This window comes from Rattus norvegicus, chromosome 20, assembly GCF_036323735.1.
Source record: "Rattus norvegicus strain BN/NHsdMcwi chromosome 20, GRCr8, whole genome shotgun sequence".
NCBI lineage: Eukaryota > Metazoa > Chordata > Mammalia > Rodentia > Muridae > Rattus > Rattus norvegicus.
The window spans coordinates 13,904,978-13,977,066 of NC_086038.1; the positions used below are offsets into that span (position 1 = coordinate 13,904,978).

The following is a 72,089-nucleotide window of genomic DNA, read 5'->3' on the forward strand; positions in this document are numbered from 1 at the left end:
TTTCATTTAGATTGCTTTCGTAAATGTATATATTTTAAGTTTGAACACTACCCCTCAAATGACTCTTAATTTTATCTGTCTCTCCCTGCATCAGTTAGTCCCCTGTTCTTTTCCTCTCCCAACTTGATCCTCCCATTCTACTCCCCCCAATCCATTTGTACCTATTTTATTTCTCTTTCCCAGGGAGATCCATTCCTCCTACCTGGTCCCTTACTCTTTCTACCTAACCTTTGTGGTTCTATGGATTATAGATTGCACATCAATGACCTAACAGCTAATATATGTATAAATGATCACACACCACATTTGATCTAGAGGTTGTCACACTCAAAAGGATGTTTTTTTCTAAGTCACCTGCAAATGTCATGATTAATTGTATAAATGTATCGCGTTTTCTTTTTTCATTTATTTGTGGAGGGACAGCAAGGTTATTTTCAATTTCTGGCTATTTTGAATACAGTATGAATATACAATACAGATCTGCCTTTATTTGTTAATTGATCTCTCCCACCCTCTTGCAGCTTTTAATATTCTTTCTTTGTTTTGTGTGCTGAGTGTTCTGACTAAAATATGCTGAGGGGAAGGTCTTTTCTGGTTCAGCTATTTGGTGTTCTGTATGTGTCTTGTACTTTCTTTTGTTTAGGGACATTTTTTCTATGATTTAAAAAAATATTTATTTAATGTAAATGAGTACACTATAGCTGTCTTCAGACACACCAGAAGAGGGCATCAGATCCCATTACAGATGGTTGTGAGCCACCATGTGGTTGCTGGGAATTGAACTCAGGACCTCTGGAAGAACAGTCAGTGCTCTTAACCACTGAGCCATCTCTCCAGCCATTTTCTATGATTTTGTTGGAAATATTTCTGTGTCTCTGATTTGGGTTTCTTCTCCTTCCCTTTCCCCTTCCTCCTCTTTCTCCCCCTCCTCTTTCTCCTCCTCCTCTTCTTTTTCTTTTTCTTCTAGATTTGGACTTTTCTTAGTATCTCATATTTCCTGGATGATTTGTGCCAGGGTTTGTTTGTTTGTTTGTTTGTTTATTTATATCCATTCCTTCTATCGTGTCTTCAATGTCTGGGATTCTCTCTTCCATCTCTTTCTTGTATTCTCGTAGTGCGGCTTTCCTGTGAGGTTCATGTTTGAGGTCCTACATTTTATATTTCCAGATTTCCCTCAGTTTGAGTTGTCTTTATGGATTATATTCCCATGTTCAGGTTTTGAACTGTTATTTATTTCCTTCCACTGCTTGTGTTTTCATAGATTTCTCTTAGGGAATCATTTAAGACCATTTTCTTGTGCTTCAGCCATGTTGCAGTTCTCAGGGTCTATTGTGGTAGCAGGGCTCTAGTGGGGACATATTGTTCTGTCTGTTATATTGATTGTGTTTTTGCTCTCTGGTCTGGTTCTGTCTTGGTTCTGGAAAACTGTAATTCTAGGTGCTGATATTTGGTCAGGTCTTTATTGAGTGTGTACTTTGTTTCTTGGTTTTTGTTTTCCTCTCTGGTTCTTAGGAGGGTGTGCTGGCTGTGTGTTACCTGGTAGGGAATTCTTCTGGGATTCTGTTAGGTATGGCCACTCGGGGTTCTGGGTAAAATATGTTTCTAGGTATTGGAAGCTGACACTTAGGGATGGTTGCTGAGGGGTTCACAGGATGGATGAAAACAGGGTGATCCACCAGGGTCTGCTTAGTTTCCTGAGAATGAAGGCAGAGAATAAGGAGAGGCCACAGCTTGTAGTTTGCTTAGAGCTGGAGAGGAGACTGGGAAAATGGATTTGGGGAAGAGGTGATGATTTGCAGTTAGCTTCCCTGATTCCCTGTCCAGAGTGGTCTTCAGGATCCCAGAGAATGTCTGCTGAAGTTGGGGGCGGGGATACAGTGATGAGTTGGGAGAAGTTAGAGGCACAGATCTGTGTCACCCTCTGGAGATAGGGGCAAGAAGGGAGGGGAGACCACAGCAAGTTGTCTTCTGTGGAGCTGGGAATGAGATTGGGGGATTTGATCTGGAGGGCAGGAGGGAGAGGTGAAGATATGCAGTTTAGTCTCAAAGGATTTAGAGTTTAAAGAATTTTATTTTCATAAATAAATTTGTAAGGTAGATTTATTAGGGCTGTTGCTTGGATGTAGGAATCAGAGAGAAGCGATAAAATGTCAAGATTATAGATCTTTTGTTCTTGAACAATCATTTATATCTTATCTTTAACATCTCTGCTTGAGGTATATTTAGGAAATTTTTTTTTCTGTCAAGAATTTTGGCCTTGTTTGTGGAAACTGAAGATCTCAGACTCTGTCCTCAGGATATGCAAGCCAGATCTGGAAGGAAGGGCCTGCTTCCTTTCCTATGTATGGCACCGTAGTCTGAGTCAAGATGTATATACTCCAGTAATCTTTATTTTCTTTCTTCACCCTGGGACAGGTGTAGGTCACGCTGAGTGCCCAGCAGGCCAATTTCAGGTTCTCATAGGTGTTTTATGGATAGATTTTTTTTTGCTTTCAAACTACTGCTGTTGTTTTTATGCTCCAAATATGAGAGGCCTTATCAATCAATCAAACCCTGACACTGGCACCACCAGAGAAAAATTCCAGAAGACAGCACAGGAATCTGCGGGGACGTGTTTCATACCATGTGTTCAGTAACTTTCACTTTTTGTAACTGGTAACCAGGGCGACATGTTGAACTGATGCTGATGAATTCCCTCTCAAACGGTGTGTGTGTGTGTGTGTGTGTGTGTGTGTGTGTGTGTGTGTGTGTGTGTGATCTTTCTGTTATGTTACACACAGGGCAGGTGGTGTTTCTAATCAGTGACGCTCAGTTCATCTGGGCTGTGATCAAAGGCACACGCTGTGACTTATACAGTCATGATGAATAAAGACGGTTGCATGAGTCTTGATCGTAAAAATGCATAATTTGTGATCCTTTGTGGCAAAAGTGTATGCAGTGGTTTGGGCCCAAAGGTCACCATGAAGAAATTCAGCACGATGTAGAGATCCTTTGGGTTGATTCTCACTATCAGCCAGAAATGATGGGTGAAAATGCAGAATTAATTAATTAATGCTGAAACATTATCCCTGGTCTACAGAACACATTGCTACTGTAGCAGTCAGTGAGTGAGCCACCGCCACGGGGGTTCAATGCTCACATCACCTCGTTCACACCATGCTCATTACTCTAAACTTCTGTGCTAATCGTTCTCTTGACTAAGCATTTCCATCACTAGACCACAGGGTTCCTGAGAGCCATGCTACTTCTTGATTCTCCATCACTTTGATAACTTATAATTGATAAGTAGTTGGCAAACGTGGCTCAGAACAAAATATATCTAAATGCGCAAACATTGATGACGTTTTGAGGAAATTTCAAAGCCGTAAGTTCTTAAACCATGATACGCAGTCCTTTTTGGAAATTTTCACACGTGCCTTGTGTTGATCAATCAATAAATTTTAAGTGCTTGGCTAGGCCTATCAATTTACACATGGCACATCCCTAAGGTAGAGCTGGACATCTTTTGTTGGAACAGCTTAAGTGGTAATACTTTTCCCACTCTCTAGAACTGAAATAATAGGCAAATAAAAATTCGTTTCCTCTTTGTTTCTATAAATACTCTACCTCTGGTACTTTCATCTTGAGGCAATATTTACCACTTCAGGAATAAATCTAACATCAAATCTATTAGTGGACCATCAGAGCAATTAAGCATAGAATTCATAGAATTCCCTTGGAGATGCCCCTGACCCCCTCTCCCACAAAAAAACAAGGTTGGTATAACAGTGATTTTCTGAAATAAGGTTAGTGTTCATCATCAAGCTATGCTGGCCGTCAGACAGAGTATAAAGACCTAATGAGACCAAGTTTTATTAATGGCAATGTTTAGTTAGCTTCTTACTGCCCCGATCTTTTCAAACCATGAACTAATGGATAAGCATGAAGTGGAAGTTTCTGGTTTCTTTGGGAAGTCAGTTATGTCAAATGATGTTTTGCTGGGGCACACGGGTAAAAGGATGTTTTGTTGAAGCAGACACATGAAAGAATGTTTTCCTGAAGCAGACACAGATGAAAGAAGGCATGATGGCCAGAAGGAATATAAATATGACCCCACAGACAGTGAGAGCTTGAGCATTGGTTTGCTTTGCTCTACCTTGCTATTCTTCACTAACGACATGCATGTAGTTTGTCTTACTTTGTGAGTTCTGCTTGTGGTGACGCTTACCAAAGAACTTTTCTGGAGGTTCCTGTGGCTTTGTGCTGTTTTTGTGACCTCAGGCTGGTTGATGAGCTTTGTGGTTTCTTCTGGATTGAACTGCCCTGCTGATTTGTGTGTGGTGATTGCCAAGTGGATTGGACCACAGATGCTGGTTCGTGTGTGGTGTCTGTTGAGAGAGGACTGGACTGCAGCTGCTGATTCAGACTTGGTGTTTGCTAGTGGACTAAACTGCTGATATCTTGACAATGAAGATTGGACTGGACTTGCCTCCAAAGAACTATTTCTAAACAGGTCTCCTTCTCCTGTGTCCGAATAACTTTTCTTTCCCATTACTTCTGGTGGGTGGTGGGCTAGGTTGGAGGTTGCATGCTTTTTAAAGTAGGTTGGAAAAAATTTATGTCTACATAGAGGAAAACAAAGAAATATCCATAGAACCTTGAGCTAAGACTCTTGAAGTGAGATCATAGCATGTATAACAAAGGTCTTGTAGCTGAGGATCAGAGATCATTGCAGAAGAGGGGCCAGAAAGATTGTAAGAGCTAGATGGGGAACAGGAAGTTTGCTGCAAGTCCATATTTCCTAGAAATGCCAAGAAAGTCTCACCAACATGGCTGCCTGAATAAGACCAGAACCAACGGACATGCTACAAGGAAGTGGGGAAGCTTGGTGACTTCAACTCTACCCAAAGGAGCAACTGAGGAATTCTGAAAGTGAAGTTCATGGTTTTACTCCAGAGGCGAGCAACCCAATATGTTAGTTAATGCCACAGGGGCCATCCCTGAAATCATGTAGGTATAAATCACATTATATAGACTAAGAAGATTATGTTTATGTATTTAGAAATATATGTGATTTATTAATATATAATACATACAATAATAATTAAAGAAAAAGAAACTGAATTCAAGAGAAAGCAAGGGCTTGGGGTTGGAGGGAATAAAGACAAGAGGGGGAATGATATAATTATATTGCAGTTAAAAAAGCAGTTATAAAAATCAAGAATAAATTTATCCTCTGTGACTTTGACCTTATCTGCAAGACCAACTGTCATAGTTTATAACTGTCATTTTTATTAGCATGAAAAGTGATAGAATTCATTAATAATCTTTGTGTATTGCTTACTTTTGGCTTCCCCTGCCCACCTCTTGCTGGTGCCCCTCCAAAGCCTCTCTTCTGTTTTCCCTATAACTGGTGTTGTTCTCACCCCAATGTACACTGTGTATGGTGTACACTGTGACCACTTCCTCCTCTCTCATGGACCCATTTCTAGGTTCACGAAGGTTTCTTAAAGCTCAACAGTTTGTCTTCATGATCATCTAAGCTATTTGGCACAGAAAGGAAAGTAGTTTGCTTTCTAAAGCAAGTAAACTTAAAGCTTTCATTATCGACCTTACAGAGGTCTGTGTGGTAAGCTATTCCAATCATTTTGAGGATTCTGTAGAAGAGACGTGCTAGGTAATTGATGACATAAATCAATGAAATCTTTTTTCTCAATTATTTGATATTTTATTTAAGATTTATTTTACTTTATTATTTTAAACTATATTAAAGTTTTTTTCTCTTGTTTCTTATTCACTTTACATCTCATTCACTGCCCACCTCCGAGTCATCCCCTCCCACAATTTTTCTCCCTCCCCCATCCCCTTTTCCTCTGAGCAGCTGGGGAGCCCCTCTGGGTATCTCTCCCACCCTGGCACTTCAAGTCTCTGCGAAGCCAGGCACATCCTCTCCCACTGGGGCCAGACAAGTTAGCACAGCTAGAAGAGCATATCCCACACACAGGTAACAGCTTTTGGGATAGCCCTTGTTGTTCAGGATCCTCGTGAAGACCAAACTGCACATCTGTTACCTATGTGCTGGGAGGCCTAGGTATAGCCAACATATGTTCTTTGGTAGGTGGTTCTGACTTTGAGAGCCCCAAGGGTTCAGGTTAGTTGACTCTGTTGGTCTTCCTGTGGAGTTTCTATCCCCTTCAGGGCCCACAATCCTTCCTCCTATTCTTCCATAAGAGTCCCCAAGCTCCATTCACTGTTTGGCTGTGGGTGTTTCTATCTGTCTGAGTCAGCTGCTAGGTAGAGCCCCTCAGAGGACAGCATGCTCCTGTCTGCAAGCAAAACAGAGTATCACCAATAGCATTAGGGATTGGTACCCATTGGGCCAGTTATTGGTTCTCCATTCCCTCAGTCTCTGCTCCATTCCCCATCCCTGCATATCTTTTTTTTTTTTTTTTTGGTTCTTTTTTCCGGAGCTGGGGACCGAACCCAGGGCCTTGCGCTTCCTAGGCAAGCGCTCTACCACTGAGCTAAATCCCCAACCCCCCCCTGCATATCTTATAGACAGGATAAATTTTGGATTTAAAGTTTTGTGGGTGGGTTGTATCTCTATTACTCTACTGGGGTTCCTGTCTGGCTACAGTTTTGTGTTGCATGGGTGTTTTGCCTGTGAATGTCAGTGTATCACATGCATGCAGTGCCTGTGGAGGCCTGAAGAGGGCATCAGAAACCTGGCACTGGAGTTTCAGATGCTTGTAAGCCATTATGTCGGTGCTGGGAATTGAACTTAGGTATAGCAGCCAGTGCTCTTAACTGCTGAGCCATCTCTCTAACCCCCGAAAAATTATATATACACATATATATTATATAATTATGAAATTATATAAATTATATATAATATAATTATGTTTATATATAAATTATATATAATATAATTATATTTATATATAAATTATATATAATATAATTATATATATAATTTTGTTTATATATATAAATTATATATATAATATAATTATATATATATATAATTTATTTTTTATTGAAAATATTCTTTTTTTTTCAAGACAGGGTTTCTTTGTGCAACTGAGGCCTGGCTGTCCTGTACTCACTTCATAGGCCAGGTTGGCCTCAAACTCACAGAGATCCACCTGCCTCTGCCTCCTGAGTGCTAGGATTAAATCTTAAATCATGCACCATATACATATATATCTTACACATAATATATCTGATATATTATATACATTTATAATATATTTGATATCTGATTATATATCTATATAATATATTCTGATTATAATCCTTCCCTAAGTTCTCCCAGATCTTCCTCACTTCCTCACCCACTCAAATTCACACCCTTTTTCCTCTCTCATTCGAATATAAACATGAATCTTAAAAATATAATAATAATAAAGTATGATTAAAAGACAAAAAACAAGAAAAGAACAAAACATACAAATCAAAAGAAGGAAAAAAAGCACAAGAAACACACATAGGCTTAGAGCATACACGCTTATTCTTAAAGACCAGATCAAAGAGGATTGCCATACATACAATTAACTGTTGTTGAAAAGTTATGAGAACTTGAATTAAATAACAGAACTAGATAGAGTAAAAGGATCCTTCTCTTGAGAAATAAACCAATTTAAGGATCTCACCAAGGGCAGGAACTGTCCATTAGGGGAAGAAAAAAGGCTGTAAGACTGAAAGTCCTTAAATGACAAGGACAGCAATGACTGATGACGGTCAGAGAGACTGTGCCTGGAAGGAGCTCAAGGTCCACCAGACCCATGACTGACACGAGAGAAATGAAGCCACTGTTCAACTTCCCAGATTTTGCTTTCACAGCAGAGGAGCCTCAGGTCCCTGCATCCCGGTGCAGATGGAAAAAATGCAAAAGGAAAGTCATTGAGATGCTTAAAAAAAAAAAAGCTAACTGCTGTTAAATATGTACTGACCACAAAATACGCTTTCTGCTTCTCCTGGCACACCCAGGAGGCAGGTGCTAAAGCCACTCTATTATTATCTCCATTTTATAGAAAAATGATGCAGAATCTAGTTTTACAGTTTCTATAAAAGCACAAAGATAAATGCAGCGTCCTGAGAGGATCTACCATATATAGCTTGACTGAACACCCCGTGACAATTAACACGGTACATCGCTGCGCCAAGCAAGTTTTTCTGGAAGTTGGCATAAAGTTGGAAGGACCAGGCCAAATTTCTCTAGAAGGAAGTCAACCTAAAACCTAAGGCAGCCAGTTTTCTGAAGAAATAGCCAACAGAGGAGAAAAAAAAATAACAAAACTTTTTTAAAAAGTATTTTATTTTATGCGTATGAATGCTTGATCTGCGTGTTTGTACGCATATATGATTTCCTGGATCCTGCAAAAGACAGAAAAGATCCCCCAAAATTGGACTTATAGGTGGTCGGCTGGTTGGGTGTGAGCTTCTATGTGAGTGCTGGGAACTGAACAGGGATCCTTTGAAAAAGCAGCCAAGTGCTTTTAAGTCACTCACCCATCTCTCCAGTCCCTGAAAAGGAAAAATTTCTTCACTCTTAGTGTACGACTTCTACTATTAACGAGTTGATGCTTTTGTTATGTTAAAGAATTGTTCATACTAAGATTTATTTTTTAAAAATATGTAATATATATATTTCTTTATTAACTTGAGAATTTCTTATTTACATTTTGATTATTATTCCCCTTCCCAGTTTCCAGGCCAACATCCCCCTAACCCCTCCCCTCTTTCTATATGAGTGTTCCCCTCCCCATCCTTCCCCCATTACCACCCTCCCCCCAACAATCACGTTCACTGGGGGTTCAGTCTTGGCAGGACCAAAGGCTTCCCCTTCTACTGATGCTTTTACTAGGTTGGAGCCCAGGGTCAGTCCATGTATAGTCTTTAGGTAGTGGCTTAGTCCCTGGAAGCTCTGGTTGGTTGGCATTGTTGTTCATATGAGGTCTCGAGCCCCTTCAAGCTTTTCCAGACCTTTCTCTGATTCCTCAATGGGGGTCCCGATCTCAGTTCAGTGGATTGCTGCTGGCATTCGCCTATGTCATACTAAGATTTAAATGAAAGAATAGAAAGCATGGTTCGATTCAACTTTAGGCACCAGTTACGCATCAGGTCTGGTGAAGTGGCCTTAAACAATCAGTCAATCAATCAATCATCAATCAATCATACAAAAAACAAATCCCAGTAATATAATGAAACATTGCAGGGAAGAGTGATCTCTGAGAAGACAGGAATGGGTGAAAAGAAGAGATCAATGAGTACAAATGTTCTTAACAAGTTCTTTGTATCCTTAATTGTAATACAGAGTAACAATTAGCTACTATGTTATCTAGTAGCAATGTCTACTAGACACTTTCTTTAGAGATAGTGAGATTGCATAAGTCTTTTCTCTCCAAGTACAACATTTCCTTCCAAAGTGATGACCATATTATTTCATTTAAGATGTTCAGATATGACCTTTGCTTCTATCTTGTAGGGCAGATAGAAGCTCTCAGCTACTGCTCCAGCGCCGCCATGCCCGCCTTCTTGGTGCTACATTCCTCACCATGATGGCCATGCACCAACCTTCTGAAACTGTAAGCAAGCCCCCAATGAAAGGCTTTCTTTATAGAACAAAAATTGTTCAGATATGAATTCGTCCTAAGGAGTAACTAATAGTAACAAAACTTTAAATATGTTTCCTGTTTTGAAACCTAGACAATGTTCCAGAAAAAGTTAAAATTTTGATTGTCACGTGTTAATTGTTAACGGTTACATTGGTTTTTCTGTCTTTCAAAGCAGAAGGCATAAAACATATGCTGTTCCCTTCCTGTGATGCAATCAGTTGATAAGGTTTTTCTATTTCTTTTCTTCCCTGATATTATTTTAACAGATCACACAGAATTCCAAGTTTATACTTTTTTTTTTATTAGCTTCTCGCATGTTCTCCTTTCTCTCAGTTTTTACGCTTCATCACTGGTCAGCAATTTTTTTTCTATTCTGTATCGTTTCCGCTATGCAGTTAATTATGGACAAGCAATGGCGGACTTCAATTAATGTAGACATATGTGCATTTCACAGTTCACAGGCACCTTGATGGTTGTGTAAGCCCAGCAACTTAAAGAAAAACAAACAATAAAACCTGGCAACATAGAAGATCAGTGAGCTGCATGCTCAGTGGTGTGAACAGTTGCAGCAGATACAGTTGCAAAAGCAGGCGAGCTTGCAACAAAACCATTTCATCTAAAGAATACCTGTAGTTTTAAGTCTCCCAATGGAAGAAAAACAATTAACACACAGAAACTTTGAGATGGGTGGGTGGCCTCATCCCTCAACTGGGGCCATGTCTATCTACTGGAGGTGGTCTCTTCAGGTTATATCTCCTCCCTTGTTGGGTATTTTGGCTAATGTTATCCCTGTTGGGTCCTGGGAGCCTCTCATATCCCTGGCATCTGGGACTTTCTAGTGGTTTTCCTTCTGTTCCCCACTCCACACTGCTGCATATTTCTATTCAGTCTCCTGGACCTCTGGGCTTATCTCCTGTCTTCCCCCCATACCTGATCATTCCCCACCTTTTCTCTCCCCACTCCCCTCTCCCACATTGATCTCTCCCTCCCTCTGTCTCCTGTGATTATTTTGTTCCCTCTTCTAAGTGGGATTGAAGCATCCACACTTGGGCCTTCCTTCTTGTTAAGCTTCACATGGTCTGTAAGTTGTATTCTGAACTTTTTGGTTAATAGCCACTTATCAGTGAGTACATACCGTGTATGTCCTTTTGGATCTGGCTTACCTCACTCAGGATGATATTTTCTAGATTTGCCTGCAAAATTCATTATGTCCTCATTTGTAAGAGCGGAATAGTATTCCACTGTGTAAATGAACCACATTTTCTGTATCCATTTTTCAGTTGAGGGATATCTGGGTTGTTTCCAGCTTCTAAAGGAAGAACAGGGACAAAAAGAATGGAGCAAAGAGTGAAGGAAAGGCCATACAGAGACTGCCCTACCCTGGGATCCATCCCATGTACAGACACCAAACCCTGACACTATTGCTGATGCCAGGATATGTTTGCAGACAGGAGCCTGACATGGCTGGCCTCTGAGAGGCTCTACCAGCAACTGACTGGGACACATGCAGATACTTATAGCCAGTCATTGGACTGAGCCCAAGGACCCCTGTGGAAGAGTTAGGGGAAGGACTGAAGGAGCTGAAGGGGATGACAACATAGGAAGAACAACAGTATCAACTAACTGGACCTGTCAGGGCTCCCAGGGAGTAAGCCAGTCACTAAAGAGCACACATGGCCTGGTCTGTGACCCCCCACTACACCAGAGGTCTGGCTTGCCTGGTCTCAGTGGGAAGGGAGGTGCTTGGTCCTGTGGAGGCTTGATGCCCTAGAGAAGGGGAATGCTAGAAGGGTGAGGTGGGGATGTGTGGCTGAATGGGGGAGTACCCTCTTAGAGGTAAAGTCTCCCCCTGGGTATCTTTCCACCCTGGTGCATCAAGTCTCTGCAGGATTAGGTATACTTTCTCCCACTGAGGTAGGCAAGGCTACATATGTACCAGTCCTTGTCTGCTCTTTGGTTAGTGACTCAGTCTCTAAAAGCTCCCAGGGGTCCAGGTTAGTTGACACTGACAACTTGGCTAAGGTCACCTGCATTGACTTCCAGAAGCCTTCCCCATCCCAGGTCTCAGGGACTGCTGAGAGGTTCTCCCCTCCCCTCCACCCTTCCGGCAGCTGCAGCTTTCCTCTCATTCACCTGGTCCTATGACCCCCTCGCCTGTCTCTTTCCACACCTGATATTGACTCCTATTCCCCTCCTCTCTCCCACCCAGGTTCCTCCCTCCCTCCCTCTGCCTCCCATGGCTATTTTGTTCCCCCTTCTAAGTGAGGTTTGAGCATCATAAGGTCTCACTTATTAATTGTTGGTCTTAGAGCCTAAGCTACTGATGTTCTGTTCAGGAAGTTGTTCCTTGGGTCAACAAGTTCAAGGCTGTTCCCTACTTTCTGTTCTATTAGATTTAGAGCATGTGGTTTTACATTGAGGTCTTTGATCCACTTGGACTTGAGTTCTGTGCAAGGTGATAAGTATGAGTCTATTTGCATTCTTCTACATGCAGACATCCAGTTAGACCAGGACCACTTGTTGAAGATACTTTCCTTTTTTTCCATTGTATGGTTTTGACTTTGTCAAAAATCAAGTGTCCATAGGTGTGTGGGTTTATTTCTGGGTCTTTGATTCAATTTCATTTATCAATCTTTCTGACTCTGTACAAATACATTCCAATTTTTATTACCATTGCTCTATAGTATAGCTTGAGGTCAGGGATGGCAATACCTCCAGAAGTTCTTTTCCTGTATTGGGTTGTTTTACCTAACCTGGACTTTTTGTTTTTCCGTATGAAGTTGAGAATTGTTCTTTCAAGGTCTGTAAAGAATTGTGTTGGGATTTTGGTGGGAATTGTATTGAATCCATAGATTGCTTTTGGTAAGGTGGCCATTTTCAGTAAGTTAATCCTGCTTATCCATGAACATGGGAGATCTTTCCGTCTTCTGAGATCTTCTTCAGTGATTTTCTTCAGAGACTTGAAGTTCTTGTCAAACAGGTCTTTCGCTTGCTTGGTTAAAGTTACACCAAGATACTTTATATTATTTATGGCTATTGTGAAGGGTGTTGTCTCCCTAGCTTCTTTCTCAGCCCATTTATCATTTGTATAAAGGAGGGCTACTGATTTCTTTGAGTTAATTTTGTATTCAGCCACATTGATGAAGGTGTTTGTCAGCCATAGGGGTTGTCTGGTAGAATTTCGGGGGCCACTTATGAATACTGTCATCTGTGAATTGCGATTCTTTGACTTCTTCCTTTCCAGTATCCTTTTCATCTCTTTTGGTTGTCTTACTGCTCTAGCTAGGACTTCAAGGGATTTACTGATTTCATCTTTAAAGGCCTCTATCATCTTTATAAGATTGGTTTTAATATCATCTTCTTGTGCTTCAGTTTTGTTAGGGTATCTAGGGCTTGCTGTAGAAGGATAGCCAGGTTCTGGTGGTCACACTTCACCCTGGCTCTTGTTGATTGTATTCGCATGATGTTCTTTGGTTATCTGGCTATCCCTGGTGTTGGTTGGATGATCCTGATGCCAGCAGGACCTCTCATGAAGGCAAGGGAGCCATGGGCCAGACAATGGAGGTCAGGGAAGAGAGTGCATGCCAACTCACCTCTCTTGGCTGTGCCTCAAGCTGACCTGACTGGCAAGGGACCTGTGGGGCAGTGTTCCAGGCTTGCTTTACCTAGTGCCCCTGCAGGCCTCCACAGGAAAGCAGAATGTTCTTGGGGTTCACCAAACCTCCTCGATGGCAGGACAAGCCCAGAACCCAACAATGGAGGTCAGAGGACAAAGCACAACTCCCCTCTACTGGCTGTGTCTCAGACAGACCTGACTGACAGGGATTGGCGGGCAGTATCCGTGACATTTTTAATGCTGTAGTGAGGTGCTAAAAGGATGCCACAACTTCAAATATAAAGATTTGGAAATTTAAGTGAATTTTTCCTCAGACTTTTTTTTCCTTGAAAGACTAATGTCTCTCTTGGCCCAGGTAATTTGCTTCCTGTGAAAGTGTCAATGTCATCCACAAGACTGTATGTTTACCTGGGATGGAAACTGAGGGAAGATAGCTTCTGCAGAGATCAATCAAGCACAGCAGAGGGCTCTCTGCCCAAGACTTGTGTGGGGGAAAACAAAACATAGTTCGGAGTCTCTCCAAACAGAATCCATCACTAAGGCAATGTGAACAGCACTACCCCCATCGTCTCTGAAGTCAGCGTTGAGAACATGGAGATAACGGGGGCCTTCTGCATGCATAGTAAGTGAGGAATTTCTGTTATTTGTGAATGCTGTCCCACTCTGGTAGCATAAAACTGTTCCCAGTTCACTAACTGTCACTTTTTCCCTGTGAGGGTTCGGCTTCATGAATTAAACTCGGTCTTAAATGTGGTCTTGCATAAGAGATTTATACAACTATTCAATGAGTTTAATGAGCACCGGAGCCCTGAGGGTTTGAGATAACAGAAAATAACATTGATTGGAACTTAAATTAACCGTCTTTGCCCAGAGCACTGCATTTCTTAAGTGTTTACACCGGCTGGCTATTCCTGAAGGAACTCATACTTATGCCTGCTGGTTGGGGCCAGTGGTGTACGTATGTTCCCATATTCTCTGTGTTTCAGATCCATTTTCTAAAAGATCCTCATAAGAATGTTGGCAGTTAATATAAGAAATGACAGTGAAGAACTGAAAATGAATGTCGCATGTGTAGACATTGTGATGCTGTTGAAAATGGTCACAGTGGTGCAGGCATTGGCTTGAAACAGAAGACTGGAGTGGAACTTCGAACATGTTTTGGAGTCCCATTGTGTAAATGAACCACATCTTCTGTATCCATTCTTCTGTCGTGGGACCCACAAGAGACTGGAGGCCCCAGGGAGTTTAGAGGTCTGGAGAAGTGGGTGGGGTAGGGACACCCTAGTAGAGACAGGGGGACAGGGAGGAGGTATGGGATGTGGAACAGAAGAAGGGTGGGCTGGGCTGAGGATAAAATCTTGAGTGTGTAAAAGTAAATAGAAAAGCCTATTACACTTACATATTGATGGGCACCCTTCTGCAAGCTTAAACATTCTGATTCCAAGTCAGTATTCCTAGCCACATAGCAGGCATAAATTATGTTATTGGTGAAATGGTGTTCACCCGACCTATATAAATTTATACAGTAGTCCAATCAAATTTTATTTCAGCGTACCATTGGCTATAGTGGATATTGAGCCAGAAATATATGAATGCATTCGAAAGCAAAATGAAAACATTTTTAGAACTCACGATCTATTTTCTTTCCATTATATATTGATTTCTTGAGACCGCCAGGACAAACTATGCGAACTGGGTAGGCTAAAATTACAGAAAAGTATTATCTCATATTGCTAGAGGAGGGGGACTTGTCAGCAAGCCTGTCAGCAAAGTTTGTGCCTCCTTGGGACTGTAAAAATAATCACCCTGCACCCTCCCTTAGCTTCTGGTGATTGCCAATGTGCTGCCACCCACAGCCCTCAGATACATCAGTCCCATCTCCTCTCCCCTTTAAGACTCCTCTTGTGAGCTTCACCCTTACAATGTGTCATCGCTTCTTACAGGACGTCTGCCATTTGCTTTAGGACTGCCTGAAGCAATGACCTCACATTGGATTTCCAGTGTTATCTAGTCTTGAGTTTCTTAATTCATCATGCTCATAAAGAATTTGTCTCCAAATAAAGTCATACCCTCAACCACAAGTCCGAGAGAGACTGCCTAGGATGCCCACATAGTTTTGGCTGCCCACAGTTGAATACAATACAATGAAAAGCATACTCTCACTCTAAGGCCATGACAACACAGGTGACTAGCTTTTAATATTCCTTTTCAAAATAGTATGGGATAGCAGTAATGAATTATCTGGAATATTACTATATAATAGTAATAATAATACTATATTCTTATTATATTATTTTTAAATAGGTTAAATTACTAATAACCCCTACAAGTTCATTCCAGATAGCTCTGAATTGACTTAGGTATACTCTGTGTGAAATGATCATGATCTATCTAGTCTTCAGTCTGCTGTGTAATTCTTTGGGGCTGTGTAAAATATGTATGTCAAGAGACCGTCTATAAACCATGATATTTCGGAACAGATGTGTATGAAGGGAAGATGATTAAGTCACAGCCATGACTTCAAGGACAGTTTTAACATTAAGAAAAAAAAAACCAAAATGTCACAGAGGAAACACTTTGAAAGTTAATCGAGACACGTGGATGGAATTTAGCATTACCAATGGTCTTCATCCACCGAAAAACCTCACAGAGAATGAAAAACTGAAACAAAAGGTGTTGGATGCCTCTTGCGTTGGCATTGCTCGCAGATTCTAGCTCTTGTAGTTCTAGTGGCTTCTGCTCTAACTCTGCCCGATGGTCTAGGTAACTAAATTCAATTAGTTCTATTAGTTAGTAACTGTGGTTCTGTGTTCTGTCTAGCTAGAGTATGTGAGCTACACTAGACTGCATTTTACCCTACATCCCCATGAGGTGTTGGCCTTGTGGGAATCTCATGGGATGGGACAATGAAGCCTAAGGTGGAGATCTCAGCTGGGGTGAGAAAAGATTCAGGCTGAGGCTGAAGCAGCAGGGGTTCCCAAGCTCCTAGGCATCTAGTTGCTCCTGGAAAATGAGTCGGAATAGAGTGGGGAAGAATGGGTCTCAAGGGCTTGTGATGAAGCCAGAGCTGGGAGTAGTGGATGGGGAACTCTGGCTTACTTCAGGGGGTGAATGTCTGAGAGCATGGAGGGGCCTTCTGCAGGAGACATAGGCTCAGCTCTGTATGATGAAGGCTTCCTCCACAGCCCTCACAGAGGTTCTTGATGAGAAAGACAGTCTTTGCTTCCAAACTGTTTATTGATTGTTCATTGTGGAAAATGGGTGCATACCACCTCCTCAGGGTGGAGCAGAGATTAAATACCGTTTGCAGGGAAGAATGTCCAGGAAGGGAAGGTTATTGGCTAAACCCTCGGCGTCCATCTTGATACCTCGTTAGCATGGAGAATTCTGTGCCCTGGGCTATATGACCAGTGGTCACATTCTCTTTATGTGGGGAGTTGTGGTCTTGTGTTCCAGGCCAGGAATCTAATCTAGAGTAGGTGAACACTTACTGTGCTCAGGTATGAAGTGCCAGGGGGGTTTTCGAACCCACTTGACCCTACCACATTTCCCGGCATGTTCCATTGCTAGTTCAGGTTGACTGCAGCATCTACCCCTGATGCCTAACAGTGTCCTGGAGCCAGTTGTTCCATCCTGCAGGGCAGTCAGTGAGGGTGCAGAGGGTACCTGGAAGAGAATGGGGGACAAGAGACATGGAGAAGGACGCCAAGACAAGAGTCTGACCAAGACAACAATTTTATTTCTTCCCAAGGCTGAATTTATATTATAACAGGGGTAACAGAGAGAGGGGGGAAGTGGGAAACATTTACATAGGCTAAGGACACAGTTTTCACGTGGTCAGCTGATGTCAGCAGGATGTTGGTTTCTCAGAAAGGTTACAGGTCATATCATTGGGCATCCTGACCTCAGATGTATTTCTCAGCAAGGTCACAACTTTATCATATCATTATTCATCCTGACCACCAGATTTGTATTAGTCTTCTGCAGCTGGCCGGGGATTTTCCATGAACCCAGTCATACTTAATGCTAACCATAATAATAACATCAATAATGGAGGGTTTTAAGGGCATTGCTCCCAACATAACAGCACACCTGTGTCTCGTTTCTCTGGCCTTATTCCTCCAAGAATCAAAATCCCAAAGGAAAAAAAATGAAACTTTGTCTCAGGATTTGCTTTTAGGAAAACCCGGGCCAAGCTACGTTGACCTTATTATTATTTATGAAATGAGTTGCCAGTTTAAAAAAACCGTGTGGTTATATTAAAAACAAATGTAAAATTTTAGAGTAACTCGTTTAGAAGTCTAGGCAGATCAGTTTAATGATGTTCTATTCTAGTTCTATTTTGTCCCTGAATATTCAATAAAAACACCCATCTTGTAATATGCCATCAAATCTTGTCCCAGAAAATGCAAGTTAAAACAATGAAGGCAACGCAAACTTTAAATACTTATCTCTTTATCCTATTAGATCTTGTTCAGTTACATTTTAGGTTTTAGAATTATGTATTTGAGAGACTGGAGAGGAGGCTTGGCAGGCACTTGGGAGGCAACTGCCACCACGCCTTACAGTCTTGAGTTTCATACCCCCAGAACACACACACACACACACACACACACACACACACACACACACACACACACAGAGACACAGAGTAAAAAAGAATTACGTGTTTAATTTTGAGTGTCAGAGAAATGAAGTAAGATACATTGTATAATAACAATAATTATATTTTATATTGTAAGATACATTGTATAATAACAATAATTATATTTTATATTGTAAGATACATTGTACAATAACAATAATTGTATTTTATATCATGGATTGATCTCTGTATCTCATGTGATACATAAATATTTTGAGCAGGGTGTTATGCTCACTCAGACTGGGGAGCAACGGTGAGCATCGCTTTGAGAAACAGTGTTGAGCATTGGTCAGTCAAACCGAAGTCCTAGAGGAGCCTGGGAAATGCCACTCTAAAGGACATGGGGACAAATAAGTATAGTTCACTGGAGCTGTGGTCTCTAATCAGTAAACTCCTGATGGAATTACCAGTTTTGGAAAATAAGCTAAGAGAAATTAAATAATCATTTTCTGTCAACTTAAAAAAATATACTCAGAGATAAAGTCATTAACCTGGGCATTTATACTAAGTATATTAAGTATATACCCAATACTTTGGGTTAATATTCTCTGGCATTGGACTTAAGAAGGATCACTGTTGGATGTCTTGTGAGTTCTTGAGCCAACTAGGAAGCAGTAAGGCCTGACATATTTAATTCTTGGTGAGATTAAAAACCTCCTTATCATTACTTTTTGTTTAATTACTTCCTTGGAAACTTAAAACAACTTATTTCAGGCAGGATTACCCTCAGGGACACTCACCAATATAGAGCATATTCTCCAGTTTTAAATATTAATTTCCAGCATTACATTGACGATAACATCTTTTCACCATTTTTTTCCATTTTTTTCAATTTGTATTAACACTACTACTTTTACTATATGGTTGTTTTACTGTAGAGATTATAGCAATGGTCCATGATTATTAAGTATTATTGTTTTCCCCTGAGTTTGATACATAATATGTACTTTGTTTACATTTAAAGAAACTATTTTTAGAAGTGCCAGTTTTCCTAAACAAATTGAAAATTTGTACTGAACTCTTCCTTTGGAATTCTTGTAGTTTCACAATTCCCGCTAGGTACAGATAGGGCTGTCTGCTGAATGCCCAGGGCAGAGTTCCCTTGGTTGGTCTTCTATACATAAGGTATGAAAAGAACCTGTCTAATTAATGCTGTGCCATACAATATACTTTGACTGCTGTTCCTTGATGTGTTGGGCTTTTGTCTTAGAAACTGCCCTTCCTGTCTGATTCCTTTTTCCTTGCCTGTCTTAGCTAGAGTTTCTATTGCTTGGGTGAAAACACCAGGACCCAAAAGCAACTTGGGGAAGAAAGGGTTTATCTGGCCTACCCTTTCAGATCAAAGTCCATCATTGGAGGAAGTCAGGACAGGAACTCACACAGGGCAGGAAGCAGGAGGCAGGAGCTGATGCAGAGGCCATGAAAGAGTGCTGCTTACTGGCTTGCTTGCCCTGGCTTGCTCAGCCTGCTTTCTTATAGAACCCAAGACTACCAGCCCAGGAATGGCACCCCCACCATTGGCTGGGCCCTCCCTTATCAATTGCTAATTAAGAAAATGTGCTACAGCTGAGTCTCATGGGGGCATTTTCTCAACTGAGGCTCCTTTCTCTCCGATTCATCTAGCTGGTGTCAAGCAGACAAAAACTAGCCAGTACACCACCCTTCACACTTTCCTCATTTATTCCAAGACTCAAAGCAAGAAATCCAGCTGGGTTTTGCTATAAGGTCTCTCTGTCAAGATCAGAAGGAATGAAAAGATACATAAACCAGGCCCAACAGGTCAGTTTTCTTAAGACAGATTTTCATTGTCATGAATTAGGAACTCTTTAATTATTGAGTATCTCTATTAATTTTGTCCCCAAGGTAATTTTTATTTGACAGAATTCTGGAGGGTGTGATGGATCAGCCTTAGGTTCTTAACATCTAGCTCCATATGATAAAGAAGTTGACTCCTTGACTTGGGAGAAATGACTTAATTGCCATTAGTAAAAAAAAAGAGGAGACTTGAATGTTTTTTTCTTTTTTCTTTTTTCTGTGCTTACTTCTGAGCTGGGCACTGTGGAGTCCAGCCAATTTATCTGAAAGCTAAAGTTTGTTAAGTCAAAGCTAAGAGACCATGTAGGTTAATGTTGACAAGAAAGGGAGGAGGAAGAGGAGGAGGAGGAAGAGGAGGAGAGGAGGAAGGAGAAATAATGTCTCTCAAGTAGGATTCTTCTTGATCTTGGACGCTCATCCAATGAGAAGAATAATCATCCCAGGGTCTTTCTCTTAAGACTCAAATGAACTTTCCTTTCTCTTAGAGAAAGTCTGAGGGCTTTGAAATATTAAATGTGTAAGATCACCAGAAAGGCAGAGGGAACAGCATCAACTGATTCTATCAGCTATTACTTCAATGCTTCTTGGGAAAACGTATTACTAAGGTAGAGCGTTAAACAGAGGGACATCCGGTGCCCTCCTCTAGCCCCAGTACATGTACTTAAGTTCCCTTACCCCAAAGACTTGTACACTGATGTCCACCAATCACTGCATTTATCTGGCATCTCCAATTAAACGCCATTGGTTAATTTATGGGCAATTTAAATATCTTTTCCTGTAGAGAAATAATGTAGTACAGAATCGTTTCTGTGAAACATCCATCCTCCAATTTTTCCAATACATTTTCAGATAAATAAGTGCCAACCTCTATTACTTTCTCTAGTGAAAGGAAAAGTGTGAAATTGCAACCTAATTTTCTGGGCCTTTTTGAATATTATACATCTCTCTCAAACAGTTCCGCATTGATACTGAGGAAATAAATATTTCCTTTATCTCATAAATAATAATCAGCTGAGATCAAGTATTATAAACAGTCCTATTTCCCTGGCTTATAGGAAATTAAGTGAAGTTTAGGAGAAGGTTGTACGGGCTCCACCTGAATTAATTCAAGGTTGGGCCAAACACATTACTTTGCAGTTTGGCGACTTGCCTCCTTGGAAGAGTGTCTGAGGGCAAGAGCCTATTTTTTTTTCCAAGGTCACATTGGCTTTGCCGAGGTTTTTTGTGAAAGAGCAAGTGTTCATTATTATTTCTCTTACTGGGGAACATTTTCCCCAGGGTTTTGGAGGTGATCCCTGTAAACAGCAGTTCTCAACTTTGGCTTGACGTTAAGATCGCGTGGAGAGATTTTAAATTGACTGCCCTGTCCCGAGCACGACTTCCCGCCGGCAAGAAATACGCGGGTACATAGAAATCCTTACTGTGACCAACTTTATTAATCTTAGAAGAGGAAGCCGGCTGGCGCGGCGAAGGCTGGCGCCATCTTGTAATGGCCGAGGCTATTCTGGCCTTCCACGTGGGGCACAGTGGAAGCCAGCGCCATCTAGTGGTGGCGAATGTTATTGCAGCCCTCTACATCTCACCCTTATAATTTATATTATTTTATAGCAGTCATGATCACCCTATCGCGTGCAATTAGGAAACCTCAGCGATGTGGAAGGGCTGATCAAAGGAACAATGAGTCTCTCTCCTCCCAGTGCAATGGATCCACAGATCCATGGGGTGCAGGAGCAGAGAACTCAGATACAGAGAGAGTCCTGAGCAAGATAACCAAATTCCAGGGGAGGCCCCTTGTACAATGGCCACAAGTGCTTGAGTGATAATGGCCTTGTCACTTTTCTGTTGAGATCTGAGTTTGCAAACCAACCATAGTATGAACACTGATCCACAGCATAGGGCTGCACCAGACAGAGCTACTCCCGATAAGTAGTGGACACCTCATTTGGTCCTCCTCAGCTGTTACCATCAAGGGCCGTAGTCAAGCCGCTCCTATAATAAAATTTAGAATTCCTAATTGTTAGTAACTACTCCAGAAAGTTCACCCACTGTACTTGTCTAACAATAGATTGGGGGAGGATAACTCCAGACACTGCAGACACAATGTCTGCAGCAGTAATGGCTGCTACAATAGCAGCGAAAGTGTCAAGGTCTTTTCCAGGACAGTTCAGGATCAGTCATTTTTCTCTGGAACAACCAGAAGACAATGGAACCATTTCTGAGATCTGTATAACCAGGACAGAGTTCCCCAGTCCACTGTAGCTTTATGCAGGTAGCATTCCTGTAAAGCTACAGTCTGTAAAATGACCAGTTAAGGCAGCAAGAGTCACCAGGGAAAATGAAGGGGGCAGCAATGGCTGGAGTCCAGTCTTCCCCAGCAAGCAGCAGTGTACAGAGGGTCAGAGAGCAGGCCATAGTGGGACGGGACACATGCAGCGGTAACACTGACTGCAGCAATGGCAAAATCTCTGTGATGACAAAGGATGAAGGGGAATCTTCTATCTTCCTCTCAGGGCAGAGGAATGACTCCAGGGACCCAAACCAGGAGAGCTGAATCTTTATGCAACCAGGATCAGCAAGTCTCAGCAACCACTCAGGCAGCTGGCACACTCTTGTAGCATCCTGTAGAAAAAACGCAAACATTCCCTCTTCCCCATATAAAATATCTGGACAGGAATCATGTCAATAAGTGGATCTCTCTATTTCACCTAGGCAGAAGTATGCCTAGTTGTAGGGTGCCATAAACTTTGGCATCCAAAATTTTAAAATTGAAATAAAAGGAGCATTATTAGCATACAGGGATAACTCCCCCTTTTTATTTATTAATTATAGTAAAGATATTATTTATTAAGGTAAGTACTTGAGGATTAAATTGAGGACACTGAGCACTTGTATTTATAAATTGACTTGTATACCAAATTATTGTCTCCAGCATTATTGTTTTGGATATATAAAGAATGAGATTTTTTGACTAATTGTTCCTATGTAAGGCCTATAATCTGTCTGGTATCTTGTCCTCCCTTGCTAAAGAGCCCAGGCAATCCAGTTTGAGTTCTTAAATGGCCTATAAAGGAACCGTACTTAGTGCTCTTAACCACTAAGCCATTTCTCTAGCACCTCACAAACTTTATTTACCTAAACATAAGCATTAATTAGGAATGTCGAATCTTGTAAATATCGTCTAGATTCAGTCGTACTAGAAATCCCTGAGCTGGCAGGGTGAGGCTGGGAGTTGAAAGTAAGCAAATGGAGTCTTCCTCTTTTCGTGAGGGTGTGTTATCAACTCCATTACCATTTTTAAAGAGCTAGGTCTATGGTTTTGTTTAGTTGTCTGAGCCAGAGCACTGAAAGGACAGTGAGTTGTCAGACAATTTACACTGAAATCACTCACTGATTTTAAGTAGAAAACCTGTCTCTAATAAAGCATTAAGTAATTGAAATCAATTGTAAACCACAAGCCACACATTGGCTGTCAGTATGTGAATTGAAAGTTTGATTTAAAAACAGTGGCTAAACTACGGAATTTAATAATCTGTGTTGAAGCAATAGAAACTCAAGAGAATAAACAAGTGATCTAATCATACATGTAGCCTTTTCATTATATGAACCACCTATAAATACAGTAAGCACATTTCCTATGGGTTGTATGCACAAATATACAGGAAGTACAAAAGCATGTAAAGAGTAAAATTATCAATTTCGTCTGAAAAATTTGTATATGTAATAGGCCAAATATCAGTATTTTGTAATAACCAATTAACTGTTGTTTGGAATAAGATATGTTTTACCAGGTTTCTATTCAAAATACTTCTATAACTCCAGTCCACAACTCTGTACTAACACAGCTGAAGCTTTATCTCCAATGTGCATAACAAAGACCTAAGTCCTCTGGTAGGGTGAGGTACTTAGCCAATTAACATATCCTTAGAAGCTTAAAATTAGCTTCAAATATTCTTATCTGGAGTAGTGTAACAGCTACTCCCCAAATATCAAAGCTCATTTTGAGAGCAAAGGTTTGTAGTAAAAATTTCCATATACATTGAAAGATTTAAGTTCTAACTTCTTACACTGAAGAAGCAACAAAATTACCTAATATAAGGCTGTTAGCAATCCTCTAAATCTATCCTGAAATGGCAGTTGGAGTAAGTAAACTGGCTGTAATGTTCTCACAAGTTTCAAAACCTCATCAATCCTTCGTAAATCTTGTAACAATCTCTACCTGTTTGATTTTTTCTTAATTAAAAATAAGTTTGAGTTAGTCAATGTAACACTGGCAATCCTAAATCAAAATCTTTAAGTTCTCTTTGTAACACCAGAACACAGCCACAAGGTCACCTGAGTTCTGAGTATGTGACTAGGCAGCTTTCCTTAGGGCAGTGGAAATTAGCATAAAAATACTGATAGCTTTAGGGCAAACCACAACTTTGAAGAGCAAAACTCGCTAGGCAACTGTTCTTGGGGCAGTGGAATTAGCATTAAAATACAGATACAAAGTTTGACTGCCAATTCTTATATATGAACGTGCGATGGTGCAGTCTCCAATACATCAACAAAGAGACAATGTCCTAAATTCTTTTAGAAGCCTGGTTCCTAGAATAAGAATTCCATAAAAACATTACCTCAATTTAGACCTGTCTCCCTAGGTTGGCTCATGTCACACGCTATCTAGAATGACTCCATCCAGATTACCAGCTTTATGTCAACTTTCTGTTACCAATATTATACCCTTTTAACCGTATCCAATAACTTGAAAGCCAATAGTCCATAACCAAGGCAAATAGAGCATATTTATACATTTAAAACCAATGAGAAACAAAATTGAAGTGGCTACACATATCTTTAATGTTTAGACCAAACACCATTTTTACCTTTTTAGCTATGATTTTAAGAGAAGCACCTTGTCACCTGTTGAGTCAAATAATAAGTCAGGGATCTCTCTAAGAGAAACAGCTATCAACTCTTGTATCAAAGAAGCTGAGAAGCTGTTGGCGCCTTTAAGATCAGCTCGTGTAGACGCTTAGCCTCTGGGCAGCTTCTCCAGCTAATCTAGACACCTGGCTCCAGGCACAGGGGTCCAAAGACCTGATTGAAGTTTTTTATTCATTTGTTCCCTTTTGAAACGAGTTAAAACCAAGTCAAGGTGTGAACGACCAGCAGATAAAGTTTTTACCATTTTTTCTTTTGAACATGAAACATAAAACATTTAAACAACAAGAAATAAAAACCACAGACATACACTGACAGACATGGGGACATCCTGGTGCACCAGAGACAAACAATAGACAAAGAGGGAAAAAAACAGATGGTGTTCACGGTGACTATCCACTCGAGTGGAGTCGATATGGGCGATGGATTGTCTCAATTCCTCGACTAGTCCACCAGCGTGTTGAAACCCAATTCCTGTAAGATACTGAGATATATTATCTGAGCAGAATGACTGACATTCGCCAATGGTATAGAAGTGAAACACAGCCCTGAATATATTTACTCACAACCCAATTACATTAACTCCATCAGGCTGTGCACGGGCACTGAGATGTCCTTTTGTTTGATTCTCCTGAATAAATTTTCAGGTGGTCTGCCTCTATCAAGCCTAATCAGTATGACTCTGCAAAGCCGGAGCTTAAGCACACTTCTTACAGGCACAAAGACGAAATTTTTCTCCCAAAATGTTGTGTTCCTTTTATCTCCTCCCTTCTCCTCACCCGGGGCGTTCTTTCCCCAATCTTTCGCCTCTGGCGGTGGTAAGACCGCAGAGGGGCCTGGTGCTTGAGATCGATCAGGATCCTTTTCTCGTTGCAACTTTTCACTACCCTCTGTTTCTAACACGCTTCGCCCTTCCCCCAACACTCTCCGCTTTGCTGTTACAGCTGGGCAGTTCCCACGCGACCTCTGACACCGTTTGGCGGTAACTAGAAACTCAAAGGTCAATAGAAACAACCCGAGGGCTGCCAGAGCAACCATAGCGGCTCCTGCCGCGTCCGGCAGAGGACTGAGCTGGAACAGATCAAGGCTAAACATGGTCTCTCAGAGTCTTACCCGCATCCCACAGCTTCTGGACTTCTTCCGTAAAACGGAGCCTCCTCTTGGCACCGGCGATGATGTAGCTTTTTTGTCCCGGGTTCTCGGCACCAAATGTCCCGCGCGCGACTTCCCACCAGCAAGAAATATGCGGGTACATAGAAATCCTTACTGTGACCAACTTTATTAATCTTAGAAGAGGAAGGCGGCTGGCGTGGCGAAGGCTGGCGCCATCTTGTAATGGCGGAGGCTATCCTGGCCTTCCACATGGGGCGCAGTGGAAGCCAGCACCATCTAGTGGTGGCGAATGTTATTGCGGCCCTCTACACTGCCCAGTCTGTGTCCCGGAGCAATTGATATAGAATCCCTGTCTGTGGAAACGGGACACTAGCACTTTTAAAGGTCCCTCATCCAAATTTGAAAAACTCATCTTTTGAGAGGCTTCTTCAGCGATTCAGTTTAGAGGTTCTCAACCTGTGGATCTCATCCCCTTTTGGGCATAGTCAGATGACCTTTTCATAGGGCTTGGATGTCAGAAATCCTGCATATCAGATATTTACATCGCGATCCATGGTAGTCACAAAATTGCAGTTACAAAGTAGCAGCGGAGTTGATTTTGTGCTTGGGGTGTCACCCCAACATGAGGAACTGCCAAAAAGGGTCACGGCATTGGGAAGGTTGAGGACCGAGGCATTAATTATATGTTCTCAGCTGTGTCTCTAGTGCAGTTTTGAGAAGATGCTTTTACATGCTAGCCTAAAAACAGCAAACATTCTGTATACGTACGGTAACCTTCAAAAACAAACCTGTACCAGCCTCTGTGAAGATAGAGGCCAGCCCCTTTTGGTCGCTAATTAGCATATCCATAAATTAGCATAATATGTACTTGGGCAAGCATGTTGATGTGTTTGCACTTTCCACATGCTCACTCTGAGGATGAGGGTTCCTCTCAGTCCCGTGCAAGGTAGATTTGTTCCTTTCACTGAGGGACCAACTTCAAAAGTGCCTCATTACGTGGCTTCCCAATGGATTTTCGCATGAGATATACTGGGGCCAAGGCGGTCTTCATGTCCCGCTCCGCAAGCCTAAACTATACCTCCCTTACCCTCACTCCTGACTAGAGTCTTTTAAGCTTCCTAAGTCTGTTTTAGAAAACTTGTATTTTGTCAGTTCAGTCTGCTGTTAGAATATATGTAAGTCCGTCAGTTTCTCTCCAGTTTCGCAAATTAGGAAATATCTTTCTTAAGGACCAAAGAACATTTTTCACTGAACGTTAGTTATTCTCATCATTGTACCAAATGGTTAATGAAAGCAGTGAAAGGAAGGGAGGGTCTTGACCCACAGGCATCAGAAAGAGAAAGGAAGCTTGGGCTTGAGGACCCTGCATTCTGCTGCCTACAGGAAACACACCTCAGAGACAAAGACAAACACTACCTCAGAGTGAAAGGCTGGAAAACAACTTTCCAAGCAAATGGTCTGAAGAAGCAAGCTGGAGTAGCCATTCTAATATCAAATAAAATCGATTTTCAACTAAAAGTCATCAAAAAAGATAAGGAAGGACACTTCCTATTCATCAAAGGAAAAATCCACTAAGATGAACTCTCAATCCTAAATATCTATGCTCCATATTTGGCACCTACATACATAAAAGAAACCTTACTAAAGCTCAAAGCACACATTGCACCTCACACAATAATAGTAGGAGATTTCAACACCCCACTCTCATCAATGGACAGATCATGGAAAGAGAAATTAAACAGAGACCTAGAGAAACTAACAGAAGTTATGAACCAAATGGACTTAACAGATATTTATAGAACATTCTATCCTAAAACAAAAGGATATACCTTTTTCTCACCACCTCATCATACTTTCTCCAAAATTGACCATATAATTGGTCATAAGATAGGCCTCAACAGATACAGAAAGATAGAAATAATCCCATGCGTCCTATCAGATCACATACGTCCACCATACAACAAATGGCACAGACTATATCATTCAAAAATGGAGAAAAGAGAGCACAGGGAGGAAATACCGGACCAAAGCAAGTCTCAAAAACCAGCTGGCAAGCTCCAAAGTCTGCACCTCTGTGTCTGCCGTCAAAGGGCTCTTCAGATCTCCAACTCCTTTCAGCTTTCTTGACTGTAACACCCTTCTCTCTCATAGGCTGCCTCCACACCTGGTCTGCCACAATCCTTGGCAAGTACCTCACGACTCTGGCATCTCCAGTATCCTGGAGTCTTCGAAGCAATTCAGGGTTCATCTTCTCAGTTTCATTCATTGATGTCTCCGGGATTCCTCTGACACACGCCTGGCCTCAGTGACTTTCCTTACTTAAGGAGGGATATTCCTCAACTTCTTTCCAGTATTCTTGACTCTAAAATCAGAAACCTGTGGCTGAAGCTGCCAAGTTCTGTTGCTTGCTGTGGCCAGAACTTGACCCTCTCATTCAAGTATGTCCCTTTTGGTGATGGCTTCCTTCGCTGCTTAAACTTTCCTTTAACTCATTTTCACAAGTTGGAAGCTTAGCTGGGTGGGGTCTTGCCTTCAGGCCATCATCCCCTATATCCCATTTAGCATCGGACTTCTTATCTTCTTGAGCACCAGACTTCCTGTTGCAACTTTTCTCCGCAAACCATGCTTGTGGTATTTTTCTATGCTTGGCTTGCTCCTTTTGATTATACATCTGCATAAGATCGACCACTAATAACCACACTGCCTAGTTAATACTAGGCCGCCTTGAAATCCCGCCGCCAATGTCATTAACCTAAAATTCTTTAGCCTCAGGGAAGTTTTTAGGACAAGAGCAAAAGCTGGGACATTCTTTGCCAAAATATCTCGTGAGTGGTATCCAGACAACTTACTAACATCCTCTTCCTTCTGGAACTTCTTGAGCTGTACCCTCACAGTTCAAATTGCCCTCAGTACTGTCTTCCGTGCTCCTACTAGGAACTTTAGCATCTAACCATCTTTCTAGCTTCTACTGCTGGTACTGCCTTAGTCACTGTTCTGTTGCTGTGGAGAGACAGTGTAACCAAGACAACTCCTACAAAAGAAAGCATTGAACTGAGAATGGCATCCCCAATGGAGGAGTTAGAGAAAGGATGGAAGGAGCTGAAGGGGTTTGCAACCCCACAAGAACAACGGTACCAACCAACCAGAGCTCCCAGAGATTAAACCACCACCCAAAGAGTTCACATGGATAGACCCATGGCTCCAGTTGCATATGTAGCAGAGGATGAACATGTAGGGCATTAATGGGAGGAGAAGCCCTTGGTCCTGCCAAGGCTTGATGCCCCAGTGTAGGGTAATGTCAGGACTGGGAGGCTGGGGGAATACCTTTATAGAAGAAGGGGGAGGGGGAATGGGATGGGGGCTTATGGATGGAAAGCTGGGAAAGGGGATAGCATTGGAAATGTAAATAAAAAAATCAATAAAAATAATAAAAAAGAAAGCATTTAATTAGAGTCTTGCTTAGAGTTTCAGAGGTTTAGTCTATTATTATCATAGTTGGGGCAACACCCAGCAGACACTGTGCTACAAATTCATTCACACTCTTGAGAGAGAGAGAGATAGAGAGAGCGAGAGAGCGAGAGAGAGAAGCGAGAGAGAAAGAGAGAGAGAGAGAGAATGCGTACACACACACACACACACACACACACACACACACACACACACACGTCTGGGTCTGTCATGAAACTTTGTAAGCTCAAAGCCCATCCTCAGTTACATACTTCCTTCAATAAGGCCAAACTTTCTAATCTTATTGAAGAGTTCCACTCCTTGGTGCCTAAGCAGTCAATTATATGAGCCTTTGGGGATCATTTTTATTCAAACCACAACACATACATCCATGTATGTACATGTGTACATGTATGTACATTCCAAAGTACATTAGCACAACTAGCTCAGTCTATAATTTTACTTATATGAATGTTTTCAGGGGTTACTGTTTGGTCATCCCTAACCACGTTCTCAGTATTTGTCCTTACACCCACAAATAAGTGTAGTCCTCATCCCTCATTAAGAAAACTTCTCTTTGCAACAGATGGAGGCTATTATGGAAAAATATAACCAGTTAAAACAGAGTTGTAGAGCCCAATCCCAACATGTCCCTCTATAACACAACTCCAATTTTCTTTGGAAGAGTAGGACCAACTTCTATGTTCATCCATTAATAAGTGCATATTGCTCTTCTCTGGCAACCATGTGTACACTCAGGAATAGTTCCATGTGCCTCATGCCCTACACTGCCCATTGACTGACCTCTCTTACCCTTCTCTCAACACCCACAGGACTTCTCTTCTCCTCATGCCAACATTTACAACCTTCATGCTTCTTCCTTAGCCCAACTTCAGTTCAATCTCTTATTGAAAACCTTGAATAAAATCACCCTTGCCTGTTTAACTTTGCTGCTAAATTTTACTTTAACATCTATTTCATGTCTCCCCTATAACTTACTTGTACAGTAGAGAGACTCAAAGGTAAAATGTTTCTGCTCTCCCAATCCTCAAATGTCCCTAGGTAAAATTGTGGTGTGTGCGTGTGTTATTCATGGCCTTTTAGCATTATTCTGGGAATAATGAATTATATTATTTAATGTTCTATTTAATTTGGGTTAGTTATAGATTCCTCAGCAACCAAGACACATTGGGTGTTGTTGCAAAAAAGAAAGAAGTGTAAGCAGATGACCAGTGCTGTTGTAAGACCCCAAAGTGGCCTTACCTCAGGAACGCAACCCACAGAGCACAGATTGACAAAATGACTGCTGCAATAGTTTGAGGGTATAAGGTTTTTAATCCACATGGTTGCTCATCCACGCAGGGACAGGCAACCCTGAACCCAAAAAGCACACAACTTTTATTCATCACAGAGGGCAGACTTCAGCAACAGGGTTAGCTGGCCTATTCTTATTGGTGGTACACAGGACAAAGGATCTGGTCAGGTATTGGCTGGCCTGCTCAGAGGGCTGTTCTTGGCTCAGTTGGTCACTTTGCTCCTCCAGCCCTACACCTGGCCTTGGTGACTCACTGGGAAAGGGCTAAGTTGGCACGTCTCTTAGAGGGAGTAGGTGAACTGGGTGGTCAGGCAAGGTCAGGATAACATCTTGAGGTTGTTCTTGGAATTTACCACAGGGAGGGGTAGGGAATCTTTCTGAGAACAGTTGTCATTGTTTTGTGTTAATTAGCTTAGTCAGAATCTTGATCACCAAAGCTTTATCATATCACAGGGCATCCTGACATCAGATGTACCTCTCAGAAAGGTCACAAGTTTGTCATAGGCATCCTGACCACCAGATGTATTTCTCAAAACCTTGTTTTTATAACTTTGTTTTTCACATCTATGAAACTTTTTTTTTCAGAGCTGGGGACCGAACCCAGGGCTTTGCCCTTGCTAGGCAAGCGCTCTACCACTGAGCTAAATCCCCAACCCCACATCTATGAAACTTTATTTCTTCAGTGCGTGGTGTTAGCTGTTATTGATGTTATTGGCACTAATCTTGCTTGTATGACTCTTACTATAGGTAGACAGAGCTCGCCCCCCACCACTTGGCTTAGAAACCATATATCTATGGCAGGTTTTGTTTTTGTTTTTTTGGGTTTTTTTGCCTTCGTTAATTGTATTCCAAAGAGGTCTCACAGATTCAATCACAGATGGCAACATAGCCATCACAGCCTCTGATACATGGTAGCAAACAGTTAACAGTGGCAGAAGACCCGGCTGTCTGTTTAATGTCAGTGATATTTGGAAATACCCACAAGGGACTCCTGGGTCCAGGTCCAGGTCACTGTGATATTGTCTTGGTTGATTGCTATTCAGGCATGCTTGGGGGAGTTATTTAAAAACTCTTGTTCTAAGAGACTCTGTGAGATAACAGGGCTGAAGCAATCTATAGGTATTAACCACACGTCTATTAACAAAGTGGTCCATTTCTGTAGGAGACAATCATGTTGCCTACAAAGGCCACATACGCAGCTGTGCGAGGTAAGTCATTGTGGAATGTTCAGTGTAAATCATGGAGGAATCTCATTAAGGTCAGTGGTGGGTAAACATAGGTCTTTGGCTCTTCTGCTCACTGATTGCTTTTTTTGAAATCTCATTGTCTGGTGTCACAAGACTGGGAAACAGTCATGGTCTCCACCTCAGGAAATGGAGAGAGGCTGTGCATTTCTGTTTTCTTAACCCCTTTCCACCTCCAGGTCTCCTTATTGCCTAGCACATTTCTCAGAGTCGCTCAAGTATTTCATGTTTATCGAAGTATTTTATAAAAGCTCTTTTACTCTGTCAGATGACAAAGTAAAATCAAGACCAAGTTCACAACAAGCCAACAAAAATGTCGTTTATTCTAGTTTCTTCTAGAAGTGGTTGAAGCCAGATAACTTCAGGTTCAGCTGCCTGTATTCATGGTGGAGTACTCTCAGAATTAGAATTTGCTTTTGGAAATGGACTCTGCCGATTCTAGCTCTCTACATGGACTATCATGCTGAGAGTGGTTACTTTTTCCTCCTGGAAACCCTAGACACTGTCACCTGAAGCCTGTAACAAAAGAAAAAGCAAGTGGTCATTCCTGAGACCCAAGATCATATACATAAAAGTAATGTTATATGGACTGAAAAAGTGGTGTTTATATATTTAGGAATACACACACACACGCCCACACCCCACACACGTCACACACCTCATCATACCATACACATACCACACACATACACCACACACACATACCACACTACACACACACCATACACCCATTCCCCACACCCACCGCTTCTCAGTCTTGTGAGAACAATGAGATTTTATGACATAAATCCGGTGAGAGGAAGAGCTGAAGACCTCTGCTTGCCTGTTGCAGGAGTCAGTCCCCTGCTTCACCGGGTGGCTCCTAGGTATCAAACTCATGTCCTTAGATTTTGCACTCTTTACCCATTGAGTCATCTCAGCGGCACACACATGTCCAATTTTACATTTTCCTTGGTCAAAACAGAGGAATATACTTTTGTGCTTAAATCCTAAGAGAACATAACTGCAGAGTTTGGCCACGTGTTAGGCGTCTGACTTTGAGCAAAGGCCTTAATCTCTCAGTCTCATTTCCCAAATCCTTAAATGGTGGATGCTAATTGTATACTCTTGGATGTAGTTCCGTGAAGATTAAATAAACATTCACTGACATACAATGCTTAGCCGAGTTTTGGCAGGGAGAAATAAAACCAGAAAGGATCATCTTCGCTGTGACACTGTGTCCATTTTTATAAGAATCTTAGCAGGTTCTCTGTCAATATTACTGTGGTGGGTACAAATGCTTCTGTGGACAAATAGTCCCTTTAGAGTCTTACCACGGATGAATTGTTCTATTGAGGAAGTTTGCCAGGGCTCTAGATACGTTCAAGTCATGCTCATGCTGGGCAAATTTGTATTTTCCAAGCTAGCCCCACTTTGGTTCTTTTTTTTTTTCCTTTTTTTTTTTTCCAGAGCTGGGGACCGAACCCAGGGCCTTGTGCTTCCTAGGCAAGCGCTCTACCACTGAGCTAAATCCCCAACCCCCCACTTTGATTTAATAGCAAACAATTTCAAACTTCCATTAGGTACCCATTTTATTCATGTTTATCTCACATGAAAATTTTGCTCACCACTCTGTCTCTGTGAGCATTGCCTCAGGTGCTCTCCTGTTCTCTACGCTGCTTTAACTTGAAGGGGGCCACTCCCATATTAAGAGGGTTCTGAGAGTTACTGTACCGTGTCAGAGAGGAGAACCATTTCTGACCTGATGTGACATCATCCCTGAATTATCATTCTGCTGGATGAGCTCAGTTTCTTTGCCATGCCCACTCTTCAGGAGGACAGTTAAGGCTTTCCTCCTTCATGCACAGAAGTGGAGGGTACCTATGCAGACCTAGGGCAGAGATGCCCAGGACTGTAACAAATGTCTTGATTGGAATATCCATTGTGATGGTTTGCATATCCCTGGTCCATGGCAAGTGGAGGTGTGGCCTTGTTGGAATAGACGTGGTCTTGTTGGAGGAAGTGTGCCACTGTGTAGGTGTGGAATGAGACTCTTCCTCCTGGATGCCTGCAGAAGGGACAGTCTCCTTCTGGCTTCCCTCAGATCAAGTTGTAGAACACTTAGTTCCTTCTTCACTACCGTGTTTGCCTGGACGCTTCTGCCATGCTTCATGATGCTAATGGACTGAACCTCTGGACCTGTAAACCAGCCCCAATTAAACGTTGTCCTTTATAAATAGAGTCGCCTTGTTCACAGCGTCTCTTACAGCAATGGAAACCCTAACTAAGACACCCATCCTCAAGTCTTTCTTCCTGCTCCTTTTTTTTTCTTACATGTAATTCTCTCCATCTGACTTTATGCATCGAGAGATCACAGTTCCTCTTAGACTAGCATGATGCTAGCTGATTACATGGTCAAAGAAGTCTTGTTCTTAACCACACCACCAAGAACGGTACTTGGCAAGGATAAATGCACACTAAGTGCATTATTAATTAGCAAATGGGTTACTATGAAACAAGTATTTTAAAAACTGGTCACTGTTGACATATACCTAAAATATTTTCTTTTGTGTGTCTCCGAGAGAAGCAAGAGAGAGGAGTCAGCCTAAGGTCAAACGGCCCAGTAATCACACAGGAAGGCACAGACAAGCAATCTCATCATATACTGCTGACATAGTTATAAATTAAACGTGTGAGGTAGATGAGAGAGAGAGAGAGAAAAAAAAGATTGATAAAAGAGGCCATAAAATTATCTGGTTCTTTTTTTTGCCCTGGTAGATGACATGAAATAAGTCAAGTATGTTTTTCTAGTTTGAGGAATACTGCTAATGTCACAAGAAAAGATGAACAGGTTCCGTGAGCCCACAGCAAGGAGCATGAAGAGCTTTTATTTTGAAGCAAAAGGTTTAGTTGATTGAATTCACACACAGGCGGGTCTGTGGATCCTGAGTTTGAGGAATGACTGGGAGGGTTGAGCCATCAATGAGCACTGAGTGCTGAGCACTTGGAGAAATATGACTACCCTGAAGAAGGTCGTTGTGAAGATTGGTCAAAAATGGTGGTGGAAGAAGAGAGCTTAAAAAACTAACAAACTGTCCCGTCTTTGAGAAATATGGCTATGTACTCTCATCTACGGTGGCAATAGTGCCTTAAATGGACAATACTCTATTTAATTTTAGTGACTTGGAAATTCTGCCTTCTAGGAAAACGAATTCTTCTTAAGGGGATGCATGAAAACAGCTATTAATCTATGTTTGCGGAATGTACCTACTGATCATTAAAAACTGAATTAGAATTTTTGAAATCTGTGTGTGCTAAATTAATATACTCTAATGTTACAGACCTAAGAATTCAGTAATGTTCTAACCATTTCACACAAAAGATGTTGAATGCTATTAAAAAAACACAGACAACACTGTTTATATCCTCCGATGCTTTTCATTATGGTATAGTTGAAAAGCAATAACTCTCACCTTTTAACTTTGCAGTTCTGAGAGTCTTGGTAAGTGCATAACTCCTGTATCCATTATAGTCAAGAATGTCTAAGATGTATCAGTTATAAAGTCCCCCAGGATCCCTAATCATTTATGCTTCTTTAGAACTGGACAAGTTCAGGACATTCCTGTGACTCTGAAAGCCTTTAGTCAGGACAATAGAAGATTTCAGATGTCTATGGAGGATAGCACAGAAAGATTCACCTAGTAAAGATGTGTGTCTATGCCTATGTGTATGTTGGACACTTGTAAATGTTAAAGTTGCTTTTATTTCCTCAGATGAAGTGATAAGATGAGAGTCATACCCAAGTTTTATGAATACATGACTTAGGCTGAGTCCAGAGTGTTTCTATCTAACTATCCCTAAGGCTAGGCCTAGAAGCTTCTAGCTTTTGTTCATTCAAATCTTCTGCAAGCCTGGACCTTGAAGGCTTTAGCTTCTAGCCTTCTTCCGCTAACCTAGACCTAAAATGTTTCAACCTCTGAGACTTACTGCTGAATACACTTATCTTTTCTAGCTCTTTCTGAACTCTGGCTGACTCGTTCAATTCAGCTGTTCTAGCTCATACCCCTATCCAAGCTGACTGATTCAAATTGGCTTCTCTAGGCTTCTGATTGTATTGCTCTGCTTAGAAGAACTGCCTTTGAACTCTGAAGACTGAACTGCTCTGAACTCGACTGCTGTGCTTTGCACTGAACTGACCTGAACTGAACTCAACTGAACCCATCTGCACTGAACTACTCTGTCTCCCTTAGCCTCTCTTCCCTGTCTGTTCTCATGAGAGCTGGGCATATCCTATCTGTGATTCATTTTTGTCAAATCTTTCCCTGATTCGTCACTTTGTCTGCCCCTCAATAGGTTGTCATTGTTTGGGATTAAAGGTGTGTCTGCATTCTAGCAGGACCATAACAGTTTGGGTTCTGGGAGAAGACTGAGGAATTTCTATGGGATCGTAGTGGTTTGAATATGTTTGGCCCAGGGAGTGGCACTATTTGGAGGTGTGGCCTTGTTGGAGTGGGCATGGCCTTGTTGGAGTGGGCATGGCCTTGCTGGAGTGGGCGTGGCCTTGTGGGTGTGGGCTGAGGAGCAAGGTCAGCTGGGTGCTTTCTCTGCCCCCCTGAGCTGGCAGGCTTTCACCCTAGAATCTGGTTCCTGAGTCTTCATTAGCAAAATCCAGATGAGACTGAGATTTGATTTGAGGTTGAGATTTGTTTAAAAAATACAGCACACGATGATGTTGGAAAAGGTGTCAGAGTCTACAAGTCATCTCTGTTTGTATGAATTGTTGCTTCTCCAGCTGAGAAAACCACCAGGAATGCATATAAACAAAAATATTGACACCAAACCAAACCACGACAAATGTTTGAGTTTTACACAGGTAAGAAAACAAAACAACAACAACAACAACAACAACAACAACAACAACAACAACACACACACACACCTTTAAAAACAATATTGCATACTACCCTTCAGATATGTGTGATACATCATGATGATTAAGACTGCAGGCTTTGTCAAGCAGCTATGCTGTACTGGCTGGTTTTGTGTGTCAACTTGACACAAGCTGGAGTTATCACAGAGAAAGGAGCCTCCCTTGAGGAGATGCCTCCATGAGACCCAGCTGTAAGGCATTTTCTCAACTAGTGATCAAGGGGGAAGGACCCAGCCCATTGTGGGTGGTGCCGTCCCTGGGCTGGTGGTCTTGGGTTCTATAAGAGAGCAAGCTGAACAAGCCAGTAAGTAACATCCCTCCATGGCCTCTACATCAGATCCTGCTTCCTGACCTGCTTGAGTTCCAGTCCTGACTTCCTTTGGTGAACAGCAATGTGGAAGTAAGCTGAATAAACCCTTTCCTCCCCAACTTGCTTCTTGGTCATGATGTTTTGTGCAGGAATAGAAACCCTAATTAAGACAAATTGATAACAGCATAGTATTCTTGTGACAACCTGACCACGTCTTGGGGAGGACTGTGGAAGGGTTTTGGGTTAGTGAAAGGAAAATTATACAGATTTAAGGTTTAAAAATACGAAGTTAAAAGAGTATGTTTCAACTCAGGACTAAACACTGTGAAAAGCAAGTCCAGGCAGCCCTGCCCTGCCGCTCGAACTAACAGACCATAAAAGGAAAGGAATGCAGAACAGACCAGGAGTACCGGATCTGACTTACAGGCCACCTGGCAGGAAGAGATAAGCCCCCAGCCCCCGACATCCAGGATGCCCCAAACCTGCCAATGTGTGTAGCTATACCTTATTACCTCATCATGTGAAATAGCCAATCATATGTGAACATGTCTATGTGCCTCGTTTGAATCCACCAATCCCCGTAACTATGCATCTGCTTCTGTACGCCCGCTTCTGCTTCCCCAATCCCTATAAAAGCCCCATGCTGGAACTGCTGGGCGCGCAAGTCCTCCGAAGAGACAGTGTGTCCGCAGGTACCTGTGTTTTCCAATAAACCCTCTTGCTGATTGCATCCGAGTGGACTTGGCTCGGTCATTGGGCGCTTGGGACTCCTCCTGAGGGAAAGGTCCTCTCCGGGGGTCTTTCATTATGGGGGCTCGTCCGGGATTTGGAGACTCTCCGCCCAGAGATCACCGACCACCCACCGGGAGGTAAGCCGGCTGGCGTTTGTCTTGTCTGTTGTGTCTTGTCCTGTGAATGATCGATCAATAGGCTCAGATCTGGGGACTATCTGGGCAGGCCAGAGAAGGAGCTGACGAGCTCGGACTTCTCCCCCGCAGCCCTGGAAGACGTTCCAAGGGTGGTTGGAGGAGAGGGAGATCCGGATCCGTGGCACCTCCGTCCGTTTTCGGAGGGATCCGCACCCTTGATGACTCCGTCTGAATTTTATTGGAGTAGAGGATCCAAGACCCTCGCGGACTCCGTCTGAATTTTTGGTTTCAGTTTGGTACCGAAGCCGCGTGGCGCGTCTGCTTGTTACTTGTTTGACTGTTGGAATTGTTTGTCTTCTTTGTGACCTGACTGTGGTTTTCTGGACATGTTGTGTCTGTTAGTGTCTTTTTTACTTTTGTTTCGTGTTTGAATTTGGACTGACGACTGTGTTTAAAATCTTGGACTGACGACTGTGTTTGAAATCATGAAACTGTTTGCTTTGTTCGTCGAAGAGTTTTACTTGGTCCCCTTAACGCTTAGTGAGTAAGAAACTTAATTTTGTGGACCCCGCTCTAGTGGCGGTGTGTTGGTTGATAGCCAAAGTTAATTTTTAAAACACAGTGTTTTGGGGGTTGGGGATTTAGCTCAGTGGTAGAGCACTTGCTTAGCAAGCGCAAGGCCCTGGGTTCGGTCCCCAGCTCTGAAAAAAAAGGAAAGAAAAACAAAACAAAAACATAGTGTTTTATCTGTGCTTGTGCTCGCAGCTAGCTGTGATGAACTGGGAAAGATTTAAATTTTCCTTGGGAGTAAGGAATCTTAAAGGCGGAGTTTCAGCCAGTATGGCACTTAGTGCGTAGCTGCCTAAAAGATCAGAAATGCTGTCAACAGGCTATAAAAAAAAGGGACAGTCGGTGTTAGAAATGCTACGGGAAGAACTATCTAAAAAGGCTGAGAGCGAGGTGGGAGAGGACTATAAGGAAAACAAGAAAGGAATTTCTGACATTTGCTCACAGAAGGAGAGCGCTCATTAAGAGAAGTTCTTTAAGGAAGCCTGCCTTATCTGCTGTCCTTATTCCAAGGGAGGAGTCAGTCTCCAACATTAAATTACTTTTCTCGCTGGTCATCATTAACATGGAGAGTGCCTTTGGTCCTATCCCCACAGCAGCCAGTTCCTGCCCCTATGGTTAAAATGCCCCAGGTTGGGGGACAAAAAGAGCCCCTAAAATAGTTTCAAAGAATCTACAACTGTGAAGAACTTTGTTTTGCCAGTCAGGATTAATGTTTTCTTTTCCATGGGCCTATAGCCCACTGAGACAGTTTGGTAAAGGGCTGTTACTAAAGTCCTGAAAGTCCCAGGTGAACTGGTTACAATTCTTTTTTTTTTGTCAGCTGCTTAGTATCTAGCACCCAGGTTCTAACCATCTCTCCATCCTTTTGTTATTAGTTGTTACTAGAAGCCTAGTGTCATTTGGAGGCTGGTTCTCTTGAGAGGCAAAGCCACCAAGCTGACACTGAAGGGAGGTAGGTACTCCTTAAGGGAAAATCTAAGCCCAGAGAGACAGCCGGTAACAGCTAGGCTGCCTCTCTGCTCGCCTTTCTGTTTCATAGACAAAGCTTGTGCTTATATTTACAGTGGCCTTTTTGTCCAAAAAAAGGCCTCCTGGTTTAGCCGTGTGACTAAATGCTATTTGTCCTCTTCATTGGACCTCTCTCCTCTAGATTCCCTTCTTGTTTTCTCACCATCCCACGAGAGATGCTTGTTAGTAACTGTTACAGATCTTCTTTACCACCGAGGAAAGACAGAATCCTGCTAGAGGCCAGAAAGAATGTTCCAGACATGGATGGAAGGCTCCTGACTGTTGACTTCAATACGCCTGAAGGTAGGGAGTGCTCCAGGTCTGCCCCCAGGCTCCAAGGGTGGATCTCCTAGGGGCTGGAAAATGCCCCACCAATCTGGCTAAGATAAGGAAAGGGTATGAAGAGAAAGTTACAGAAATTTGAAGGGTTAAGCTAAGTTGCTGAGAGTTAGTATAAGTTACAGAGAAAGTAAGGTTAAACAAAGAGAAAGAGAAAAGAAGGTAAAAAGAGCAGAAAGCTAGGGAAGGAAAGAGACAAAAAGAAGAGGAAGCTAGAGAGCTAAAGAGAGATAAAAGTCAAGAGAGGAACATATACTGGCCACAGTAGTTAGGGAACCTAGGAAGACAGTACCTGGTAACAGAAGAGAATTCCTGGCTAAAGATCAGTGTGCCTAATGCAAAGAAAAAAAAGACACTGGGTCAGGGACTGCCCCAGAAAGAACAAGAGGGGACACTGGAGAGCCTCTCAGTCCTGGAGTGCTGGCTATGTGCAGAGATAGGAGGGAAGCCTGCCCAGTTGTTTTATGGATACAGGGACCCAATGCTCTGTGCTCCTATGCTCCAGTGGGCCAGTATCCAAAGACCTTGGGTACAGGGGCCTACTGGCAACAAACAATACTTATGGACTGCCCGAAGAACAGTGGACCTTGGCGTGGGCCAGGTAACCCACTAGTTCATAGTCATCCCTGACTGCCCCCATCCCTTGCTCATGAGAAAATTGCTCCCCAAAATGGCTTGCGTGGGCTGAAATGGCTGGGTGAGGCCATGTGTATGCATATCTACAGACTGTGTATGTGGAGCTTAAGACCTGTCTCAGTGCACCAGTACCTGATGCTGGGAGATGAATGGCTTAGCGCTGTTCTACTTGGAACATATCACTCCTGCCAGCCGGGCACTAACAATTATCACCCAATCCAGGACTTAAACTGTGATAGAGTGGCTGATGTTTGCCTTTGAATAGAGTGTCCCAAAAGATGGGACCACTGGTCAGCTGCCATGGACTAGATTCTCCACCTGTTGGGGGCAACAGGATTGCTGCCCAATCCGACCTGGAGCCACCACAGCACGAGTGTCAAGCACTGGCAGAAGCCCATGGGTGGAGGAAAGACCTCTGCAACTGGCTGATTGACCCCTGCTGAAAGCCGAGGCTACCTTGTCCACAGACGGGGACAGTTCTCTTCATGAAGGTCAGAGATAAGTGGGTGTTGCCATGGTGGACAACACAATGTCATCTAGGATGGCTGAACCTCAACCCCCCAGTACATCAGTGCCGCAGATGCCTTTGCCATCTCTTGGATGCCCTGGTGAAGCCAACAACTGTGAGTACTATTCATTGCTCAGGATATCAGGAGGGAAGAGATTCAGTGGCATTGGGCAGTAACAAAGCAGATAAAGTGGCTCGGGAAATGGCTATGCAGGAGCCTATCCTGGTTGCAGGCCTGCAAGAGGCAGCCACTGAGAACTAGGATCGGACTAAGGGATGGCCTCACTTAGAAAAGGCCCAAATTGCTTAAAAGATAAAGGACAATGGCACACTTGAGGGGAAAGCTATACTCCCCCAGAGAACAAAGAAAAGACTCACTTTGCCAAATACAGAAATGGACTCATTTAGGAGATAAAAAGTTTGTCCAAGTAGTTAAGTGTATGTAATAGACTTTAAGATTTTAGCCAGAGAGGCAGTAGAAAGTATAAGGTATGTCAATAAGTGAATGCTTAGCAAGCAAACAGGGCAAAGAGACCTAGAGAGTTTGGTGAAAAGTCGAAGTGAACTTCACTGAGATAAAACCAGAAAAATATAATCACAAGTATCTCCTAGTGCTTGTAGATACTTTTTCAGGAATAGATAGAAGCTTTCCTCACCAAACGAGAGACGGCCTCTGCAATCATCAAGAAGATACTGGAAGAAATCTTCCCCCGATTTGGAATGCCCAAGGTAATCTGGTCAGACAACGGCTCTACTTTCGTTGCCAAGGTAAGCCAGGGTGTGGCCAAGTATTTAGAGGTCGATTGGAAATTACATTGTATTTACAGACCTCAAAGTTCAGGACAGGTAGAGTAAATAAATAGAACTCTAAAAGAGACCCTGACCAAATTAACCATGGAGACTGGCGCAGACCGGGTGACACTCCTTCCCTCTTGCTCTCTTCAGAGCAAGAAATACCCCTTCCAGATTCAGCCTTACCCCCTTTGAGATCTTAAATGGGGCCTCAGCCCCCCTGACTGTATTAGATGATGTTACTGAACCAACATGTCATAGTGCCATAGTAATAATGATTTGTGTGCTAGGCTAAAAGACCTACAGGTGATACAGAAAGAAATCTGCTCAGAGCTGGCAGCAGCCTATGCCCTGGGGACCCCTGAGACATCTCACCAGTTCCAGGTCGGAGACTCGGCTACATACGATGGCACCGAACCCAGATACTCACTGGAAAGGACCGTACCTGGTGCTGCTGACCACCCTGACAGCCATCAACTCTCAGCCCTCACCAGCCGTGTACTAGCTGTTGGGGCTGAGAGCTGGGACCTAGAGGGAAACTCAGATCTTCAAAAAGCTCCCTAGACTTAATTTCATGTTTGCCCCGGGTTTTATCAAGATAGGTGTGGGGATAGGCTTGATTTCTATTACAAATGATGTAACATTGCATATGTTAGTACTCCTAACACTTCTTGGGACTGTGCCTCAGGGATCACAATCTGTATAAGTTTAGAAGTTCTAAAAGCTAGTCATGACCTTGGTGTGTAGGTTTAGATAGTGTCCAGAATGGAATCCTGATGCTAAAGACTTAGTAAGACACAAAAAAAGGAGTTGAGAATTACTTAGGGCTAAGGCTATCAAGGTGCTGCAAGAGCAGCACAAGGACATCTGCTGTTGCAATGCAAGGCTTATAGAGAATTCAGAACTGCCATTCAGGAGTAATTAAAGACTCCATGAATAAACTTAGAGAAAGGTTAGACAAAAGGCAGACAGAGAAGCGCATCAGGGATGGTTTGAGAGCTGGTTTAGTAGATCTCCTTGGATGACTACTCTGGTATTTTCCCTTATGGGACCCTTCTTAGTTTTGCTTCTGCTTCTGATTATAGGTCCATGTGTGTTAGAGAAACTAGTTAATAGGTTTGACTCCTACAAAAAGATAGAGACGCTCAACAAGGTTGGTTTGAGTCTTGGTTCACTCGGTCTCCCTGGATGACTACCCTACTCTCTGCTATATGGCTGGGCCATTACTAATAATTTTCTTGGTTTTAGTTTTTGGACCCTGCGTGACAAACAGGTTAATTGCTTTTGTTACAAATCGAGTGAGTGCTGTGCGGTTGATGGTTCTGAGACAACAGTACCAGTCAGTTAGGACAACTGGTGAGACCAAATACGAGACTTGATATCAAAATTCTAAGATTAGAATTACTTAGTAGAAGAAGAGGGGAATGAAAGGAAAATTATACAGATTTAAGGTTTAAAAATACGAAGTTAAAAGAGTATGTTTCAACTCAGGACTAAACACTGTGAAAAGCAAGTCCAGGCAGCCCCGCCCTGCCGCTCGAACTAACAGACCATAAAAGGAAAGGAATGCAGAACAGACCAGGAGTACTGGATCTGACTCACAGGCCACCTGGCAGGAAGAGATAAGCCCCCAGCCCCCGACATCCAGGACGCCCCAAACCTGCCAATGTGTGTAGCTATACCTTATTACCTCATCATGTGAAATAGCCAATCATATGTGAACATGTCTATGTGCCTCGTTTGAATCCACCAATCCCAGTAACTATGCATCTGCTTCTGTACGCCCGCTTCTGCTTCCCCAATCCCTATAAAAGCCCCATGCTGGAACTGCTGGGCGCGCAAGTCCTCCGAAGAGACAGTGTGCCCGCAGGTACCTGTGTTTTCCAATAAACCCTCTTGCTGATTGCATCCGAGTGGACTTGGCTCGGTCATTGGGCGCTTGGGACTCCTCCTGAGGGAAAGGTCCTCTCCGGGGGTCTTTCATTAGAAGAGCCATTGGGGGTTAAGAGCTCTGTGGGAAGTTCTGAAGGAGCTTGGAAGATAATGTTGAGAACAGTGCAGAAGATGGAGGCCTGCCTGGCTTGTGAAATTTCAAAGGGAAGATTAAAAACTCTTACCATTGCTGTTTTGATTGTGAAGAATTCGTGGTTAGCTGGGGCTGAAGAATCAGCTGTGATTAACAAGGTATCATAACCACTGAAGTGAAACCTTTGCATTACTGGGACTATCGATGCTGGTCAGCTGGAGCTAAGAAATTAACTGTGATGGTACCTCGTGCTGCAGTTGGACTTGGTAATGTGTAAGAGTCACCCAGGTGGTACTGGTTTTGAAGGCATAAAGGAGTCATGAAGAACAGCAGAGGCTTGGCACTGTGAGAGGCCATGGAAGGCCATTGGTAAAGGTCCAGCCTCAGTTATAGTTGATAGCCCATGACTGAAGGGGTCATGTAAAGGATTTGAGGCTTGGCACCATGAAGAGAGCCTGTGAGAGTCTATTGGTGAAGCCTAGTTGCAGTGGAAGACAGCAGTGTTTTGGAGATGCCAGTATCATGAGATGGCCACCAAGAGCAGCAGCAACAGTGGAGTACAGCAGCTGGAGTCTAGAAGACAAGCTGTGTGCTACAAAGGGCAGAGCTGAAGAAGTGACCCAAGCCCTTGGAGGAGCAGAGAAGAGGGTGAGTGGATCCCAGACATTGGACGATTAGAGTTTGATTTCGCTTTTGATTGTGACTGTGCCCTGATATTTTTCCCTCTTGAAGGAAATATTTTAGTGGAGCCCACAGTTAAGAGACTTTGAGTTGTAAAACAAAAACTTTGAGTTTAAAGAGATTGGATATTTTACAGGGATTGAAATTTTACAATGTAAAGACTGTGGGACTTTTAAAGTTACTTAGATTTTGTGGATGGATAAGAAAGTAAGGGCTGAGGCTTAATAGTGATGTGTTTGTGTGTCAAGTTGACAAGGGGTTAATTGTACTGGCTGGTTTTTTGTGTCAACTTGACACAAGGTGGAGTTATCACAGAGAAAGGAGCCTCCCTTAAGGAAACGCTGTTGGTGCCCCATGCCTGCACCAACACGGTACTGAGAATCAGGCGAAAGCCTGCGGGATTAAAGAAACACACACATACAGTAATTCATGTCAAGCCAGAAGAGAAGGGGCTCCTGTAGCTTTATTCACCAAATATATACCCCAAGTTCACCAGGTAGAAAATATCTGGGAAGCACAGTGGGAAACCCTGGCTGGAGACTTCGGTAACAAAAGACCTACTAAGTGCCCTGAATTAACTAGGGAGAAATCCAGGAAGACCAGCCTAAATCTCAAAGACAAAGACCGGGAAGACAGGAGGCTCTGACAAAATGCCTCCATGAGATCCAGCTGTAGGGCGTTTTCTCAAGTAGAGATCAATGGTGGGAGGACGCAGCCCATTGTGGGTGGTGCCATCCCTGGCTTGGAAGTCTTGGGTTCTATAAGAAAGCAAGCTGAGCAAGTCTGGGGATGCAAGGCAGTAAGAAACATCCAATTCTTACAGACAAGTTATTTTTATCTTCTTAATTTTTCAGTTTGGAAAAATAATGCTTTATATTTTTTTGTTTCATTACTAGTATAATATGGTATGTCATTTAATAAAATAACAGCATTATTTATGATGAAAAACTAAAAGGTTACTAAGCAAATTCTTAGCGTTCAGGATAAGTATCATACACAAGCCACAAATAGATCTATTATATAACCATAACGTGCTCTAACCATAAAATACCAGCAAGGATTACCTAGTCCAATTAGGCCAAATGTTTATAAATAGCTCTTTTAAAATGAGGGAAAATATCCCCTAGTAAAACGCAGGCCTCCCTCAGAACCCGGCAACCATTGTGTGAGCCTGACTAGGGTGTCTGTGTTTCCAACATCAGCGAAGGATGTTGAAGGTTTCATGAATCTGTCTGTATATCTGCAATGCATCAAGAAGTGCATATTCTATGTGGTAATTTAATCATCTAAAGATCTGAAATCAGGAAAGATCTTTCAAGTATATTTACAAAACACTAACCCAATTTAAGAGACTAATTCTGGACAATAATTTTCTTAGTGTAAATAAAAAAGTATTAATTAGGAAGGAAACCATAAAATCTGATTTTATGATAGTTTAAAAAAATATCAGTATTACAATTTTACTGTCATTCTTGCTCTCTTGTTCTCTCTTGCTGTTTTGCTCTCTTACCCTCTTCCCACTTGGTCCCTTTTCTCCCCATTCCCCTCCTGTCTCTCTTTCCTGTGCTCATGGGTGGCCTCTGTTTCTCCATTCTCTCTCAGCCTTTCTCTGCCTCTACCCTCTTATCTTCCTTCCCCATGCCCTGAATAATTTTTTTTTTACTGTCTTCCAGCACACTACGATAGCATTTGAAGATATCATGGAGCAACTCGTATCATTAAGTTTAAGCCTGTTGTTTTTGATTCTGAAAAGTCTGGTATAGGCTTATGTGTTAAGACCTGGGCCACAGTTAATGCTACTATTTTGAAAAGTAGAAACTAAAAGGTCAGACCAGTTGGAGAAAGTACATATGTGATGCATAGTAGTTCTATCTTTCAACCTACTTCCTGTGTGCCATGATTTTGACAACTGTCCTCTACGACACTATCTGGATTCATAATATTCTGCTCCAGTACATGGAGGAAAGTGAGCATTGACTTGGAAATTATGAGCCCAAATAATTGTTTTATGAGAGTCTGGTGGTTTGAATGAAAATTGCTGGCATAGGTTCATATGTAGACTGCTTGGTCCCTAGTTGTTAGAACTTTTGGGCAAGGACTAGGTCTGACCTTGTTGAATGAGGTGTGTCACTGGGGGTAGACTTTGAGGTTTCAAAAGCTCATCATTTGCATTTGGCTCTGTCCATCTGTCCATCTTTCATCTGTCCACCCATCTGTCTGTCCATCTGTCTCTGTCTCTCCCCCTCCCTCCCTCTTCTCTCTTTCCCCATCCCTCCCTCCCTCTTTGCCTCCTACTTGTGGACTCATTTTAAAGTCTCAGCTGCTGCTCCTCCAGCCCCATGCCTGCCTGTCTACTTCCATGATTCTTGAGACGATGGTCATGGAGTGTAACTCTCTGGGACTGTAAGCTCGAATAAATTCTTGTAAGACTTGCTTTGGTCACGGTGTCTCTCACAGACATAGAAGAATGTATAAGAATGTGTAGGAGTTTAGAGAAGCCCAGGATGCTGTAAGAAGAGCTCATGGGAGCCTATGGGAGGTCAGAACAATAGAACAAGCTAGAAATGAAGTGTACACAGTAGAGAATATACTCATGAGATTTCTGTTAGATGTAAAGACTTCACTGCAAACTAGATTAGAGGCCAAGCGTGTGGCATTCTGCTAAGAACGCATTTTGATTTTGATTGTGTTTTAAGTCTTTGAAGGAAGCTAACTTTAGAAATAATCGTAAGGAAAATTTTAAGACAGCACAGCCTTCAGGCTGCAGCATGGTTATCAATGGCAATAATCTTGGGGAACTAAAATATTAACATTTGGATAAAAAAGGCTGTGTTTAAAGTAGTTAAGGAAGATTTGATGGTTACAGTGATGACACCCTACTGGAAAAAATTGATTTTATCTTTACTACAAGAAATCAATTGAGCATAGCTTAGTAAATAGGGGTGGAACTTTGAGTCCAGTCTCCCTTATTAGGCTGGGTTTTTGTCTGGTTTGAACTCATTCAGACCTTGTGCATGCTAGCACAGTCTCTGTGAGTTCCTTCGTACATCAGCTCTGTTGTGTCTGGAACATGCCTTTTTGTTGGTGTCATTGACAACCCCTGGCTCTTGTAATCTTTCCAATTCTTCTTCACCTGTGGGTCCCTGAGCTGAGGAGAATTTGTAGAGGGAGAAATTTAAGATAACACAAGTTAAATATTTTATTCAGTTCCCGCAGAACAACATTTTGGGTAACCTTGGACTGGTCTTGTCCTCCACTGTTTACTTTATTTGGTGAGGAGAGAGAGAGAAACTATAGAATATTCTAGAAATGCAATGTCTGAAAATAGCCTTGGCCTTATCTTTGGCAGTCAAAGGAAAAGTAACAGGGATGAGCTACCTTGGAGGGTCAGAACTTCCTTTCCCACTTTTCGAAGGTTGTATGGTTCATGAGGCATACAACCTGAGGTAGACTGCTTATCAGACCCTCAGTACAACTTGGGAATGTTCTACTTAGACCACAATTGTCATGAGAAGTTTTGGGGACTTGCTCAGAATAGAAAGAGCCTTGGTCTCGTCTATATTTTTTTGATTATATGCAAATAATATTGCTATTCCATGTAAGGCATATGTGTGTGTGTGTGTGTGTGTGTGTGTGTGTGTGTATGTGTACGCGCATGCGTGTGTGTGCTCACTAGTTTCTTGTAATTGGTTAAACTGTAGCACAGAGTCAGTGGGATGTCTGGACTTTGGATAGGGAAGCAAACCACTGTATTAGAAGCTGAGGGCTCACATCTTTACTAGGAAGCAAGAGGCAAAGACAACACTGGGGATGGCGGGAATCTTTTGAAACTTCAGTCCGACCCCCAGTGATATACCTTCTCCGACGAAGTCATACCTCCTAATCCTTCCCAAACAGTTCCAACAACTGGAGACCAAGTATTTAAACATATGAGTGACCCGTCCAGCAGGTCTAGTTATTCAGGGTTCCGAAGAGGCGCTACCTGAGGGTCAAGGGGGGGGGAGAAAAGGAGACCAAGCAAGGTTCTGTTGTCAAGGTCTCGTTTATTGGGGTGAGCGTTACAGCTTATAAGGCATTCAGATAGGGGGAGTGCCTTTTGTGAAACACAAATGAGGGGCGAGGGTATTCAGGCAGTGATAGCAGGAGGCAAAGAGGTCAGGCGGTGGAGACATCTAGTGTTTGCTCAGGAGACATCTGGTATTTGCTCGGGCTGAAGCATTCTGTGATTGTTATCTTCCTGTGCTGTAAATTCATGGGAGAGGCTTTTGTCCAACAATCTCAAGACTTTATGGCAGTCATCTTAGGGGTGAGTATCTGTGGCCATACAGCCCAGAGTCACGTAGCCACTTTGAGCTATACAGTCACAAAGCGGCCAGGCCCAAATCCAATACGCCTCCCTACATATGAGCTAATGGAGATTATTTTCTTTCAAACCACTACAGAGAGGAAAGAGAAAGGGGGAAGAGAGAGAGAGAGAGAGAGAGAGAGAGAGAGAGAGAGAGAGAGAGAATGAATGAATGAATATGAATGAGAATGAATGATTACAAATTTTGAAAAATACTTTTCACATTTTTCTTTCATTTTTTATTGGTTGTTTTATTGACTTATATTTCAAATGTTATCCCCCTTCCCAGTTTCCCCTCCACAAACACCCTATTCCCTGCTCATTTACCCTGCCTCAGCACCCTAGCATTTCCTTACCTTGGGTCATCAAGCCTCCACAATGCCAAGGGCTCCCCTCCTAGTGATACCTGATAAGGCAATCCCCTGCTACATATCCAGCTCGAGCCATGGGTCACCCCATGTGTACTTTTTATTTGTTGGGTTAGTTCCTGGGAGCTTTGCAGGGTCTGGTTAGTTGTTTTTTCTTCCTATGGGGTTGCAAACCCCTTCAGCTCCTACAGTCCTTGCCCTAACTTCTCCATTGGGGTCCCTGCATTCAGTCTAATGTTTGGCTGTTTGCATCTGCATCTGTATTGGTCAGGTTCAGGCAGAGACTCTCAGGGGACAGCTATATCAGGCTCCTGTCAGTAAGCTGTTCTTGGCATCAGCAATAGTGTCTGGGTTTGGTGTCTGTATATGGGATGGATCCCCAGGTGGGACAGTCTCTGGATGGCCTTTCCTTCAGTCTCTGCTCTACTCTTTTGTTCCTGCATTTCTGAGATTATTTTCTTCCTCCTTCTGAATAGGACTGTAGCATCCATACTTTGGTGTGGTCTTCTTTCTTCTTGGGTTTCATATGGTCTGTGAGTTGTATCGTGGGTATTCTGAGCTTCTTTTTGGTTAATATCTGCTATCCAGTGAGTATATACCATGTGTGTTCTTTTGTGACTGGGTTACCTAACTCAGGATGATATTTTCTAGTTACATCCATCTGCCTAAGAATTTCATGAAGTCATTGTTTTTAATAGCTGAGTAGTACTCCATCATGTAAATGTACCACATTTTCTGTATCCATTCCTCTGTTGAGAGACATCTGGGTTGTTTATAGCTCCTGGCTATTATAAATAAAGATGCTATGAACATAGTGGAGCATGTGTCCTTGTTCTATGGTTGGCTCATCTTTTGGGTGTACGCTCAGGAGTGGTATAGCTATGTTCAATTTTCTGAGGAATCTCCAGACTGATTTCCAGAGTGGTTGTACCAGCTTGCAATCCCACCAACAATGGAAGAATTTGGTTTTGTCATGGAATATCTTGGTTTCTCCCTCTATGGTAATTGAAAGTTTTGCTGGATATAGTAGCATGGGCTGGCATTTGTGTTCTTTTAGGGTACGTATGATATCTGTCCAGGATCTTCTAGTTTTCGTAGTCTCTGTTGAGAAGTCTGGTGTAATTCTGATATGTCTGCCTTTATATGTTGTTGGACCATTTTCCCTTACTGCTTTCAGTATCCTTTCTTTTGTTCTGTGCAATTTGGTGTTTTAAATATTATGTGACTGGGGGAATTTATTTTCTGGTCCCATCTGGTATTCTGTAGGATTCTTGTATGTTCATGGGCATCTCTTTCTTTAGGTTAGTAAGTTTTCTATAATTTTGTTGAAGATGTTTGATGGACCTTTGAGTTGGGAATCTTTACTTTCTTCTATACCTACAATTTTTTTTTTTTTGGTTCTTTTTTTCGGAGCTGGGGACCGAACCCAGGGCCTTGAGCTTCCTAGGCAAGTGCTCTACCACTGAGCTAAATCCCCAACCCCTATACCTATAATTCTTAAGTTCAGTCTTTTCATTATGTTTTTTTTTTTAATGTTTTGAGTTAGGAAATTTTTGTATTTTCTTTGACTGTTGCGTCAATGTCTTCTGTGGTATCTTCTGTGCCTAAGATTCTCATATATCTTGTATTCTGTTGGTGATGCTTGTATCTCTGACTCTTGATCTCTTTATTAGGTTTTTCATCTTCAGGGTTGTCTCCCTTTGTGATTTCTTTCTTGTTTCTATTTTCTTTTTGTTTTTAGATTCTGGATAGTTTTGTTCAATTCCTTTATCTGTTTGACTGTGTTTTCTTGTATTTCTTTAATGGATTTATGTGTTTTCTCTTTAAGGGTTTCTAACTTTTTACCTGTGTCCTCCTGTATTTCTTTTAAGGGAATTATTTCTGTTCTTCTTAAAGTCCTCTATCATTATCATAAAATGTGATTTTAAGTCAGAATCTTGCGTTTCTGGTGTGTTGAGGGCATATATAGGGTTTGCTGTGGTATGAGAATTGGGTTCTGATGATGCCAAGTAGCCTTGGTTTCTGTTGCTTATGTTTTGTGCTTGCTTCTCATGATCTGGTTGTCTCTGGAGTAAGCTGGTCTTGCTGTCTCTGACTGTACCTTGTTCCTGCTGTGAGCCTTTGAGCCTGTGATCTTAGGTGTGTCAGCTCTCCTGAGAGACCAGGTTTTTCTGGGCAGGATTTGGGTATGGAGAGCTGTGTCTCAGGGTTAGGAATTGTAAGGATCCTGTCCCTAGCTGCTCCACAGTTTCTGTGCAGTAGTGGTGGTCTCATCTATTATCTTATGTGTCAGCATTCCTGGGATCTCATCTCTCTCCACATTTTTCTAATATGGTTAAAACTACAATTTTAAAGATTAAAGTATCATTTTATTACTCTTAACAATATCATGAAATACTTAAAACCAAAGAGAAAAATGATATAGTAGCATGCAGACGAAAGATATAATAATAAAAAGACAGCTGCCTCTGGGCAGAGACATGGAAGCCTCATGACCATTTACATCATATTTTGTGGAGGAATACATTTTTGAATGAATGAATACATGCTTGATATTATTTTGATTCTAGTAGTATGGAAGTGAGAAGCTGTATTACACTGAATGTATGGTTTAGGAATAAGAATGGTCCTCATAGACTGATATATTTGAATACTTGGTCTCTAGTCGGTGGAAGTGTTTGTGAAGGACTAAGAGATGTGGTCCTGTATCTGCAGTGGACCCTGAGGTTCTCAAAGCCATTATCCCTTTTCACTTTGCTTCCTGCTTACACATCATGATGTGAGATCTCAGTTGTTCCCGCTACCATGCCGTTGCTTCAATGTAGAGGAATTTTAATTCAACAACACGGCTACTCTGGCAAAGTGTTACATCCAAAGACCGCATAGGTCTATGTGATCCAGCTGGAAAGCAGGCATGCTCTGGATTACATCTGATTTGGTTAGAATACAGCCATGTCCTTGGTGTGCATCTTTATACTTTTTTTTTCTTTTTTTTTTTTTTCCGGGACTGGGGATTGAACCCAGGACCTTGTGCTTCCTAGGCAAGCGCTCTACCACTGAGCCAAATCCCCAACCCCAAGGTGTGCATCTTTAATCCATAACAACGAAAGTTAAGGATGGTTTGTAGACGGAAGAAGCCTTGTTTGAAAGTGATGTATAGTTGAGGGACAAAGTGGTGAATCAGAGAATGACTTTACAGAATGATTTAGAGATAGGATATGCCCAACTCTCATGAGAACAGGCAGGAATGAGGCTACTTAGAAGAACAGTGCAGAGTGAGTCAGTTGTGGAGGGCGGTTCAGTGAGTATAGTTTAGTTGAGTTCAGGCAGTGCAGTAGAGTTCAGTTCAGTGAAGTTCAGGGTATTGATGAGTGAGTTTAGTTGAGTTCATACAATTCCATTTAGTTCTGTTCAGTTTGTGAAATCTGTGAAGCCACTGCAGTCCGTGCAGTTCAGTTTGAGGAATTCGGAGACAGTTTTTTCCAAGCAGAACAATTTAGTCAGAAGCCAAGAGAAGCCACTTTTGATCAGTCAGCTTGAAGAGTTTTGTGCCATAACAGTTGAGTTGAACCAACTAGCCAGAGTTCAGAAAAGAAATAGATAGGGCAAGGTTATTCAGCAGTAAGACTCCAAAAAGACAAATATGATCTGGCAAGTAAAAGTTACTTTTGCACTCCCAAGAACATGGACTCTAACCATATGGATCCTTAAGCCCAATTAAACATGCCTTGGTCACAGTATTGTCACAGCAATAGGAAATCTAACTCACATAGGAATCGATCATTATCTATATCCTCTTGACAGATTTAAATATGCAGATTTTTTCCTATTCAAATCATTTCATTTTGAATACCCTGAATAGTTCGTCATGTTGTAAACTCAATCAAACTTGGGCATTGTGAAGAAAATCTAAATACACTTAGGAAAATCCATACATCTTCTGCAAGATGCATAACACTTATGGAAACATAGATTTGGATGATGATTGACCAAAAGCCACAGAGCAAGTACTTGTGTGATATTCAGACAACGTTAGCAAAAGGATAAGTTCAGTAGATAAGATTTGCATTTGCTCCTAGCAGCCACAGCTAGGTAGACGTGTGCGTTGATTCTGAGGATTATGATAGTCTTATTATAAGCCAAATTCTGGAGGAAACTTAGAGATAGGAATGGATAACGTGTCAGGGGTCTTGGTCCATCCTAAAGTGTCTGTAGGTGGTTACCAGAGCAGTTTCTTAGTCACTGAAGTCCACTGGTAAACGCTGAACTGTCAAAGAAGAAAGAAATCCCACATATCCTCTTACAGAGTTATCAGGTGGTGTAGAGATAGAAGAATTTAAGACAAATGAAGCATTTCTAAAACAACAATTATGGACAAATCATTCTGTTATGAAAAGGATTTTATCGATGCTTTCGTTTTTCTAACCCCTACTCGGCCCCTGCCTCAGAACGAGAGACATAAAAACAGGAAAAAAAAAAAAAACAGGAGGAAGGAAATATTTTTAAAAAATGCCTTTTTGAAACAATTACCCATTAGAATAAAAATACTATCATTATAAATCGTTTCTGGTCACTGATCTTCCCATGAACTGTATAAATCTTACTAATTTAGTGAGAAATGCAACAAAAAGTTTTAGGGAAAAAAATCTGCAGAGAACTAAAACAGAAGTATTAATTGCTGTGGAATGAAGGAGCTCGCATCTCAGCGAAAGAATGGTACATGGTTTGAAAGATATGGACTCCAGTACACAGGTTGAAACGTAATGGCCATTAATTTGAATGCTTCTAAACCTTGAGTAGCTTACACTCCAATGAGCATACTCACGAACATATCTTAAGTCACACATTTAGCTATTACCCTGGGATATCCACCCTAAAGCAAAAGTACACTGAATTACTGCAACCTACATGTTCTTTGACTTGTGATGGACCTGTGTCCACAAAATGCATTAGCAAGAAGAGAACACATGCACCAGTCTATTGTAAGTCAGGGGATTTCTGCATTAGGGCAACTGCTCAGTGGGAGGTGATTAAGTCAGAAGGCTCTACCCTATTGGCAGCACTGGCACGTTTACAAAGGTCTTGAGGGTGAGTAGAAAAATCTTGCCTTTTTGCCTTCTATTGTGTGAGAAACCATGTGGCCTGGCCATAAGGGATGTGGAGACATAGCATCATTTGGAGTGGGGAGCAGGGAGCAGAGAACAGGTCTCATTGCACAACAGTATTTTTGGTGTGTGTGTGTGTGTGTGTGTGTGTGTGTGTGTGTGTTTTCATTTATTCTTTTTTAAGCTTTATAGTTCTGTAATAAATTCTAACAGTGTCCGGGAAATGGCTTATACATAGAGTAGGGGGGGAAACTTCCTCAGCCTGGGGTGGGGAATGGGAGAGATGCACCATGCATAGGGTATTACTTGGGTAAGGTTATTTTATTTATTTACATTCCAAAGGTTATCCCTCTTCCTGATTTCCCATCTGCAAACATCCTATCCCATCCTCCCCTGCCCCTGTTTCTATGAGGGTACTCCCCCCAACCTGCCCACTCCCCCCTCACATGTCCTAGCATTCCCCTACATTGGGGCATCAAGCCTTCACAGGACCAAGGGCCTTCCCTCACATCCTCTGCTACATACGCAGCTGGAGCCATGGGTCTCTCTATGTGTATTCTGGTTGGTGGTTTAGTCCTTGGGACTTCTGGGGCAGGGGAGAGGGTCTGGTTGGTTGATACTGTTGTTCTCACTATGGGGTTGCAAACCCCTTCAATTCCTTCCCTTCTTTCCTTAGCTCCTTCATTGGGATCCCTGTGCTCAATCTGATAGTTGGCTGCAAGCGTCCCCATCTGTACTGGTCAGGCTCTGGTTGGTAGGCATTGTAGTTCTTATGGGGTTGCAAGCCCCTTCAGCTCCTTCAATCCTTTCTCTAATTCCTCCAACGGGGACCCTATCCTCATCCAATGGTTGGCTGTGAGCATCCACCTCTGTATTGGTCAGGCTCTGGCAGAGCCTCTCAGGAGACAGTTATATCAGGCTCCTGTCAGCAGGTACTTCTTTGTATCAGCAATAGTGTCTGGGTTTGGTGGCTGCATGTGGGATGGATCCCCAGCTGGGGTAGTCTCTGGATGGTTTCTGCTCCATTCTTTTCTGTATTTCCTCTGGACAGGAGCAATTCTGGGTTAAAATTTTTGAGATGGGTGGGTGGCCCCATCCCTCAAACAGGGGCTGGGCCTAACCTTTGGATATGGTCTCTACAGGTTGTCTCCTGTTTGTTGGACATTTCAGCTAATGTTATCCCTTTTGGGTACTGGGAGCCTCTTGCTTTCCTAGCATCTGGGACTTTCTGATGGACTTATGGAGAGTCATAGAGGAAAACATGCAGCCAGGGCTTCCACACATGTGTGCTTGCACTGTGCCAGATGTGTACCAGACATAAACACACACAAACACACACACACACATACACACACTCATATACACACAAATACACACACAAGCACAAACACACACACAAACACACATGTAAACACATACATACACAAACACACATACACAAACACACAAACACACACAAATACAAACACAAACACAAACACACACAGACACACAAACATAAACACACAGACACACAGACACACACACATACAAACACACACGCAAGCACACGCAAGCACACACATGCACACACATGCATACACATGCATACACATGCACACACATACAAACACACACACAAACACATATACACACACACCCACTACGGGAATACAGGGAAGTTGAAGGGTCATGGTAGTTTTGTATCTTGTTTACCAATGCTCAGTGTCTGCTGGCATGAGCAGGTATCTCACAGGGAAACCACTGTACAGCAGTTCATAAAAAAATATCCATCAGTTTACCCATGTAGTGAACAAAAGGCAGAGAAAGAGAGAGCCAAAACTAAAAACCAAGGCCCCTCAAATACCAATTCACATCCTCGTTCCTATCCCATATATAGGGTTTACTAAGATTCTCTTCATAAAGAAAGGTGCCATTTCACTACCTAAAGACTATACATGGACTGACCCTGGACTCTGACCACATAGGTAGCAATGAACATCTTAGTAAGAGCACCAGTGGAAGGGGAAGCCCTGGGTCCTGCTAAGACTGAACCCCCAGTGAACTAGACTGTTGGGGGGAGGGCAGCAATGGGGGGAGGGTTGGGAGGGGAATACCCATAAGGAAGGGGAGGGGGGAGGGGGAGGGGGATTTTTGCCCGGAAACCGGGAAAGGGAATAACACTCGAAATGTATATAAGAAATACTCAAGTTAATAAAAAAAAAAAAAAAAAAGAAAGGTGCCATTTGAAACTATAAATTCGTATGTCAAGGATTGCACGTATAAATTGTGTAAGAACTAAACAGGAAGCCGATGGATTGTACAAGAGTGAAAATTCTCTTTTCCTTGAATCTGCCTTTCTGTGTAAAAATCACTTCATTTGTAGATTGCGTTCCCACCCACATAAACTTCGCCTGTGCACAATGCTTGCTCCCTCTTCCTGGGTCGCAAGGAGAACCACTGAGTCCAGATTTAATGATATAGGCAGCTTTATAACAAGATAGAAGCTGGGATTATGGCGGCTCAACTTCTCTAATTAAATGTTATCCCTAACACAGGCAATCTGTGTCAAACAAGGAGAAAGAGAATCATTAGTTTCAGTAGGTTTGCATTATTTTGCCTTCCATAAGTCAGAGAGATTTGACTGCATCTTGGAGATTATCATCTCAAAATTATAACATTGTATAATTTAATTACAAATAACCCGGCCAGCTTACTTCGATTCTCATTACTCTGACATTTTCTAAACTTGTAGATTCTTTGAAGGGTGTCTTAATTTGCCAGAGAAATCACAGTCTGAAGTCGCTGTAGAGGTATAAAAATAGTTACCTTTGATTCTCTGGGTTGTTTGATAAAGTCACCGGTGCTGAAAAACTCCAGTCATCCATCTGAGTCTTTTGTCAATACTTGACAAGCCTCTTGACACGGTAGCTCACATGCGTGGAGTTCTCTGATCTTTGTATTGAACATTTTACTGAGGGGGAAAAACAAAGACTTAACTGCCCGCAGGTAGCGACCAAATGGTTAAACATTTATTTTATTGAAGTTTTGTTAGCTGACATTTAGTTCTCGCCCAGGCCTCGGCAGTCCTCACAGCATCATGTTTACCTTCATGCTTCTTGGATCTCAGAACACAAAGCTTCCGAGGTGTCACCATGGACAGCACAGAGGTGCTATGAATAGCATGGCTGACAGCTTCCGGTTTCCGCTTTGCGCTCCAAGACCCATTGCCTTCCAGCTTCCGTTTCCGGTGACCCAAGACCCATTGCATTCTCGCTGTTGTTCCTGATATTTTGATACCAGCAGACAAGCGCCTTAGCGCTTTTCATTTCCAACAAGCCAGCTGAACCGTGCACTTATTGGCTGTGCTTGAAACTTTAGGACTTTGCAAGTGATGGTAAGATTGTGCCGCACGACCGTCCTTTGTCAGCCACGTGTATGCATATCTGGCTGAACTGGATGAAGTTTTGTAAGACGACAATACACTCAGTGTTTTGCCTAGGAAGATACAGGAACAGACATTGATACGAGCTAATAGGAAGGTCTTTCAAATGTCCCTGTGTCCTGGAACAAGCCGCAGTGGTCTGTCCGGTTTGTAAATATTTGCGATACAGCATAGGAACTGGCAGCCGGCAATCATACAAGGTCACCCCGTATTGATTGCTACCTTCTAGGTCTGACTTGAAATGCATCCACACAAATATAAAATCATGGTTTGAAAGTCACAGGGATAAAACTGAATCCCTGCAAGATCTGAGGTTACTGAAAATTTCCCCTGAAAATAAAAGATTGAATCCAAGGAGACTGCAATCTTTTGATTTCTTTCTTCCTTTCTCTCTTTCTTTCTTCCTTCCTTCCTTTCTTTCTTTCTTTCTTTCTTTCTTTCTTTCTTTCTTTCTTTCTTTCTTTTTTTTTTTTGTTCTCTAGTTTTCCTCTCTGCTAATTGGTATCAAGGAAAAACTCTGATACATCAAGGCAAGATTAGTATGAGGTTTACAGAACCATAGATGAGAATATTATATGCATGATTTTGGAGTTGAATTTTTAATTATTTGTTTTTTATGTGTACGCACATTTGCCTGCATGGAAGCATGTGCACCATGTGTGTGCCTGGTACCCTTGGAGGGCAGAAGAGGGCGTTAGGTGCCGTGGAACTGGAGTTAAAGCTGGTTGTGAGCTGGCTGATGTCGTGGTAGGAACAAAACCCAGGTCTTCTGGAAAAGAGTCATTTCCAGCCTAGACGTTGAGTTTTATTTGTAAATATGAAAGAGAAAAAAACTAAACTACCCAGCATGTTTACATATGCATGTTTACACACCAATGGCGCGTTCTGTACACACCGGTGTGTGCTGTATGCTACACGTCTCTCGCATTCTGTCTTCCCTTCTTTCACTCATTCGTGCATCTTAGACCTGTAGGATTAGAATCAGAATTTACAGAGTAAAGCCCTGCAGTATTAGGGGCTGGAAACTGAACAGCCATATTTTCATGACACATCTAGTACTGCTCTCCCCAGAAAAGGAAACCATTCTTCCTTAAGAATTACATCTCTAACTAAAGTTTCAGAAAAGGAAACTCTTCTTCTACATTTCTAACAAGTTTAACGTGAGCAATTTTTTTTTTTTTTTTTTTTTTGTGAACGGATCCATAGATGAGTAGATGGTGATAGTCTTTTAAGATATTTGGCATCCGAGCATCTTGTTGTCTCTGAGCTTCTCATGGCTGTCATTGATTAACCCTCACATTTGCTCAAATACAATGTCAAGCAAACACTGACAGTGGCATCCCTGATGTGCTCAGAGAGTAAGAGACATAGCTGCTTTAGAATGGATACACATCTTCACGCCCTGTACAGTAAGCTGTGGATTGGGAGAAGGAATAGAAAATTAGCTGGTGGGATAATCAGATTTCTGTCAAGGAGACAAAATATATCAGAAAATCGGTTTATAAGGGGTTAAAGATTTATTTTGGTTTTGGGAGGTTTAAGTTGCTTGGTCCTAATCTGTGCGTGGGCTTGAGGTGCCTCAGTACACTCAGGGTGAGATACAAGACAGAGGAATCCTGTTCACCTTATCTATGGTAGTAGTGTTAGTTTCACATCAACTTGACACAAGCTAAAGGTATATACTGCATTTTCTTAATTAGGGATTAATGGGGTTGGTCCTAGCCCACTGTGGGTAGAACCATCCTTGGGCTTGTGGTCCTGGGTTCTTTTTTGTTTTTGCTTTCAATAACTTATTTTTTTTATTTGCTTTACATTCCAATCACAGCCCCCTCCCCCCTCTCCTCCCCATCCTACCCTTACAAGTCCTTTCCCCCAATTGCCCCCTCCCCTTCTCTTAAGGGGAGCTCCTCTTGGTTACTGCCCCATACCGGGACGTCTATCCTGGGATATCTTCCTATAGGCACATCCTCTCCCACTGACACCCAACCAGGCAGTTTTGGTAGGGGAGGGGAATCCAATGGCAAGGAATAAAGACAGAAACAACCCATGCTCCATTCATTAGATCCACGTGAAGACCAAGTTGCACGTTACGTTTGCATGCTCCCGGGTTGGTGGCCCAGTTGCCTGGGAGCCCCCATAGTCTCAGGTTAGTTTTCTCTGTAGGAGTTCTGGTGTTCTTGACTCCTCGTGCTTGCCCAATTCTATCCCTGACTCTTCCAGAAGACTCCCGAAGCTCTGCCTGATGATTGGCTATGGGTCACTGCATCTGCCTCCATCTGCTACTAGGTGAAGCCTCTCAGGAGACAGTTATGTTAGGTTCCTGTCATTAATAGTATTGGGTTGGCTCTCTCACATGGGATAGATCTCAGGTTGGGGCAGTCATTGGTTGGCTGTTCCCCCAGTCTCTGCTCCACCTTTATCCCTTTACTTTTTGTAGGAAAGACATTTTGGATTGAAGCTTTTATGGATTGAGTGGTGTCCCCCTTCCTCCTCTAGAAGTCCTGCCTGGCTACAGGAGGTGGCCACTTTTGGCTCTATTTGCCCTGCTGATAGGAATCTTAGCTAGAATCATCCCCATAGATTCTCTGAATCCAGCTAGTCACCATAGACATATCCCTTTGATTTCTATGCTCACACACAGCCCTCTCCCACCCACCTCAGCCCATCTCCCCACATCTGATTGCTATCTTCATTTCCCTCCTCCACCCCTCTCCTATGCAATTCCCTCTCTCCATCTACCTCAGATGACTCTTTAGTTTCCCTTTCTGAGATTCATGCATCTTCCTTATTATCCATTTTCTTTGGGTCTATGGATATCCTGCATTTTATAGCTAATGTCCACTTACAAGTGAATACATACTGTATGTGTCTTTCTGGGTTATCTCACTCAGGATGAGATTCTCAAGATCCGTCTATTTGCCTACAAGTTTCATGATGTCTTTGTTTTTGAGAGCTGAATAGTATTTACTCCATTGTGCAAATCAACCACATTTTCTTTATCCATTAATTAGCCGAGGGACCTCTAGGGCTTTTTATTTCCAGTTTTTGATGATTACAAGTAAAGCTACTGTGAACATAGTTGAGCAAATGTCCTTGTGGGACGGTGTAGAACCTTTTGGTTATATGCCCAGGAGTGATATAGCTGGGTCTTGAGGTAGAACTAGTCCCAGTTTCCTGAGAAATTGCCAAATTGATTTTCAGAGTGGTTGTACAAGTTTACACTCTCAACAGCAGTGAACGAGTGTTTCCCCTTGCTCTACTTCCTTCACAGCATGTGCTGTCATGTGAGTTCTTTATCTTAGCTATTCTGAAGATGAAGCCTCAGGAGCATTTTGATTTGCACTTTCTTCTGATGGCCAAGGATGTCGAACCTTTCTCTAAGTGCTTCTCAGCCATTTACACTCCTCTCTTGAGCATTATCTGGTTAACTCTGTACCCCATTTTTCAATGGGGTTATTCAGTTTGTTGGTGTCTAACTTCTCGAGTTCTTTATATATTTGGATATCAGCCCCCTGTTAGATGTAGGGTTGGTGATGATCCTTTCCCAATCTGTTGGCTGCCACTTTGTCCCATGGATGGCGCCCTTTGTTTTACAGAAGCTTTTCGGTTTCATGAGGTCTCGTTTATAAATTGTTGGTCTTAGAGCCTGAGCCACTGTGGTCCTGGGTTCTATGAGACAGCAGGCTGAGCAGTAACCAGCACCCTTCTTCCATGACCCTCCTGCCTCCATGTTCTTGCCCTGCTTTAGTTCCTGTTCTGACTTCCTTGGATGATGAACTGTGGCATGAAGCACATTCTAAACCAACACTGTCCTCCTCAAGTTGCTCTGTTCATGGCGTTTCATCACAGCAATAGCAATACTAACACAAGGAGAAAGAAGACAATAGACAGACCATAGATAGAGAGAGGTTTCCAACACGTCCTTTCATGGGATGACCCGATGACCTAACTTCTTCTGACTCAACTCAAGTTATTAAAGATGGAATCACTCACAAGAGCATCACAGGACAGTGACCAAGACTTCATGGTACTTGGTGAGAATCTCAGACACAAAAAGTAGCAGCCAAGTACACTCAGGTTAAAAATAAATAATGGTGTGAATCAAAATTAGAGAACATATCTGGAGAATAAGAAACCTTCCTCTCTGATTCTGGAGAACAAGGAACCTTCCTCTCTGATTCTGGAGGTGTGAGAAGTGAAAGGAAGACAGTTTTGTATATCCTTTGATGTGATGCTGAATGTTCGCTATGAGCAGAGGACACAGTGTGAGGGACTGCCTTGTATATTATTCTCTCGCATATGACCAAGTCATACAAAGACAATTGTCAATAAGTTCTTATTGTCTCCTGCTTGAATAAACTGTATTTATTTCTGGGGTTATTTCTCATGATTCTCTAGATGTTCACCATATATAGACCCACAGAAAATTCTATTGCAACCCCTCTGTTTCTAAGTTGTGAGTTCAAGGCCTTTGTTCTGCTTTTTAATATGTTTACTATATAATTACATAGTATTTAACATTTTTCACTGAAAATGCAAGACTGAATTTAAGGAACCTATGAAGTCTTTTAGTTTGTTTGATTTATTTTGTTCTCTGATTTTTTTTCTCTTTACTAAATGGTATTGAGGGAATATCAGATTATTTTTTAAGTCAGTTTTTAAGGATATTGTGACAAAGGCATACTCTATTTACGATTCAACATTTTCATTGTAGTCACATGGACCTGTTTGGTCCTTATAAACCTGTTTTGACTGATGTTAGCTCAGTGAGGAAGTTTGGGATGAGCAGGGGTCCTTCCCAGGTTTCAGAGTTGTGGGGTATAGGGAGTTGTAGTATTTGATACCAGTAGATACCAATCATATTTAAGTGGAGATAGGTCAAGCGAAGTTTATAAGTCTGTTGCAGAAACACAAAATACATGCAAATTCGTAGGCTGTCTTTGTCCGTAAAATTCAACAAGAGATTCCTGAGCACTGTCTGACACTTTGCTACATATTGAGAGAAAAACATAAAACATAACTTAATAATGGTTATTTCTTTAAAGATGAAGACTGGATAAAAGCACACCTAATGTCAATATTATAATTATCAATAGCTTTTTTTCCCTTTGCCATTGCAGAATGTAAGCTTAGTTTGTAAAGGTACAAAGTGTGACCCCTTATTGTATCTACTACCCTAGTGCCAGACACAAGATGGATGAGATAGATGTATTATTAGTCAGGGTTCTTTCTCTAAAGAAACTGATAGAATGAAGACAAATATGTATACATACATACATACATACATACATACATACATACATATATACATACATATTAAAGGCTGGCTTATAGGGTATGATATGTGTAGTCCATTAAAGTTACTCTCACTCTGGTTGGGAGACCCCAGCAGTGGCTTCACTCCTTAAGGCTGATTGTCTCAGTCGTCACAATCTGGTGCTAGAGTCCTGAAGTGTTCCTGAAGAGCTGCTGGTTTTCAGTCTATTTTGAAATTGTGAATATTTGGTTCTCTTATCAGCAAAGGAGTGCCACAGCCACAGGAGAGGTGCAGCAAGAGTGAGGGTGACAGGCAAAGAGCAAAGTGTACTTCTGAGTCCATTCGTCTGGGCTGCTACCAGAAGGCATGGCCCAAACTTAGGGTGGTTCTCCCTGCTTCAAAGAAATTAGATTAAGAAAATCCCTCCCAGGAGTCCCTAGCAGTTTGTATTTTAGTTGGTTGCAGATACAGTGAAAGAGATACTTCTGATGAACTCAGTAAAGTGGTTTTGACAGGGGGAGGGGAAGTGAGGTTTCTGTCAGAAGTTAGAATACAGTTAAGAAACTGCAGGGTAATAAAGAAAGCACACTGTTTAAAATTTGTAAGCAGTGTGAAGTTTGTCAGGCTTCTCACATACTTACATGTCAGGAATACATCTGTATGTACACATGTAACAAGTTAAGAGGAACATAGTCATGTTTCAAGGGCACAGTCTTTTGACTGAAAACAGATCTTTTGATACAACGTATTCCGATTATGGCTTTCCCTGGTCCAGCTTCTCCCACATCCTCCAGCTTCCTCCTCATATGTTCACCCACCCAAATCCACACCCTTTCTTTCTCTTTCTCACTAGAATACAAACAGACATTTTTTTTTAAAAAAAAGCAAACAAACCAGGAGGAGCCAAAGGAAAAAACCCAAGGCTCTGTTGTGGATTCCCTTCTCCTAGCGAGCTGCCTTGTCTGGCCTCAGTGGGAGAGGATACGAGCTAAGTCATGCTGTGACCTGCTGTGCTAGGGCTAGTTGGTAGCCATAGGGGAGGGGGCGCCTTCCCCTTCTCTAAGGAGAAGGGATGGGGGTAATGGGGAAATGTTTTGTGAGGGCGGGACTAGGAGGAGAGGAGAACGAGTGGAGCATTCGATCAGGATGTAAAGTGAATAAATAAATTATCCGAAAACGAAAAGGAAACATAGAGATTCTGACACACACAGACACACACACAGACACACAGACACACACACACACACACACACACACACACACACACAGAGAGAGAGAGAGAGAGAGAGAGAGAGAGAGAGAGAGAGAGAGACAGACAGACAGACAGACAGACAGCAGACAGACACAGGAAACCCATAAAGCAGAATCAGAGACCATAATATATAAGCAGAAGATATGAAAGGTTTAAAACAAGAAAGAAAGAAAGAAAACCCAGACAAAACAGATCCATGAGACACTCCCCATGAGTCGGCCCAGTTTGTGTTGGTCATCTGTTGCTGGATGTTGGACCTGCCCTTAAGTGTGGTTTGTATACCCAGTGAGACTCCATTGGAGAAACTGAATTTTCTATTGTGAGGGGTTATTAACTGGTGATAGCTGCTGGCTTAGGGATACTTCATTAGATGTGTGTCCTTTATAAACTTCTACTGTATTAGGCTTCTTAAAAAAAACCTCAAATAGTCCTTCATTTTAGATGTCACTCCCATATTCCTTTTTTTTTTTTTACCTTCCTTACCTTCTCTTTCCCTGAATAGCCTTTAGTTTGGAAGTGCTTATGGTAATCGATAATTCTACTGCATTCAACTGGGGCTCCAGTCTAGTGATGCCTCTCATGCATGTAAGATTCAAGAGTTTACTATGTGGTGGCACACACCTGGCAATCCAGAACTAGTGAGGTTAAGGAACGAGCATTTTGAATTTAAGGGCAGCATGGGAACCATAGCGAGACTCTGTCTCACATAAACAAACAAACAAACAAACAAACAAACAACAAATTTCTAATGTGGATAATGTGCATTTTCACAATGAGGTACCAGCTCTTTCATCAAGGCCACACTGGCTGGCTGCAATGGTTGATAGTCTGTGACATTTTCTATCATGAGCATTAAACACAGACGCTAACCTTGGCCTGTTCTTCATAATGAGGCATCGAAGCACGTGAAGCACAATCGTTTACCACCATGGAGCCCGCTCTCTACCTCTTGTGAAAAGGATTTTGTCTCCTGACAAAATGCATAATTTTTACTTCAGGGATGCAAAAACATAAAGACATATGTTCTACAGAGGAGAATTTCAGCTAATGAAGTGGCTAATGCGAGCTGGAGCTCTATGTACTTGCATTTCTCTACAGATTGGAATTACATTCAAATCATGATGTTAATGAGACTTAAACATATTTTCAACAGGACTTTAATTCTCCAAGTGATTCAGTATATTGTATCCATAGACTCTGTGTTCATTAGGAAGTCTTCTGCTCATTGTTTGCGATTATTGTAATTTGTTACAATGTAATTAAAAGGGGGAGAGTGTGCTGATTTATAAAGCCTAACCAAATCCAGTGTCTGTTGTGTTCTTAGCAATTCCTTCTTTATTTCCTTAGCATGGCTTATGCATGTAATTGTAACCATCAGTTGGTTCTTCCATTTCAGGAGAGAATTTGTGTACATTGGCTTTGAGGTCAAGAAGATCCCTCAAGTGGTCAAGGCTGGGCAGAAGAGACAGGTAAGGGTCCAAACATTGATGCATCCTCTTCCCAGGTTTCATTATCTCTTACCAGAGCATCTTTCAGCATTGCCATCATTTAGTTGACGAGGGATTTTACTCGTTAGAGAGAATGAAAGGTTAATTTATGAGTCAGGGAATATCACCTGTGCTTTAGATTCGCTGCTTTACTTCTGTATACATAAACTGAAAGAGCAAACCAGAATAAATATTAGGCCCCGTTTGTGGCTGAATAATAGCAAAATAAATGACAGAATTATGAATATACACATACCTTTCCTGGGAATGAATTTAATGTTCAGAAAGATGACAAAAATTGTAATTCAGAAAAATGAACTTGTAATCTATCCTTTAATTCAGTAACATTTAAACATTTAGTGTACTCTCCAGACATATCCGTAATTCTGCTGCAGTCTGCCCACCTGATCCTCACTTCCGAGCCTCCATGGGTCTCGGACTCTTGGTGTAGACTCAGAATCCTCCTAGCTATTGGCAACCATTTTATTCTTACCTTTTGGCCAATCCTCATTACTTTATGAATCCCAGAACATCTCCCTATGAGGGACCCGAATTCTTCACCTATGGTTTGGACCCAGCATGGGCAATAGCAACTTAAGAACAGAACAGCCACACAATAAAGAAGAGGCATATATCCACACCAAGAAACACTTCAAACATCATGACTCCAGTTGTCAAGATGCCCATAAAAAACACAAGGGCAAGCAACCAAGACAGTCTATCTTTTCCAGAAGCCAGCAATCCTATTGCAATAGGCCTGAGAAAAACAAGTTAGCTGAAGCACAAGATATGGGACACAAAATAGCTATGATGAATACTGTCGAGAACCTTAAAGAAGATATGAATAAATGCCTTAGTAAAGATCAGGAAAAGGCAAACGTGCAGTTGAGTGAAAAGGTAAAAAGACAACAAAGGAATACAATCAGTAAAGAAAAATCAAAACTGAGAAAGAAACATTAAAGATGTCAAACAGAAACTTCAGAGGTAAGTCTTAACCAATAAATTAAAAGACATGGAAGAGAGAGTGCCAGAGACTAGCCCAGCATCCACTTTCCTGAGGAAGGCAGAAAAGGGGTATGGATTCAGTGATGGGTCCAAAAGCTGCTGACTTTTGGCAATTACACTCTTCCTTGTTATTCTAAGGCCAAAAGATACTGGCTTCTGGAAATTTAACTCCTGCTGATAGCAGCAGGAGATTAAAAAAAAGCTTGGTTACTTAGTCTCTTTTCTCTTAGGCTGAGGGGACCGTAGATCCCAGGCTGGGGGCTCAGAGTTGTTAATTCTCCTTGAGCTAGAGAGGAAAGAAGAGAAAGGAAGGAACACACACACATACACACACACACACACACACACACACACACACACTGATTGGGCCCCACCACCTGTTTCAACAATTTCACAAATGCACATGCATACATACACATATACCTACCTACGTATGTATATACATGTAGATAGACAGACATGTACCTATATACATTTGGTGAATGCAGTGGAGTCCCAATAGTCATACTTTACTTCTCTCAATTTTTTTATACCTTCTTAGACAAAAGTTTTTTTTGTAAAATTACCTCACAGATAAAATGTTACACAACAGGGGAGTTACAGAAGGATGTCCACAGTAAGTTTAAAGCAGTGCTTCATGCTTTAAGCTCATTATAAGTTCAAAGCAACAGTTTTACATGGCCTTGCTTTATCATAGTGCACACCTGTGGCCTAATCCTTGGACTTGACCTAGAATGGATGTTTTTCCTTGATCACAGATTTTCTTAGTGTAATTTATGAGAGCTTATTGTATTCCTGATCACACAGCCGTTACTTACTATTCTATGAGTAAGAGGCACATTCTATTCTTGATTCTAATCTTATTACATCTTTCTGGCAAAACCATCTCCTTAAAAGTTCTTCCTAAAATTATTTGAATCAAATCAGGAATACTATAAAGCCTTTAATTCATTTAAACAGCATTAATAAATGAAAGGTCCTCTTCATGCTGATCTGCAAGAGATTTCACCAATAGAGTGGGCTGATGCCTAGAAATCATTAGGCTATATGATAGTAGCAGGAAAGGCATATCAGATTCAAGAAGCATCGTAGGAGGAAGGCTCTAGGGCTGTGCCTCCCCAGAGTGCACCTGTCATACCCATGTAAAACAGTGGGCCATCTCCAGGGAAACTCACTGACTTTGCCATAGCCTTTCCTAGATGACTTCTGTCAAGAGAGAGCTTCTAGTATTGAAGTCAAGGTAGAAGAAGTGGATAGCTAAGTCAAAGGGAATGTTAAATCTTAAATAAAATCCAGGGACAAAACACCCAGGAAATCTGGAACACTATTTAAAGAACAAATCCACAAATAACAGGTAGAGAAAAAAGGAGAAGAAATCTAAGTCAATATCAAAGAAAATATTCTTTTTAAAAATTTATAGTAGAAATTTACTTTCCAAAACTAAAGAAAGAGATGTCTATTAAGGCATAAGAGGCATTTAGAATACCAAATAGACAGTACTGAAAAGGAAACTCTGTAAACACATAATCGAAATACTAAATGTACAAAACAAAGAAAGGATATTAAAAACTGCAAGGAAAAATGTCCAAGTCCCATATAAAGGCCCATTAGAATAATGACTGAATTTTCAAAGGAGACTTTAAAAGGCCTTGAAAATTTGTTCTACAAATTATGAGAGAACACAGATGCCAGCCCAGACTACTATGCACAGCAACAATATTAATCATAGTCAACAAAGAAAGAAAAACATTGGCTGATTAAAACAAACTGAAGTAATTTCTGTCTACTGATTTAGTTCTACAGAAGACAGTAAAAGGAAAACTTCAATCTAGGGGGAGGTTAACTACATCTAAGAGGTTGTAAAGAACACAAAATCCTAGAAAAGGTAAGAGTGGAGGAAAAACCCATGCTCCAACAGAATAATGGAAATTAACATGGGCGCACAGAGATGGTTCATGGATCTAGAGCAGTTTGCAGAGAACCCAGATTCAATTCCAGTTCCTATGTGGTGGCTCCAGTTCTATGGGACCCAATGCCTGCTTCTGACTTCCTTGGGCATCAGGTACCTATGTGGTGCACATACATGAGTTCAGACAAAACACCTACCTACTATAGACTCATATATTTCAATACTTGGTCTGCTGTTGATGGAACTGTTTAGGAAAGGTTAGTGAGTAACCTTGTTGGAGGAGATGTGCTATTGGGGAAGGTCTTTGAGGTTTCAAAAGGTTCATAAGATTCCCAGTGATTTCTCTCTGCCTCATGGCTTTGGGTCAAGATGTGAGTTCTTGGTTATTAACGTTTCTGGGCCACTGTTGAATCTAACCTTCTGAAACCATAAGTCAAATAAAATGCATCTTTTATAAGTTGCCTTGGTCATGGTGCTTTATCCCAGCAATAGAAAAGTAACTAAGACTGAAGTTCGTACCAGGCAGTGGGCTACTGTTGTGATATGTCTATCTGTGCTGTTTTGTTTAGCAATGTGGACAGCTTTGGGACTGTGGACTAGGAACACATTTGGACACCGTAATTGGGGCTTAATGAGCCATTTCTAGTAGGAGGTTGGATGATAATAGTGCTGAGAGAAATGTAGGCAATTGAGGCCCAGCTCAAGAGGTCTCAGATGGAGACAGTATTAGCGACTAGACTGGAGTTCATTCTTGTCATATTTTGGCAGAACATGCGGCCACTTTTTATGCTTGTCCCCTAAGAGTTTACATGAGACTAAATTGAGAAGTCACAGAATAATTTCATGGATAGAGGGCACTTTGAGACTGCCTACTAATGATTCTGTGGGATGGTTATCAGTAATCGTTCATATGTAGGTCTGCAATAGGATAGAGCAAGCAGTGTCCCCCACCCCATACAAGATGTGCAGAATGTGGAAAGAAAAAGACCACTAGGGAATTAAATGTTGTAGCGTCAGGGCATGTGCTAAAAGAGATAAGATCAAAAAGAAGTCTTATATGAAACTGAATGAAGGGAAATATTATGCCTTCATTCTCTTGCCACAAAAGCATCTAAAGTCTGTGGCATTATTTCAGGCTCAACTGATAAACTATGGAAAGGACTATTGGTAGGACCGTGGCAACCTGAACAAAAATAGATGTAAGAACTAAGTTGGTGGGTATATTGTGTGTGGGGGTTGGTAAAGAGCTCCCATGTCTTCTATTCTTGGAAAGTTTACCATTAATGTATCGAGTAGGGTACAAAGCAGAATGAACTTCAGTGACTCAAAAGGTCTGCTGAAGGAGAATTTCGGAAGAATGTGCTATCTCATATTTAGGTGCCTAGGAGATAGGGCTAACCTGAGCTAAATAATGTTATTATTCACATAAAACTTTGAAGGAGCTGAAACTTTCTGTTTTCAATTCTTATCCATACTCTGAAATGGTAAGTGACCCTTTCGAGGATGGTTCTCATGCTGGAGGAACAGAAATGATTTTTGGCCAAATGGTGGGCTGCAGAAATATAATCCCATCTGCAACATTCTTTGCTCAAGTCCTGTTGAAAGCAAAGTTCTGGGTCCCCTTGCCTTGAAGCTGGGTGAGTTCTGATTGCAGTTTTGCAGTGTAGTTCATAAGATACAATGTGAGTAGATAAAGATACATATGTGAGTAGATAAGATACACTGAGTAGATAAGATACAATGATACAATTTGAGTTCAATGTCTAAGGAGAAGCACAATGGAAAACAAAGGGATACACCTTTTACTTCCTTAATAAAATGTGAGAGCAAGGGACATACCTAAGAGGCAACACTGCTGGGAGTGAGCTCAGACAAAAGGAACATGTCTTGACTTTGGTTGACAGCTTGTGTGTGCATGTTCGTGCATGCACATGCACACATTCATGTTTGAGTGTTTGCATGTGTGCATGTGTATGTACATGCATTTGTGTGTGTATAGTGTGTGTGTGTGTGTGTGTGTGTGTGTGTGTGTGTGTGTGTGTGTCCAGGGTCTCACTATGTCACCCAGTTTGGCTTTGAACTTGTGATCTTCTTGAATTAGCCTCCTGAGATCTGGACCTGCGGGAAGGAAGCCCATCTCAACCCCAGCTTTTGCATGAGTCCAACCAAAGCAACAGATGCGTCTGGGAAGTGATTCCAATTCTTCTCAGTTAAATGGAAGTGAATTTCACAAAACTTCATGTTCATCCATCCTCTGGATGCTTGTTCACCAGCTGTCAGTGCTGTTGAAAAGCAACCAGATAATAACAATTGAGAAGTTCATAACTGAATGAACTCTTAGAGGGTGGGACTTGCTAGTTACTAGAGACTACTGGAAACATGTCCTTGACAGTTTCTCCCTCTGTCTCTCCCTCTCTCTCCCTCTCTGTCTCACTCTCTCTCTCCCTCTCTTCATCTCCCTCTCTCTCTCCCTTTTTCTCTCTCTTCCTCCCTCCCTTTATAATCTCTCTCCCCCTGCCTCCCTTAATCCATCCCTTCCTCCCTGCTACCCTCTTCTGCTCTGTGTCCCCACATTTAATCTTGCTTCAGAGTCAAAGACATGGAGCTAGTCAACCATGAACTGAAACCTGTGCCTGTATTCTGTGCAGGGATGGACACTCCCAGCCCCCCAGCATGCAGCTTTCATGATTCCTCACTAGTGCCGGGGTGGGCTTTTCTATGAAGTAGCTGCCTCATGTCATCTATGCTCCTGTACACAACCCCAGTAAACCCTCTGGTTCCCTGAGCTAGCCTTGGGTAGGGCAGAATTGGTTTTTGTTTTTTTTTTGTTTTTTGTTTTTCTTTTTTTTTTTTTGGCTTGATGTGGGTGTTCTCTCTAGGATGAATAAATGTCTGTCCACACATCTCTGAGGGAAGGCACACATCATAAATGTAAAAACTTTTGAGAAATAAAGAGACTTTCTTCAGAGATTTAAATGCCTTTAATATTAACTAACTATAATGTTCACTGCTGCCCTAGCTTTAGATCATGCTGTTTTTTTTCCTAAGAGGAAAATCTTATCTTTGAATTATATCTATGTGGAACATTCTAGAACTCTTTAAACTGTAACCATTTCTCTCCCTCCTCCCCCTTTCCTCCCTCCCTCCCTCCCTCCCTCCCTTTCTTCTCTCTATAGGAGGAAACTTCATTTGTTTCCACATGAAATTTGATTTGTTAAAAGTGAGCCAAAAAGAAAATATTGAACAAAAAATCTAGTATCTTTGTACTCCACATTATTTGCTACATTCTCCGTAGTTTTTCTTGCTACATTTAACAGGAGTTTAATGTTTCAGAATTTCAGGTTTTAATCCCATTGTTCATTTGAAAACCTCTGACTTAGAGAAAAGTTTTCATTGTAAAGTACACATTACTGTCACAACTTTCTTATTCATGGTTTACAAAGCTGCTTTTTTCCCCCAGCAAAATGTGTTTTTTAAATCCACACACAGAGTAAATGTTAACTACTCCGAGAAGAGGTTTTTGTACCTACAAAATTATATAGCTGGTTTTTAAATGCCAATAGCAACCGAAGTGT

At 41.9% G+C, this 72,089-nt stretch overlaps 1 long non-coding RNA gene across 3 annotated transcripts; it reads right to left on the minus strand.

Annotated features, from left to right (window-relative positions):
- Positions 1-32,018: 32,018 nt before the first annotated feature.
- On the minus strand, positions 32,019-57,367 carry LOC108353250 (uncharacterized). Of its 3 annotated transcripts, none has more exons than XR_001842549.2 (3): positions 57,268-57,367; positions 56,989-57,133; positions 32,019-32,230 (listed from the first exon to the last, which is right to left on the minus strand). It is a non-coding gene; the product is annotated as an uncharacterized LOC108353250 (long non-coding RNA). The 3 variants fall into 3 exon arrangements; XR_005497667.2 differs by lacking the exon at positions 32,019-32,230 and adding an exon at positions 47,978-48,604; XR_005497668.2 differs by lacking the exon at positions 32,019-32,230 and adding an exon at positions 53,323-53,342.
- Between the last annotated feature and the right edge of the window lie 14,722 nt (positions 57,368-72,089).